At 42.1% G+C, this 63,952-nt stretch overlaps 1 protein-coding gene and 1 long non-coding RNA gene across 2 annotated transcripts; both read right to left on the reverse strand.

The window, feature by feature from the left end:
- Positions 1–21,288: 21,288 nt before the first annotated feature.
- LOC141758437 (protein Tob1-like) lies at positions 21,289–24,732 on the reverse strand. The gene is made up of 2 exons (XM_074619859.1): positions 24,477–24,732; positions 21,289–23,423 (listed from the first exon to the last, which is right to left on the reverse strand). The coding sequence occupies exon 2, from the start codon at positions 23,256–23,258 to the stop codon at positions 22,251–22,253; it is 1,008 nt and encodes a 335-aa protein (XP_074475960.1). The 5' UTR covers positions 23,259–23,423; positions 24,477–24,732; the 3' UTR covers positions 21,289–22,250.
- A 1,509-nt stretch (positions 24,733–26,241) lies between these two features.
- LOC141758446 (uncharacterized) lies at positions 26,242–37,332 on the reverse strand. Its single transcript, XR_012591877.1, has 3 exons — positions 32,202–37,332; positions 31,028–31,073; positions 26,242–29,304 (listed from the first exon to the last, which is right to left on the reverse strand). It is a non-coding gene; the product is annotated as an uncharacterized LOC141758446 (long non-coding RNA).
- Positions 37,333–63,952: the final 26,620 nt, after the last annotated feature.

The raw sequence follows: 63,952 nt of genomic DNA on the forward strand, positions 1-63,952 counted from the left end.
TATATGATAAATATGATAACAGCATTGAACAAGTGGTTATACAGCGATCACAGATGGTTCAAACGAGATATTATATTGCTGACAAAAATAAACCCTTGACTTTATATGGTATTATGTTTACATCTACATCAAAGTGTCTCATAAAGAATTTATTTATATGTTGCTTATAAATGCAGGAGGAGTATTGATATAAGTGTATGGCTCGGAGCGTTATTGTCAGCCAGACGGACAGCAGTCCAGCTTCCCCTCAAGACCGCGGTGTCCTTTTCCTGAGCTCGCTGTATGCTGACCCCTCACAGCCTGTGGCGTCAGTTTAGCATGCAGAGCAGCAGCTCTCCAAACGCCCACCACCAATGAATCATGCACACTCTCACACACACGCACGCAACATTTAATCTCATCCGCATAGCCGACAGCTCGTTAATTTTACACTCCGTAAAGGCGTGAAGAGCATTGCATCAACATCTAACACAATCACTTTGCTGAGACCAGCAGATAAAAAACACGCACACACAGAAGTAAATACAATAGTTAATTATCATAAATGGCGTGTGCTGCGTGTTATAAATGATCATGTTTGTGAGTACGTACAGTATGTACGCCTGCAGTCTGGTTAGACTTGAACCTTAACGACGTAGAGGAGGTAAATGCAGCAACTCTATCCTATTTTGTAAATATGATACCGATGAGGTGATTCCCAGGACAACTAGGACAAACATATTATGATAATCAAACACTAGACACTCAGCAGGTTGATCAGGTCCTGACAGAGAGCACAACCTGTAAAAATAAAGCAATACTCCTGCTATGAGGAAATGAAAAGGCACCTACACCCTGCTCCAGAGCTACCGTGGGAATATTTTTTTGTATGTATTTCCTGCTACTATTAAAAACACAGTAGGGTGTTTGGTGTTTCAAACCAACACATTCTAACTTCCAACTAGTCAAATAAATAAACCGCTGCTTGGTCAGTGACCCTCGGCATCGGAGACCAATGCACGGGGTAACCCTCTTGTGTTACTTTTGGGACGGACTGGGGATGGCGTGTCAATATACGATCCTAACATGCGTAGTGTCCTTTCAAAATAAACTTCACAGGAAGTTAGGTTTAGGCAACACAACAACTTAGTTAGGGTTAGGAAATGGTTGAACATAACGTTAACTTCACTGACTAGCAACTCACGTGACTCACGGAACTGACGATACTAATGACCAACGTGACAAAATAAGTCAACGTTACTTTTAGTTTCACATTGAACATGAACAGCGGTCTCCTGGCTGAAAGTTTTGTGTTTGTTTGACCCATCCACCAACCCTCCCGCCCACCTTGAAGGGACTTTCACGCTAATACTACATCATTTGCTCTGACCGTCAAATAACACCGTGGGTGTGGTAGCCAAATAATCCTAAAAACTAAGTAAACCTACGATGGAAGTTTATTTTGAAAAAACACTGTATGCATTTAACAAGCAGAAATTGTACATTTCCTGTGAACACAGGTTTATTTTGAAAAGACACTATGCAATTAAAACAAGCAGAAACTGTACGTTTGCTTTGAACAATGGGGTTTATTTTGAAAAGACACTCTATGCATGTAACAAGCAGAAACTGTTTCCTGTCAACAATGGGGTTTATTTTGAAAAGACACTGTATGCATGTAACAAGCGAAAACTGTGCGTTTCCTGTGAACAGTGAGGTTTATTTTGAAAAGACACTGTGTGCATGTAACGAGGGGAAACTACATTTCCCATGAACAATGAGTTTTATTTTGAAAAGACACAATGCATGTAACGAGCGGAAACTGTATGTGTCCTTTGAACACGGAAGTTTATTTTGAAAAGACACTATGCCTGTAACGAGCGGAAACTAACACGCCGTCCCTGACATGTCCAACACGGGCCCTAGAGCATCATAATTTGAAGCATAGGGTATTTGACGAGGTTGGGAGAGGTAATGTCTTGGTTTGAGAGCTAGATACAGTAGATGGGCCTTGGGTCTTGATTGAAAACCTACCATTGACAGAATCATGAGAGAATTGACCTTCTCTTGGTGCTCTCTGTACCTCAAAGGCATCTTAGCAGCCGTCACTGCAAATGATTCATTGGCTCACAAAGTGAGAACAATACACACACACAGACACACACACACACACACACACAGACACACACACACAAAATTGTAGGGCCAAGCCGAGCTGAGCGCGTCACCTCAGAAGGTCAGTATATGGAAAGATGGAAGGTGACACCTCGCGACACAGACCCCACCCCCTTCACCGCAGCTCTGTATCCCCTGTTCACAAAGGAGCCGGACAATGATGAGGTACAGACACACACACACACACACACACACACACACACACACACAGAGCCCAGTATGGGACCCAATCAGTAGCCACGTCTCATCTCAACATGCTCTCGCGTCTCAGGTTGACGTCGAGCTGAAACCCCATCCACTCCATTACATCGTCAGGCAGATGTCAGCAGCTGTGCGCGGAGCTTGCTCATTTTCCCGCCGATCGCCACGCCAGCAGAATGTAACTATTGATTTGCTATAGCAGGAACTGTAGGCTATTAAAAAGAGAAAATATATCTATGGCCCTGCGACTTTTCGCAGGGCCATAGATATATTTTCTCAGCACACGCGAGGAGAGGAGAGGAGAGGAAATAACACCAATTTGATGAAAACATTTGATATACAATGTGATCTCACCAAGTTACTGATGAAAAGCCCCGTGGAGAGGGAGAGGGAAGGCTGCCTGAACGCACAAAGCAGGCGCTAACGCTCTTCCACCAAGTGAATAATAGTCATACTGTATTTAACATGCTGGTATGCTAGCTCTGTTCTTCACCGACCAGCAACTTTGCAATTTCCGAGGGAGCATGTGCATTAGGGCTGGGACGATACACCCATCTCCAGATTCAATACTATCACGATACTTGGGTGCCGATTCGATATGTATTGCAATTCAATTCTACGATTTATTGCGTTTTTTTGTTAACTTGTTTTAACACTAGACCATGGGGGAAAGTCTAATCACACACTTCTAGGGATTTTTACTTTGGGTAATATCTAAATTAATAGAGTAAAAATGTTTGATTTTCAGCATGTAGGTAGTCAGAGATGTCCTGAAGTCAAACATATCAGTCTTTGTCAGACATTTTTTATTACATTTTTTTCAGGCAACCCAAAAATCAAAGAATTTCCCTCACAGATTAGTGATATTTTCTTTTTAATTCATAAGGTACATGTAATGTTTTATACTTCTGGTGAATATAATCCAATCAATCTTATTTCCATATATGTATTTTGTAGATACATTTCCCTTTGTTAACACCTTATTTTGAAAAGCGGACGTAGTCACACGTGTCTACTTCCTGTAACTTCTCCAAGGTGGTCTCTAGCTCTCCCGTAGGCTCCGTTCTCTTTATCCATCCATGATCAGCTCCATCGGGGCTGTTTGAATGCAGAGAACAGAAATGTCAGTATATGGGTGCTCTGCAGTCGTTGCATCGGCCCATTTGACCACAGAGATGAGAGCGACGGCCGGCTCGACCGCTGCGTTACCGCGATACGATAAAGTTTCCCGTGTCCATGACAGAGTTAGCATTCAGCTTTAGCCATGATGTCTAGCTCTGCTTTTCCTGTCAATGTGTGAAACCCAAAGTGTTTCCTTCCTTTACTGGATGTGTAGTGTTTACCACGCTGGATTTAACATGTGAGGGTGCAGGTCGTATCCATGTGGACCTTCCGCTGTTTTGTAATTCGTCGTTTCGGCTCGCTGCGGTTTGTTTTGGTTGACGGATACGGAACGGATATGACGTCACGTTACTCAGACTACAACAATAAAAGCGCTAACTTCCTTCTACCTCCACATAGACTCAAATGAAGCAAATATATCGATTCTGGCATTAAAAAAGTCTATTTAAAAGTCATTCAAAAATAAATCGTGAGATAAAGGTGAATTTTTTCCCACCAACACTAATATGCATGAATGCAGACTCGGGCGCTCATCCCTACCACCTTAGGTTACATACTCCAGAAACTAGTCCTCACACAATGTTGAACTTCCTGTCTTTCACCCCCTCTTGTACCCTCCACAGGGTTCCCCTCCTTCTCCTCACCTCATATTCCTCCCTCATCTCTCCTTCCACTCTGCCGTGTCCCTCCATTCCCCTCTGATCTCCTGCTCCCCCCCTCCCTCCATCAAATGGTAGTATGTATCTGCTCGCCCACTGCCGTTGGCTAGGGCGGCGCTTTGAACCCAGGATGAAAGAGCTGATCCTGTAATGAGAATCTTAATGCCGAGAAACTGTTTGGCTCCAACACACATGCACATGCACGCAGACACATAGGCTTTGAAAAAAAGTGAATTTTACAGCGCTGCTCCGCTCGCGGCTCGGCTGCATGTCTAATGCGAGCTATTTTGAAATTCTGCTGCCGCATGAAAGTTGAGTTAAAGTGGTTATGCAATTTCAAAGTATCACTCTCGCTCGCGGATGGATTGCATGCATATGTTCAGAGCACAGAACTGGCCTTTTTACGGGAGTAAACAACCGGCACGGGTGCTAGAGGAAACTAGTAAACACTTGCACCACACTCATTAGGCATGACGAAATCCACTCGTGTCAGGTTCTATGAATTTGGCGTCGAGCAAACATCCATACATGCAGGACAGAAGGTGAGAGATGCACAAGGATTGTGGATTTGGTATCATTTTTCATAAATAATGTTTGTCCAACAAGAAGGACTTGTGTTCTAGGTCATGAAGCCTTAAAGGGGACATATCGTGCTCATTTTCAGGTTCATACTTGTATTTTGGGTTTCTACTAGAACATGTTTACATGCTGTAATATTCAAACAACACATTATTTTTCTCATACTGTCTGTCTGAATATACCTGTATATACCCTCTATCAGAAACGCTCTGTTTTAGCACATTTCAACGAAATGGCAATGGAATTGCGCTGCTAGGAAACAGTTTGGGTCCATGTTAACTTCTGTCAGCTGATGTCATTCACATACACTGCAACAGGAAATAAACTGGGACACATTTAGAATGTTTACATTTAAAACTGTGAAACTGTCTAAATATTGTAGATTTGTGACATCACAAATGTACAGATATCCTAACGGCTTGTTTCAAACGCACAGTTTCTGAATATGGGCTGTGTGTATTTATCTGATGATTGAGCGTTTTGATACTATCAAAGTATTTATACATCACTTAAACCTGCTTTATAATATAAAAGACATGAAAGTCTCACATATATACAATATGGGACCTTTTAAGGGGAACATTACCCAAATTAAGAATTCCAATATATTATTTCTAGGGCTGCACAATTACAGCCAAAATGATAATCATGATTATTTTGATCAATATCGATATCACAATTATTTATCACAATTATTCATAGATTTTAGGGACAAAATATTTGTATTGTAATTTCACATTCAAATAAACAGAGCGCCACTTTCACTTCCATGTTGTGCTACATTCCAACTGTCAGAAATTCTAAATGTTATGTTATTTTACCTTGTTATTGTCATCTATAGTGGTTATTTGCATAAAAACACACAATTGAAATGATTAGGAAATAAATTCTTGTTTTTTATTTAAATATTTGCTTTCATTAAAGAAAATCTTGGCATTAGTAGTTCTTATTATATATTCTAAGCTGCTCATATTTATCTCTCTAATATCTATTTTCTATTGATGTGAAAACATCTCCTTAAAAAAAAACGGATTTATTCAAGTTTCTCACCAAAAACTACATTTTACAAGATTACATTTGAACGCATCATGATAGGGTTATAATTTACCATCGCCCAATACTAATTTCTACTGAGTAGAGCTTGAACGTATCATGATAAGGTTATAATTTACCATCGCCCAATACTAATTTCTACTGAGTAGAGCTTGAACGCACCTTAATGCGCTCCGTGCAGTCGGCAGACGAGCCGGTCACTGTGATTACTCTGAGCACTATCATGGGAATGAATTACAGTATAGTAAGTGTCTGATTAAGGTAGTTGTTCCAAACGTTTTAATGTTGTTTCTCCATGGCTTATTTTGGACTTGCAGTTGTGACAAATTGCAGCTTTATGTCTTCTTCACTCACACTGAAGAACTTCCACACCTTTGAATACGCAAATGAGGCATTATCAAATGCTAACTTTTGGTGAATTTAGGAGAAACCTACAGATTAAAATAAACAAAGCACCTGAATGTGTTTTGGATGTTTTCTTTCCACTAGTCTGAAAGAAGACACGTTTTGGAAGCAAATAGCCCAAAATCTCAACACTGATCAGTGCATGGAAAGCTATGTTTTTGCCTGGGGTGTCTCGCATAAAGCAGCATATTTGTCCACTCCCATGTTGATAAGAGTATTAAATACTTCTTTTAAGGTACATTTTGAACAGATAAAAAATGTGGGATTAATCGCGATTAAATATTTTAATCAACTGACAGCCCGAGTTGCCGGATGTTATCCGAACCGATCATTACAAAAATGAGAATTGGAATTAGCCTTTAAATTAGCACACGGCTTCACTTGTTGCACTTCACATTTCTACACAGCAGCACTTTAGTCATCCTATCTCACTCCTTTAGAAGAATGTCCCTTGTGGTTCCCAGCGGCAGTAAAACATTGCTGAAAGGTTCTAATCCAAACCACGTGGGAGGAGGAGGAGTGAGTGTTGGCCTTGAATGTGTGTCATCCTTTCAGGTATCAGAAGAATGCAGGAGTGCAAAACAGCGTGTCAGCGGCTGTAACCCGTGCACTTAGAGCCAAGGAGTGCACGCCATTGTCAGGCCAACAAAGGATAAAGTGTAGAGGACATTCTTTGGATGGCAGTCTGTTCTATCCTCAGATAAGACTGATACTAAAGTATGATACACTGAAACTTCTTTAAAAGCTTTGGCACAGTCAACTGTCAGCACTACGGACTAACAACATGATGATGTAGGCCTATTGAATGTGACAACAAAGTTAAATATGAGAAATCATATTACAAAGCTAAAAGCTAAATAGCAGGGGGGTTTTTTGTACATCCTCGGGGCCACAAGTCTAAGAAGACATCAGATGGGTCGATATTGCTGAAAGGCTTTGAGTTGGAGTAGTGGAATGAAAGCTGTATCGACCCGCGGAGCAATGATCTGAGGCTGATGTTACTCCAGCCGACAGATTTCCCAGCAGCACTCGCTCTTGAGGAGTCCTAAAAACAGGCACAGATGTGAATCTTTCCATTCCACCTTGACCTTTCCGCTGAATATCGTGTAGCGCATCAGAATGCCATTTACTCTCTCGGCTAGTGAAATATTTAAACCGTGGGAGAGAGGGCTGCTCAAAGTGCAAGCGCCGGCTCCTCGCTCCTCGCTCCTCGCTCCTCGCTCCTCGCTCCTCTCTTTTCTGAGAGAAATATGAGAGAGGCAGGAGCCGCGTGTGTTTCGACGTGAGCCATAAATCAAACATGGCGTTGGGGCGATGGGGCCTCGACGTGGACAAACAAAGAGCATTTTGGTAAAGTCTTTACATTTATGATTTACCGCCTATATGTAATCGAAACACAAACACCTGCTCTATTCCAAACAGCAAACACTGATTATGTTAAGAAGCAGGCAGCTTTCACAACTGTTCTCAGCTCATCTGTCCTCCTAATCACTTCTCATTCCATCAGCTGTTCAAATCATAAGGAGGAACAGGAGACGCGTTGGCAGAGGAATAGTGATGGATGGTTTTCTTAATACTCCTCGGAGCAACTGACTGACCACACTTTAACTGGCCTTTATCTATCGGAGAGAGGAATTCTACAGTGGTGAGTCATCTGGTGGTTTGTTCCCTGTCTGTGCATACTCACGTCACATGACAGAAGCACATGGCAACAAGCAGCACACAATACATCAGACATGTCATCCATAGTAGGCTCTCGTGACCACGCCCCCTTTTGGAGGAAACCAATCCCGTGTCCCTCATAGACGGTAAGAGAGCAAACAGAAGAAGGAAACATGTCTCCAAACTTCTACTTTAAACAAACCGCTAACAGTAATAACACAATGCTGAAGAGTTGCTGTGTAGTTGTTTGCACCGACAATAAATCCAAAAACGCTGATCTCTGATTTATTCCCCTGCCATGTCCTAAAAAAGATCTAATAGAGGAGCTTTATGGCTCCAAGCTATAGACCAGACCAGCATGGCTTTATTGCTCCAAGCTATAGACCAGACCAGTATGGCTTTATGGCTCCAAGCTATAGACCAGACCAGCATAGCTTTATGGCTCCAAGCTATAGACCAGACCAACATGGCTTTATGGCTCCAAGCTATAGACCAGACCAATTCAATCAGATATGAGGAGATGTCTGGATAAGCAATATCCGGCCACTGTGTTGAACAGGGGGAAGACTGAAGGGACATTGCGGCGATCAACCTTCATTTATGAAGGTATCGCGAACGCTTCGGTTCAGGCAAGATCACAAAATAATTAATTAGACGTCTGTATAAAACAAACATTTGTTTATCAAGAGATGAATGCATACAAAGTTTTCAGAATTACAATCCAAAAACACGTCAAATGGCATTGAAGTTTATGGGATCTTCGGTTTTCTATCCCCCAAAAGGGTTCGCGGCCTTGACTTTTTGCGAAAGTAGCATGGGTAGTATGTGCCGGTCTGATGTATACTGAAATTCATCCGCCCCTTTCATTTGACATGTGATCTGAAAGCTTATAAACTGGACGTTCACCAAACCCTGCCCGCTTAGTTGCCTTTGCTATGCCTAAAGCTTCCGTTCTGGTACTGCATTGTACATAGTTTACACTGATAACGTAATAGGGTATGCTTTAGGTCGTGGCTACCTTGTGATTGACAAGTTGGCAGTGCTCAGCGTTCGATCGTGCTAGACACTCTAGACACTCTAAGGAGTCGGCTGTTCATTTTTTTTCCAACAAGTACATTTTGTTTTAAGCTTGTTTTATGTTCACAATCACAGTTAAATTGAATTATGGATGCATCTTGCTAACCAAGCTAGCATGCTAGTGCTACCTTTGCTGCCAGCCCCGTCACTTGTCTCCATAAAACAAGATGGCGACGGCCAAAATGCCAAACTTAAAGGCTTCAAAACAGTAGACCACAAGCCAATAGTGGCTTCGTCCACTTCTATCATATTATTCTATAATATTCTGACCTAACCATGGACAAAGAACGTATATTACCAAGAAGTGAAAGTCAATAGTTCGTTCCGTTGCAACATCAGCGCCCAGCAGCAAAGCTACGCTTCTACCATTGTGGACTGAAAACGACTACAGGACGCCAGTAAAACGTCTGCCTACAAGTGCCGTACAAAAAACAAAAACTAAATTATTTCTATTCTATTGTCTACCAAAATGGCCTGTGTTGAACAACAAAATATTATAAATATAATAAGCGTTTTCAGTCCAAAATGGCGGCAGTGGCTGTTGTAAAAAAACAAAACATCAGAGTTTCGTCTCTTTGCTTCTATACTCTTTGCTGTGGATGCTGTTTATTCATCTGCCGAGATACATCACATTTGATTCTCCCAGTTCCAAGGAAGAAGGAAGGAAACAGCATCTGTGAGGAAACCTCGCTTGGAAGACATATTTAAAATTTTTCCCAAATAGACCACAGCTGAGAGTGGGAAGTAGGCTGCTCCAGACACATATGACAGAGCTTTGAAAGCCAACAGAGCCACTTCTCAACTGTTTAATCAGTTAAATTCCTCTCTCATGTCTTAATGCTGCACTTATGCTACTAATGCTTACACTAACACTGGTACCATGTACTTGTGCCTTATCGGTCTCATGATAGCACACACACACACACACAATAGAAAGTCTGCACGGCAACATTGCTATGGTTTAAGGGTCTGGTATTCCTTATATTGACCACCATCCCTGATTCGGTATCACTATTGCAATTTGTGAGTGGAAGTTAGCCTGGCCAAAACAAATGCAGTCTTATCTCTACGGTGCAGAGGCGAGAGCAGTTCCACACAAACATCCACACACAGGCAGAGATTAGAGAGGAGACTGTGCCTGGGCTTCCTATTATTAGAGCAGAGGTTTATGGTCGGAGAGAGCTGCAGGGAATCACTGAGATTAAATTACACAGACGGGGAACATCAAATACAGGAGAAACTTCCCAGGCTCTGGAGAGAGTGATGGGGTTTGGATGAGTCGGGAATAGAGAGGGGGAGATATCGGAGCAGAGTGAGAGAGAGAGAGATGTATTACACCAAACCCATCTCCATCAACTCCTCTACGCTCGGTCGTCCTCAAACACACCACCAAGCAAGGCCTTACTGGAGTAATGCTGCCATAGAAACCATACGAATGTGCCCTTATCACCTGAGGACCCTCTGTGAATATTTAAAGGCATAGATATCATCCTGTGGCTGGAATGTCATAGAAGCAGTCTCTAAAATGTCTTGGGCTGAAACTATACTTTCATTATCGAGTAACTTGTCAATGATTATATCAGTCAATAAAAGGACAAAAAAATAGGGTTTTTGTCCATTCGATGATATAAATCAGAGAAAAGAAGCAAATCCTCACATTTGAGGAGCGAATGTTTTTGCGTGATTAAAGATGAATCAATGATGAAAAGGAGTTTGTCTTTCATGTTTTGTTGACTAATTAATCAACGGTTCATACGATGTTGTACGAAAAGTTATTTTTCGTACATTTTCTTATGAATGTCAGCAACACGAGCAATCAGTGCACCTGTGCAAGGCCCTGCGGTGTTTAAGCAACGCAATTACTTAGTTAGGTTTAGGAAAAGATCGTGGTCTGGGTTAAAATATCTACAGAAGCGGCGTCGCTTAATTACGGAAGTTAAGTGACAAATAAGTTAACGTTTGGGTTAACATAACAACAGAAGTGGTGTTACTTAAGTACGGAAGTTAAGTGACAAAATAAGTCAACGTTTGGGTTAAAGTAACTAGAAAAGTGGCGTTACTTAATACATACGGAAGTTACGTAATAAATACGTAAACATTTGGGTTAAAATAATTAAAGAAGTGGCGTTACATAAGTACAGAAGTTACGTGACACATAAGTTAACGTTTGGGTTAAAATAACTACAGAAGTGGTGTTACTTAAGTAGAGTATTTACGTAACAAATAAGTCAACGCTGACTCCTGGTTTCCTACGGGACATGAACAGCTGTCTCCTGGGTGAAAGTCTGGTGTTTTTAGACCTACCCATCCAACCCGACCTCCTGCCAACACAGACTTTATCGCTCTTTATACTACGTCACATGTCCTCACGATTAAGTGGATTACATACAAATTGATTACATGGGGTTATATACAAAGTGTCGGGTTAGCATTACTTTTCAAAGTATAGTTACGAACAGCGTATGCAAACAGCCTGCAGTATTTGATATCAGATGATTGTAAAGGTACTGTTAAATAACATCTAACAGTCCTTTTTTTTTTTACCAGATTTATGGAAACAATGGAGATAAAAACAAACTCTGATAGCTCACAGCTCAAACACCTACAGTAGCTGCAGTACAGATATCTGTGGAAACTCCTGACACTGCCATTTCCCACTGATTATCTACACAGAAGCCAATACCTGAGGGACCCTGAAGTGTTTTTCTAAACATCTCCCATCATAATAAACAAGGTTATACCTGCGATGGCAAGACATTTTCAGTGCATTTATTTGCCTTTGGTGAATTGCCCGGGGCCTAATTCAACAGCTAGTGCACTCCTTTCTGCTTCAGCAAGCCATTATCAGCATGAAAAGGTGAAGGAAATGTGTTGTCATGGCTACATGGCTTGCCATCAATGTAGTCGGAAAAAAAAAACATCTGTGTATCTCCCTTCTTTGTCTCTGTCTTTTTTCTTTTTTTTTTACACTTACACTCTTCCTGCAGACCTGCCTGCTTTTCCAGCTTCTCTTCATGCCTCTGACTCGAAAGGGCAGGGTACCCTACATAACTCTAAAGCAGGATCCACCCAGGTTCCTCAAAAGGGCATTCATTCCTCTTCAGGCGTTACGTCAGCGCAGGTTATGATGCAGGTGCGGGAGGAAGGAATTGTTCCATGCCGTATTAGCATACAAGTAGTCCCCGCTGTGAAGTCAGGCATGGTTGGCTGGTGGGAGGAGGAGGGAGGAGGGAGGAGGGAGGAGGGGCAGCGTGAGAGGTGAGGATTCTCCTACGATGACGCAGGAACCCTGCAAGGTCTATTTTTAAACCTATTGAAGTGTGCTAACACCCTTTCGGTACTGTAACCTTCAACTGCACCGTCAAACCAAAACAAACAGAGACAAGAGAGGCAGAGGAGGAGGAGAGAGAAAGTGCCATAGCGAACAATACACCCAGCTCTTTCTTCTCCTCTCAAGCTTATAGAGCCACAATGAAATATGGATTATGACTCCATATTGCTGAGATGGTGGTGCTTTTAGGTTGAATGATTGTCTGGCTTGGAATAAGAATAGGGTCGAATGGATGATCCCCACTAAAATGACTTGGCAGCACTTGAAAGCAGCGACTGACTGAGGTTCTGTCCTGGCCAAACACAGCGCAGCCGGTATTCATTAAAGTCTCAGCTCCAGGGTTTATCAGCGAATAACACAGACTGGATGGGGCTTTTTTTTTATATCCTCTTTATCTTCTCCACTCTCTGGCATTTTTTTTTTTACATTCAATCAAGTGAAATATTGAGCTTCCTTGAATTGCAGATGTGCTTCCCGCTCGCGTGGCGGTACCTCTGAGGCCACGAGCCTCTGAAATGTTACCGCCACACTGTATACAAGCCAAGCTCAATAAGCAGGAACAGGTGCTAACCTCGCTTCCAAAACGTTCAGCTCTGATCACAGGCTTATTATAAAAGTGCCGATCAAGGTCAAAACCTACCAGCACCTATTGACACTCAATGACAGGATGGGGAAATGTGTCATTTTCCTCATGATTTTACACCAGATTACATGATTCAGCTCTGGCCCACTGATCTAAAATCCTCATCTGGTATCAACTACAATCCGAAACATGCTAGATTACCCTCCCAGCTCTTCTCTCTGTTCCCTGGCATTGCGCTGAAATACTTGGACCCCATCTGTCTTCACTGGAAGCCTTGTAATGCACAGCACTGTGTTAAAACACAATTGAAATGTATCATGTGCACTTTAGGATGACTCACTCTGGCTTGCCTTTGCCTTGTAAACACAGTGTTTACAGCCCGTCATCAGCCATTTGGCTCTCCAAATTGAGGCTTAAAATGTGCGCTTGTTTAAACAAGTGAAAAATAAAACGTCTGCCAATGCGGCGACATAATTCTGCTTAATTCTTCCCACTGTAGTTGGCTTCAGTAATCGTAAGCAGCTTCATATTTAGTATACAGACATGAGAGTGATATCAATCTTCTCATCCAACTCTCGGCAAGACAGCAAGTATATTTCCAAAATGTTGAACTATACCTGTAATGTTGAGATTTAAATTCCACTGAATTGACTGCATTAAAATATTCAATTTAGAAAATGAAATTGACCTAATTTTAAGGAAACCTAATTTCCAGTAGGTCATTTCAAGTTATGCTTTTTCAAAACTTAATATATTAAAGGGAGTGTTTGTAAGAATCAGAAATTGCTTGTTAACAGCGACACCTGTGGCCGTTAAGTCAACGAAAGTCAGCGTCCTGTTGCTCGCGCTTGTACTCGCTCTACATAGACATGAACTAGCATCGCTCAAAAGTGAGGCGACACACGTCAGCTAAAAGAACAATATCACTCTATATTTCAGCTGCTTGGCAGTAATGTTAGCTGACCAGACAAAGGTCTCTCCATGAATCAATGCTGATCCTAGTGTTGGCTTTTCGTGCCTTAGCCTCCCGACCGCGTCCGGAGGGAACAGGGGAGACACCGGAGTTTTGGTCGGAGACGATAACGTTTCTCTCTGCAGAGCCCTGTCACTTCACAAGACACGGGAAACCTCTGTTGGTCTGGAGGAGCTGCAGCAGTTATTTCTGCACGAGCTGCAGCAGTTATTTCTGCACAAACGTCCACTCCACTAGATATTCTCAGAGATAAACTAACTCTTCTGCAGTGTGGAGTATGCGTGCATGCACGTGAGGTGGAGCGAGCTGAGTGAAGGCAGGCAGACAGAGGAGCAGAGTAGCAGAGTACAGAAGAGACTCCGGCCCTGGAGACCAAAGCTACGGTCTCCCCCGCGTCCTCCAACCGCGGCCAACACTGTTTAACAGACGGGCTTCACTAAATATAACTTTGCGGTTTCGATGCTTCCGTGTAGTTTGTGTTGGAGTCTGAGGCTGAACAGCGTAGCAACACGCGAGCGCGCACATGCGAGCGAGCATATGCGAGCGCGCATGGGACACCGACCCGGGTGATTTATACGTGTAAGAGGTTACAAACAGTCCCTATAAGTATTATCTTTTAGGTTAAACAGATTCAGAAAGAAATACCAAATACTGCCCAATATTTAAAAAAAAAAACTATATTCAAGCTTGTAATGCTCGGTAATGTGACTACTAAGCCGCAAACAATATCTATGGAAGCGAAGAAAGGCCAAAATAACTTGAATTTTGTAAATATCTAATTGTGTAATTTAATCACAATGTTAAAATTAAAATTAGGAATTTTGGAAAATTTGCTTATTCGCTTTCGTTTCCGAGAGTTGGATGAGCAGATTCATACCACTCTCGTGTTTGTACGCTACCTAGCTACAGCCAGCAGTCCGTTAGCTTAGCTTAGCACAAAGACTGGTAGAAAGCGGTAACAGCTAGCCTGCTCTGTCCAAAGGTAAAAAAAATCCACCTACCAGGACCTCTAAACTTGACTTATTAATACCGTATACCTCATTTGTTTAATTTGTACAAACCCTAAGTGTAAAAACAACACATGGTGAAAACAAAACTCCGGCACATAGACTAACCCCCCATAAAAGCACAACGCTTCACTTTTTGTGCCAATTTAAAAACCAAGATATTAATTAGTAATTAGTATAATTAATTATATTACTTAGTGAGCTTTAGAGTTGCTGTTAGGCAAATTTTCTTATTTTTAGACAGAGCAAGGTTAGCCGTTTCTCCCTGTTTACAGTCTTTACGCTAAGTTAAGCTACGCTAGACTAAGCTAACGGGCTGCTGACTCTAGCTTCATACACTGTACAGACATGAGAGTGGCATCGTTCTTCTCATCCATTTCTCAGCAAGAAAGCGAATAATAATAATAATATTTTACAAAATGTTGAACTATTTCCTTTAAATGGTAACACTGTAGTTAAATTTCACAATGAAATATTCAGTTGCTTATAAAATTCTCCTCATCACTATCTTTCTTTGAGGTGATGCTGGGAGGATTTTGCAACATTTAGACAGAGCCAGGCTAACTGTTTCCCCATTTTTCCAGTCTTTATGCTAAGCTAAGCTAAGCTAAACGGCTGCTATAGCTTCATATTTGTTGTACAGACGTTATAGTGGTATGAACCTTCTCATGCGACTCTCAGAAAGAAAGCGAATAAAAAAAGTCAAATTTTAATTTCAACATTGGGATTAAATTTCACAAGTAGGTATTTACAAAATTCGACTTATTTTGGCCTGTCTTTGCTTCCATAGCTCTTCTTTGCAGCTTAGTGGTCACGTTACCTTTAAACCCAGCGTTCTCCTCGGCTGAGAAACACCCTTCAGAACAAACACGAGTCCTGCATGCTGAGTGCACAACACTGCTGGGCATGTGAGAGATACAGTATGATATGACCTGTGTGTAATATGTGAAGCTCATGTCAGGAATGTGTCTCTCTGAAGCAGGGGGGGAGAGCACTCTCTGGAACAGACAAGATGGAGTCACAGCAAGGCAACACCCTGGGAGTCTCCCAGCTGGTGTGACACAAGGCCATCTGTGGGCCTGTTTATCCCAGAGAGCTGAGGTGGTCATGTGGAACTGTGTGTCTCAGTGTGAATATGTGTGTGTGTGCTTTGAATATAGTTTTCCACTGGGGCTGCAAGGCTTGCAAGACTTCAATACCTATTGAAAAGTGACAATTTGGGATGAGGACCAAAATAGTTTATCTGGTAGAGACCGACCCAGTTAATTACTACGGAGCCCCGGAATGGACATAGAGGGAAAAAATAATCCAAAAAAATGTACTTTGATGTATTATTAATTTAGGGTCCCTATGACAGCTACGGCAGCTTGGAAAATAGCTATTTAATAGAATATAGTAGGGATGCACCGGTACCACTTTTTTCAGACCAAGTACAAGTACTTACATTTGGGTAATCGCCGATACCGAGTACCGATACGAGTACCTCTCTGTGCAAAAAGACCCTCGTTAACAGCCAGCTGGAGGGTGTGAATGACACACGGCAGGCTGGGGAGTCCCGCAGACAAGGCGGTGCGCCGCGACCGGCCCAACCGTGTCGTGCCCCAGGGCAAGGCTCGGCCCACGTATAAGGGGCCAGGGGTCTGTGGTGATGTCAGCAACCCACCCGACCCGTCTTGAAACACGGACCAGGGAGTCTAACGCACGCGCGAGTCAGAGGGTGCAAGCAAAACCCCGTGGCGCAATGAAAGTGAGGGCTGGTGCGCGCCGGCTGAGTTAGGATCCCGGGCGCACCACCGGCCCGTCTCGCCCCCACCGCCGGGAAGGTGGAGCATGAGCGCGTGCGATAGGACCCGAAAGATGAGGTTAACGTCACGCTGCCGTAAAGTGGTATCGGTGCCGTTGTATCGGAGAGGTTTTGAGAGTACGAGTACATGAGCACAGTATCGGACCCTGATATCCGATACTGGTATCGGTATCGGTATCAGGGTCTGGTATCGGTATCAGTGCATCCCTAGAATATAGCACTGAATTTGATGTATTTAACGTTTATCAGACCACAAATGAGACAAGCTAGGTAGCTAGGTGGCTAGGTAGCTAGGTAGCTAGGTAGCTAGGTAGCTAGCTAGGTAGCTAGGTAGCTAGCTAGCGGTCACTCTGCCTCACTCCCCGCCACTAGGAGACTACTTCGCCCGGGAGGAGAGCGGGTGGCAGGTGCGGTGACGGACCTTCAGTTAGTGGCTGTAGCAATTCAAATTCAACCAGCACAACCTCCAGCGCCGGGGGTCACAGCGGACCGGTGGCCAGAGGTAGCTCTTGGTCTAAAGGTCTTTGCACACCAAGTCCGTATTTTTTGTATGCGTGTTTAAACCGTCATCTGATAAAAAAAACATTGAACAAACTGGTCAAACAACCCTCTATGGCCCTTTGACGGATGCGAAAAAACAAGGAAATCAAACCTGTTCCCCAAAACTTTAATAACGGACAAAGGTTTCAGAGCGTGTGTGTAAAAGTGATTGACACAACGTATTTATTTTTAAACGTGTGACAATTTCCTACAAAAAATACGGACTTGGGAGTGCAAAGGCCTTAATCTGTGTAACTGCAGCGACAGAAAGTTTACTGATCCTTCGGGGAGTCGGGACGGTCCGGGAGTTGCTACAGCCGCTAACTGAAGGTCCGTCTCCGCCGGAGGTGCCGCTCGATCTCCTACCGGCAAAGAAGTCTCCTAGCGGCTGGGAGTGAAGTGGAGAGACCTTGGGGTGTGCAAGCTAAGCTAATTCTGGCCTCATTTGTCTTGTCTTTATATCTGAAGCCAATCTCAAAATAAAATTCCATGAATCTCTCCAACAGGTGTGTGTGCTCCATTGTTGTGGTTGTTTCCGTGGTGCCAAACTAACACGGAAAAACATTGACCTAATTTTCTTTTTCTTCACATTCTTCACATTTTTTTTTCACCTTTTATTTTTTTACCCCTCCATGTCCCTTCTGGGGCTCCGTAAATTACAGCAGTGCACACAATGCCAACTGGACTTTGGTTTGAGAAGTTGAGCTCCAAAAATGACTAGATATGCACCTTCTTACCGACATACTACACTGACTTTACACCAACTTTAATACAACCCAAAGACATCTGCCCAGTTCTAGGCTGTAAACTATCAACCACTAAAGGGTGTGTTACACTAAAGACAAGAAACCAGTTATGAAAGCAAAGACTGGTCTCCCTATACACAAAGGCATTAACATTACTCACAACGTCAACTAGGGATGTTTTAAATGTGACTGTGTCTTACAAGGGTGGAATTGCATCTCAAATCGCAAAAAAAATGCTTTTCCATCTAATCCTCCGCAAGCTACTCCCCCGAGCACCAGAAGAATCAATTTACAACATCTGGGATTCTGAGCAATTTATTTGCTTAACATATAAGATTACTGCAAACTGAATTCAGATGTAGACGTGTAGACCTTTTCATTGCCACTTTTGTTGCAAGGACAACAGCTTGGGTCCAAGTTTACTTCCTGTCAACTACTGCATTAACAAAATTGCAACAGGAAATACAGGAGCCCATTTAGAATGTTTATGTTGTCAAGTTTGAAAAGGCCATACTAAGTGCTTTAGCTTTCTACAGACTTAAAGGTCCCATACTGTAAAAAATGAGATTTTCAGATCCTTTATATTATAAGCAGGTTTAAGTGCTTCATAAATACTGTTAAACTATCAAAACGCTCAATATACAGAGAAACACACACAGCCTGTATTCAGAAATTGCGCGTTTGAAACAAGCCAGATTTCTGTCCATTTGTGATGTCACAAATATACAATATTTAGACCATTACACAGTTTTAAACATAAACATTCTAAATGTGTCCCAGTTTATTTCCTGTTGCAGTGTATGTGAATGACATCAGCTGACAGGAAGTAAACATGGACCCAAGCTGTTGCCTAGCAACGCAATTCCATTGCAATTCCTTTGAAATGCAATAAAACGGAGCGTTTCAGACAGAGGGTAAATACAGGTATATTCAGACAGACAGTATGAGGAAAATAAAGTGTTTTTTGAACATTACAGCATGTAAACATGTTCTAGTAGAAACACAAAATACAAGTATGAACCTGAAAGTGAGCGTGATATGGGGCCTTTAATCACTTCTAATCCTATGGGTAGCCATGACTGTCTACACCTACATACATAATGATACAGAAATGCAGTATTGGTAAATGGACATGCATTTATATAGCGCCTTTCTAGTCTTCTGACCACTCAAAGCGCTTTGCACATTCACACACTGATGGTACAGCCTTCAGAGGGAATTATTTTACATTTTACTCCACTACATCTATCTGACAGCTATAGTTACTATTCAGATTAAAAGTTGACATAACAAATATATAATAAGCTTATAAAATACAGTGCATTTTTAACCAGTGGTCCTCAAGCTTTTTTAGCTTTTGAGCCCTTTCAAAACAAGCAGGGTCTAGTTGCAGTTTGGATGCCTAGTTTCACCAAAAAGTGATTTCCCCTCTGAACTTCTCAGACGCTTGAAATAAAGGTGTGAGGCCCAAATATTAGAGAAAAGACCACAAAATAAAAACAAGTTTAAACTAAGTTATTTTACCTTACATCTCATTTGTTTAATTTGTACAAAAACCTAAGTGTAAAAACAACACATTGCCACGGTGAAAATAGCACAAAACCCAGGTAAAAGCACAATGCTAAGCTAGCTGTTTCTCCCTGTTTCAGTCTTTATGCTAAACTAAACTAAGCTAACCGGCTGCTGACTCCAGCTTCATATTTACTATACAGACATAACAGTGGCATCGTTCTCCTCATCCATTTCTCGACCAGAAATTGAATAAGTATATTTTCCAAAATGTTTGAAATAATTCCTTTAAATGGCGACATTGTAATTACATTTCGCAATTGAATATTCTTTTCTCAGATTTAATAATCTCACATTAATAATCTCACAAACCCTCAGATTTATTCCAGCTAGCTAACTGTATTAAATGTTAAAACTAGCTCCATGTCAACCAGCTACAACAGTAAAATGTCTATTACACTTTTAATGTATGCATCAGTATAAACCACTTAATAATAATATAAAATAATATATCAGTTACAAGGGCAGATTCTGTATTTACCAAATATCCACTTGTACCTTTATACATTATAATTCTTAGTCTTTAACGCACATTTTTAGATTATAATTTACAGTCTTCAATGCACATTTTGTAATACCTGTCACTGTGAATATACAGTATATCCTACTCACTGTACATACTGTACATAATCATCCAGTCCATGTATATCCATCCAGTATTTATTTCTTTGCACTATTTGTATTGTTTACAACTTCCAGAACACTTGACTTGTATATAGACATTTTATTTTTATTTGTATTATTGTATTCTTTTATTCTGTGTAAGTACATTGAGAGAGCTGCATAAAACCGGAGTCAAATTCCATGTATGTATATACTTAGCGAAATAAAACCGGATTCTGATTTCTAAGTAAATGTGATGTTGAACGGAGTATTTTTTTACATTATTGTATTAGCACTTTTACTCAAGTACATGATGTGAGTGATTCTTCCACTGCAGAAATGTAACAACATTGTTACTCAATGTATGTTCTCTTTTCATATAAACCAAAAGACACTATTACGGAATGTACAGAATGAAAAGTAATTACATAACAGCGCTATAAAGTGCACTTAAGTGTTCGTCATTAGGTCGGGCATTTAAGAAAATAAACAGTCGTATAATAAAGTCATTTAGGAACATTTATAACAGGCTTTAGGTGTGTTTAGCTGGCTATTTGCTCAGCCATAATGACACTTCTGTGTGCACAACAAGTCTTTGACAAAGACAGGAGGAGGCGTTGTTTGTGCATAAAACCGCACAGGCCGTTTCCTCCTCAGAGGTTTGAGTCACACAGAATTGCAAATGTGATTATGTCTTTAGGTTGGCTTGTTCTTTACTCTGTTCTGCTCTTTCCTTCACATGATGTCCAAGCCCATTATAGCTAACCAGCGTGATTACGACACTCCCATGTTGTCAAGCCCGTAAACATACCACCACATCAACACATATCAACCCTGAAATAAACAAAGACAGGCTAAATGCAAAGTGATGCGTCATACCGCTACAGTGAGTGTGATCATAATTAGCTCTGCACCTGTCTTCACAGCCATGAGTCACGTGAGACACTAACCTTCAACCTTCAACCCTGAACAGATCCAAAGTTTATAGTGCATACACTCCACACTTTATGTTGCCACACACAAGATTCCACAGTCAAGTCGTCATTTTTAACCTCAAGTTGCCCCCATGACACAGAGTGGCAACTCCTAGCATGTGACCAGCAATACTATCTGCTCAGGCAGAAGATTGCCCAACGGCAAAGTCTGCTACTGGTTAAATATTAAAAATAGAAGTCACCGATGTGTTCAAACAAGCAATAAATAAGTCCGCTCTCCACAGATCATGTTCAACTGGAGTTTATTTTATTAAAAAGACCAGGGTGCAAATATGAAATTAAAAAAAATAAAGACAAGCATATAATTTTTAAGCATTTAATACAAACTTAACAATATAAACTATTTCAGTCCCTCTTGACATGTAAGACACTGACTCAAAATACTTTGTTATACCGTATTTTTTATCAAGTATTGCACAATGTAGGTACAAAATTAATATTCATACGATTACATTTTGTCCATTGTATAGCAAAAATCTTTTTAACCTCTTAACAGAAAATACAATTCATCTTTCAGAAAAAAAGCAAATATTCCTACACTTGAATTCCACCACTAAGGAATACTCTGTACACAATCTTTAGAATATTTCATGTACTTTTTTTTTAAAGATGTATTTCTTTAACAATTATCTTTTAAAAAAAGAAAAAATAAGGAAAAGCTGCTGCAGCCATCACAGATCACTGGAGTAGTAAAAAGATATAAATGCAACACCATGTCATAGAAACAATATATACTCTGATATCTTACAAACTCTGTACTAAATTAAATTATACAATTAGAAAAAGACCAAGTAACCCCACTTAGTAGTGCCAATTCATAAAAATCAGCCTCGTCTTACCACCTGTAAAATACTGTAAGAGGCCAAAACTTGAAGCTTATATTTTTTTTTTTAAGGGTTTTTTTTGGAGTATTTTCTCAACATGGTAAAAAATTTTGTGCTTGGTTGGCAAAAAGGAAAAAGAAAAACAATGATGCATGTTGAATTGAAGTAACCAAGCTTGGATGTGTTTGTACAAGCTTTTAGTAGAAACAAACTCAAGGGGGCACAGTAAAAACACCCTTGGGCACATGCGCTTGACTGACTAGAGACTATAATCCTTGAAAGTCCAGTTTTTCTAAGTGTGCGTTTTTGTTTTTCCTTCTCTTTTAGCCACCATCATTCATAAATAACATCTTGGTGATGAGTTTAGTTAGCCATGACTGGCTGGAATTGCTGGTTAGAATACTGCATGTTGCTCAGACTGAAGTTGAGGCCATCCATAAGGGACTTGTCGTTGAGGCTTCCGTAGGCCGCGAACACGTCAAAGGCATTGTTGTACTGCATGGGGCCGAGGCCCAGGGAGCCCTCCCCGGGGAACACGGCTCCAGGGCTGGCCTGGCCCTGGAGGCTGGGGAACACAAACTCCTTGGCGTTAGGGGAGAGAGCAGAGGCCTTCTGCTGCTGCTGCTGCTGCTGACCCAGGCCTAGCCCGTACAGTGAGTGCATGGAGGTGGAGATGGCTTTTTGCTTCAATAGGGTGTTGACATTCAGACCCAAGTTATTGGTAGGGGAGGTGCGGGCCACCTTGCTGCTGCTGCCGCTGTTGGCGTTGTTGCCACGGCCGCTGCTCTTCATTTTAGTGGAGCCAAATTTGGTGGCAGCGAAGGTGGCGGTGGTGAAGGTTAAGGGCTGGGCGGAGCGTGGCATGAAGGAGGGGCTCACGGCAGCGGACTGCCCGAAAGGAGGGGAGGGGGAGCTGGACTCTGAGGAAGCCCCGACGGGGTCGCTGATTGGCATGAAGACCTGGGCCTCAGGATTAAAGCTGTTCTTTATCTCCTTGTCCAGCTCCGACCCGTTCTCATTGTTATCATCCACATATAGCACCTTGACCGGTCCCTTCTCCCCGATCTGGTAGGAAACCTCAAACGGGTCGATCCACACGCTAAGGTCCTGAGGGAGATTATTCCGGACGTCTTCGATGTCCAGCCCGCTCTCTTTGGCTGCCTGCTCCACCACGGGGTCCACCTTCTCCCCTACATGGATGCACCTGAACCCTGATCCTTTGTATGGCTTATCCGGATACCAGTGGCCTTCATATTTCTTTTTCAGCTGCCTCTCGAGCTCCTCGCCGAAGATGTTCACGCGTCGTCGAGGGAGTTTGTTGTATAAATAGGAAATAATAAAGTTGAGTGCTACTTGAATTTCAAGCTGCATAGCTGCTTCGGTGGCGAGGGCGATTCTTTTTCCGTCACAGGGTTGCTTGTTCTGAGCGTTGCAAAAACCTCCACGGCAGCAGGGATCGGTTTGATGAAAAAACTCTGATTGAGTGCTTGTTGCCAAAATGAATATCCTTCCTGCAACTGGGTTAGGTTTAGGATCCTGAAACAGAGCAACAACAACAAAAAGGAATTAAGTATATGAAGCGATTTCTAATACAAGCAGAAAAAGATCAAATTAAACATGATTAATGACATTCCATCTGTATTAGCTAGTAATCTCTATTACACCCCCCCCCCCCTCACACACACACACACACAGCAGTGCTGTATCTCAGCTGTACAATATAAACAGCTATAAATAAACAGAGGCCACTGACTCAGAGACGGTGTCAGCAGTGTGTGTTCCCCAGCGGTCTAGTGGGACACAAATACGCCAGCACGGTTGACCTCTGCGGAGGGCGCTGGATCTGGATCTGATGGCAGGTGTCAAGTCCCAATGATGTTCGATTGCCTCATTTTGGCACTCGGACATGTTCGGGCAAAAAACTCCTTCCTCGTGCGTTGCGAGTGGAATAATCCGTGTTTTTTTTTAACCCAACCAGGCTAATCTAGCACCGACTGGGCTACAGTGGGGAGAGGAGCACGTACGAGCTGGTGACGAAAACTGCTGTTACATAATCATCAACATTCAGAGTCTAACCACGGCTGTAAAGCAGCTTTCTACAGCAGAGCAGACGGCACCATCATGATCACATTAAGACAGTGACGATGAACAGAAAAGAGTCTTTCCTTCTCCTCACGATCATAGCCGAGCAGCTAGCATCAGCTAGCATTAAGCTAGCCAACTGAATGAAGGGTGTGATCAGAGATGTCAGCCAGATACTGTTCATGTTTAGCTCGACCGGATCGTTATCAGTGTTCCCTCACGGTGAGCCAAAGACATACGGGCACGGACAGCACACGGTAACGTCACCGTTAACGGCGAGGAAAGAAGAAGATAGGCTTTAATGTGGACTGTCGACCGTAGAGAGCTATGTAGCATCTGAATGAGCCTCTGTCGGCTCCAGCCTGAATACTAGACTGTAACACCAACGATCAGTAACACCACTGCGTGACAGCTCAACAACCAACAGGATGTCAACACAATAATACACAACCGTCTCAGTTGACGACTAAACAACGTTATGTCGACGTTACATTGATATTTACTTACATGGAAGTTGACAGCAGGTCCTTCTTTAACTAGCCAGAGTCCAGAGTCGCTCCAGCAGTCGTTCAGCTCGTTCAGCCTCTAGTGTTGCTTTCTAAAGGAGGTACAAAATGATGCTGCCGTCGTCGTGTCTTTATAAAGCTCCAGGCGTGTTTTGTTCTTCTGTGGGGTAATAGTTGAATTCCGGTTCGCAGGCTTTGAAAGCTTAACTCCCCACAGCCTGGGAGTTTTTACAACTCTGCCCTTTAAAACTTGAGCTCGTTTGTTTATATAGTAGTCCTCCGCCACGGACATGGAGTGGGTGGTGATGCGGCTCGCAGAGGTCAACACCCAGCAACGCGTTTCTATTGGCCGAGCGCGGCCGCGTCATCAACAGCTACCCCCACCTACCGCTGTGATTGGACGCTTTGGTGCTCAATCAACGGCAGGGTTCTATTTACGGTAGTGGTTTGCCTTTCATGTGCTCTGGACTATTTTATTCGAGCAGGTTTTTACCTAAAATATCTTTTGAAAGCCTAGTTTGGGGGTAAAATACGATTCTTGTAACACCATTGAAAAAATCCTTACATCAACATGGCGGTAGGGTAAAAGACTGATATGTCTCCATGTCTTTTATGTGATGCAAAGCCTTCTTAAAAGGTCCTCTGTGCTCAGAGGTTGTGCTCAGTCATGCATGAAACCTATGGCTGAACAAGGAGTTTATTGTGATGATAATGCTCAATAGTCTGTGTAATACTGCTGCCAGCACAACACTGAAATGAAACCACATTTGACTCTGCTCTTGCCACTACAGGGTTAAACAGAGCTAGATAGTCACTGTGGCGGAGGGACACACCTGTCACTGGTTGTGTTCCTGCTCCAATAACATTCTGATGTTCCTTGAGCCAGCTGTGTATCTAAACCTAAACAGCATCCGCTTACAGAGAGTGGTGTTCTATGATACAGCACAATCGCCACCACTTTTAAACAAAACAGATGGAATCTCATAATTGCCATCTGTGTAAATATTGTCATTCTTGTCCCACTGTGATAAAGTTCTCTCCATTATAAGGTCTGTGGACTGTGAAAATGCATTGTTACACAATGGATCTGGTGTCTGCACGCTGACTCGTTTTCAGCAGCTGTACAATGCAAAGCTCTCCCCTGTCGGGCCTAAGGTGTTTGACGCCACAGACGGTTCTTACCTAACATGGGCTCCTGCACTGTGTGTTTGTACAATAAATACAATGCCACATGAATTGTACAGCCGGTAGGGAAGGAGGAAGGAGGGAGGAAGGGAGGAAGGGAGGTTGGAGGCCTGGGAAGGAGGAGGAGAGAAGAGAGGCTGTTCACAAAGTATTTCCTGACTCAAAAACCCCTATGTCGAATCTGTAAATGTTCCATTTAAGAGCTGATTTAGAGGAGAGCTGCCTGCTACTTACAGACTCTCTAGAGGGAACAGCTGGGGAGTCGATATCATTTCAGAGGCGTATGTGATTGGTCTGAATCAATAATAATTAATTTACACAGTCTGTTGTCCAAGTCATGTTCCTCACTAAATCATGATAGTACAAATGAAAAAAAAACAGACACATTCATCTCCTTTTTTTCTCCGCTGAGCTAAAATGCTTCAAAGTACATTATACATAATGGCAAACATCAGAGTGGCCTTGGACAGCCGGCTATATCCCCGGTGAGAACATTTGCTTTAAGAGGATGTATGGAGTACAAAGAGAAGAGAAGCAGAGACGGAGTGTTTCATCACTATTTCATAGTCGTTCTTGTCTCTTTAAGTGTGTTTTTTGTATTCGTAGCATTACTCCTTTTCTCACTCAAGTCTGCAGATAGTTAAAGGGCAGGTCCATATGCGTTCTTTTCCAATTTCTTTTCAAATGGAAAACTCAGCCGTTAGCAAAAAGCACAGACGCAGGTTACCAAAGTAAGCTAATCAATAAGGTTATGAATAATGTGAACGCTAGCACTAGCTGAGTTAACATTAGATGTGCTAAGTTTGGGAACAACTGAAAGGGTTAGTTATGATTTTTTGAGGTGGGGTTGTATGTGTATTCCTGTGTTCTGAGAGGCAAAATTATTGTTTTTGTGAATGGAGTCTGGTGCCTTTGGAGAGAGCGATATAACGGCTTCAGTTCCCGGGCTGTAAGGGCTGTTTGATGGCGAGGTAAAGCGGCTGTGGACGGGAGCAGCAGAAAAATGTAGTTTAGCCAACTAAAAATATCAATATCAGTTTAAGAGTACGCTATATTCAGAATATTTTCAAAACTTTACCTCACCGTCAGACAGCCCTTTCTGACGGGGAACTGAAGCAGTTACTGTATATCGCTGTCTTCAAAGCCACCAGACTCCTTTCACAAAAACAGTCATTTTACCTCGCAGAACACAGGTGTTGCTGGTCTACCGCTGCATCCATTGGTTTGTTTGTTTGTGTTCTTTCGGATCCGAACTAACGTGGCGTTCACAGCAGTACATCGCTTAGCTTCCGTGCCGGTACTCCTGTCTGCTTCTAAAAACTGGGAGCATGCCGAGTTACTAAGTAACTGTATGTAAAGTTAAAGGGTTTGGCGGCATCTAGTGGTGTGGTTGCCGACTGCAACCAACCGAGTACCCCTCCGCTCACTCCTCCCTTTCCAAGACTGCGGCAATGTGAGCTGCCAAGTGCAAAACCGTGGTAACGCCGTCCGCCTCGCTGCATACCATAATAACACTACTTTAGGAGCAAAGGAAGTCAGACGGCAGCTGGCAGTACTACGGTTACTACGGCTCACGTTCCCGCAGTTTCACAAGCATGTCGGAGACCTACAGTGGCCTTCAGGCAACGCAAAAATGCGAAAGTCTCTCTCTAGGGTCAGTGTTTGGTTTGTCCGTTTTGGCCTACTGTAGAAACGCGGCGAAGCAACATGTCGGACTCCATGAAGAGGACCGGCTCCCTATGTAGATATGAAGGGCTCATTCTAAGCTTAAGAAAACACGACTCTTAGTTTCAGGTGATTATACATCATATTCCATTTCTGCTAATAAATCCCCTGAAAAGTTACACACTGTTCCTTTAATACACATTAAAGATATATACTGTATATACTGTACATGGAGCAGCGTCATCATGGAGAAACCTCCGTCAGGTCACGTGGGGAAAAAAGCTTTTAGAAGGGCTTGGGAAAATAGCATTTTGACTATAAAACATACGTACTTTGACCAAAAATTTCAATGTTCGGATATGAATATATAAGGAACACCACTGGGAAGATACAGAATGATAGAAAAATAAAAAATAAAAATGTTGTGACCCGGCCGCCATGTTGAGATCAGTTGAGGAAATACCAAGCACCGCCCACCATCCAGAGCAAACTTTCTCATTTTACATCTGAACAGTACACTACAAGATGTTTCTGAGAACGTTTTACGCGAGAAATAGGCATTACAGTAACAGAATATTGATTCATATTTGATCAGCGCTGCCTAGTTTCATCAATGCAAGTTTGCGAGTGATTGACAGCTGCCTCCTTTGCATGAACAGCCAATAGGAACGCTCTCTCTCTGAAATGACCTGTGATTGGCCAAAGTCTCCCTTCACGGGCTACATTTTCTTAAGCCTGAAAACAGAGCCATGAGGAGGTGCAGAAGTCTAGTTTTCTCTCAGAACACTTGAATTACAATATGCTGAAAGGTGATTAGGGAATATTTGCTCAATGATGCCAAAAACTATTCTGCCTACTGCCACTTTAATGTATACATGAACCCCATATATGGAGGCCAATCGTGGTTTATCACAATGTTTAGCTCAGTACCACATCCCGGTGCTATAAAACGCAACCGGAGGGCTACAGGACGCTGCAAGGCACAATGGAGAGTCCTTCCAGCCTCCAGATTGAGTCTCAGCAGGTGTGAGAGATGAGTCCCTCCGCCACCGAGGATCTCGTGTGATGGATGACCCGGGCACAAACTTAACACACCGTGGGAGCCCTGGAGACACACCAAGGCCACCAGAGCAGGCTTCTCACAGCACAGGAAATGTGTGACTGTGACCAAATGTTCAAACATGTTTCAATTTGTAGTATAGGCTGCATCACTACTTTTTCCCAGCACTGTAAGAAATACCACGAGCAGGCCCAGAATCCCTCTGCTCCCTTCTCCCACTGTGTCTACTCAGTAAGTAAGTGTTAGTTTTGGCTGTGGGTGTCGGTGGTGCTTTTCAATGACCTATTTGTTATTCCCCACCAGAGTATGGATCTGGTGAGTGGTGAAGGTTTCCTCCTGTTGTTGTGAGTCTGTCTGGCCCGGGAGCTGGAGGTAAACACGGCTAATGAAGTGAGATGTTTTTAGCATGACTCTTGCAAATATTTTAGTGAAGTCCGTTCACATACCCCTTCTCTTCACAAAGCTGTGGAATCCTTTTTCTCTTCACTCTGGCTTTGTAGCCGCACACAAGCTCTGTTGAATTCCCAGATGTGGTCACTGGATATTAATCTGATATGTGTAACATCACATGCTCAGTACTGGGGGAGGATGAAATGTAAGAGTAGATATATTATGAATATGTGCCACTCTTTGTTTGCTTACTACCAAGAAAACAGCCATTTTATATGGAAAGAAATTGCCTACTGAACTGAAACAAGTGGCAAAAAAAAGCATTGCTCGTGTGAGCGTGCTGTATGATGAAAGGTGCCACAGACACAGCATTCATTTCTTTTGGCTATTTGACTAACACTAAGAGAGCTCAGGTAGATTTATTAGATCTTGTTCTATCCAGTGGACTTCAAAGCTCAAAGTGTTCAGAAAGGCGACTTTCACAGTCACCGTGTCGGCTTTCTTCGTATCTCAAGAGCAGAATTTCCACCTGCAGGATAAAGCAGAGACGTCTTTATTACCCTTTTCAATTTATGTTATGCAACTCATGTAGCACTTTGTTTCTTTCCTTAGAAGATGAACAAGTAGAATTCAAAATACGGGGCCAAAATTGCTATAACAAACTACAGGCTCTTAGCTTTCTTCATTAAACCCTGAACTCCTTTGAAGACAGGTTAATTTATCTTCATTTCTTTATATTTCAACATTTTGTGACCTCCAACCAATTACAGCAGCATAAATCTTTATGTACAGTATATTGTAGACAATAACATCTTCACCCAAAAAGACCAAAACATCTTGGATCATTTCTCCTTTTTAAAGCTGCTGTAGTCAATTGTTTTATATGAAAAGGTCCCATATTGTAAAAAGTGAGATTTTCATGTCTTTTACATTATAAAGCAGGCTTAAGTCCTATATAAATACAGCGAAAGTATTGAAACGCTCTATCCACAGGGAAATACACGCAGCCCGTATTCAGAAACTCTGCATTTGAATCAAGCTGTCAGGATTTTAGTCCATTTGTTATGTCACAAATATACAATATTTAGACCATTTCACTGTTTTAAACGTAAACAATCTAAATGTGTCCCAGTTTATTCCTGCTTGCAGTGTATGTGAATAACATCTACTGACAGGAAGTACACATGGACCCAAGCTGTTGCTTAGCAACACTATTCTGTTGCAATTCCATCGCAATTCCGTTGAAATGTGCTAAAACGGAGCGTTTCAGACAGAGGGTGAATACAGGCATATTCATGCAGACAGTATGAGGAAAATAATGTTTTTTTTTAACATTACAGCATGTAAACATATTCTCGTAGAAACACAAAATACAAGTATAAACCTGAAAATGAGCACGATATGGGACCTTTAAGGGTACTGGTATTGGTACTGTTATGGTAAATGACGATTCCCAGCCCTACTGTTTCTTACAATCCTCTCTCAAACTCCAAACGTTGTCTTCAGCAGGTACTTTTTGTTATTGAAGTTCTCTGTGCATACGTATCATTTACCAGCTGAATAAATGTGATCGTGTGTGGAACAGAAGTTTTACTGCTCTGCTATTGGAATACAGTCTTGGTCGTGGAAGAGGAGGAGGTGGTGCTCAATTAGTATTCACGGCGGATCTGTAGTGATAGCAATCTAAGATTACGCTGCTCACTGGAATTTATAGCTTCATGCACACAAGCACCTGCTTTATTCTTCCCCTAAATTCAAACGGAACGATGGTCTTTAAATACTCGACTGTGATGATGAAAGCGGGCAGAAAAGCGGTAAATCTGCAGCGTGTATGAGCTGTTTACACAGGGAAAGAAATCATTTAAAAGTTTAGAAAATGAGTCTTTACTCTGGTACATGACAGTCTACTTGAGTCTGGGGGTCGGGCGCTGCTTCCTCTCGAGTTGTTTACAAATGCTGCGGCAGGCAGAGCGAGGCCAGAGAGCTTTTTTTTCACACACCAGTGCCAGGAATGACATTAATATAAGCAGTGGTAATATTTGCCTCCACAGCCCCCTCCGACACCTCTCATACCGGCATGCATGGACAACACAGACATTTCTGGGTACACTAGGAGAATTTAAAAAGATTTTTAAAAGACTAAAGTCTAACACTCTCTCACATCTGAAGACAATGTTTCTTAAGTCACAGAGTTTTTAGTCAGACTATACTATTTTGCAAAAGACTGGGGATCTTGCAGGGTCACTACTTACAAAATCTACAACTAAATTCCTTTTGAGATGATGTCACATCCTGCTCCTGGTGGAAATTTACAAGAAGGAAAACTGTTGAGAAGGAAGTGGACAGAAAATACTGCAGCCTTTGAAATCCCCGGTGAGTATGCTATAGCTAGCTAGCACCCACTGTCCTGAATGGGGCTACTTACAAGCTAACGTTAGCTACTGGAATGTTTGCTATTAACCTACGAGCTAACTGTATGTTTCAGCTGAAGATTGCTAGCTTCAATCATATAAATCGACACACACAGGTGTATATAGGAGAGAAAGAGAAAGAGAGAGAGAGAGAGAGAGAGAGAGAGAGAGAGAGAGAGAGAACGGCAGCCACATTTATATGATTGAAGCCGCAATCTTCAACTGAAACTAGGGCTGTCAATCCATTCAAATATTTAATCACAATTAATGACACATTTATTATCTGCTCAAAATGTACTTTAAAGGGAGATGTGTCAAGTATTTAATACTCTTATCAACATGGGAGTGGGCAAATATGCTGCTTTATGCAAATGTATGTATATATTTATTATTGTAAATCAATTAACAACACAAAACAATGACAGATATTGTCCAGAAACCCTCACAGGTACTGCATTTAGCATAAAAAATACATGCTCAAATCATAACATGGCAAACTGCAGCCCAACAGGCAACAACAGCTGTCAGTGTGTCAGTGTGCTGACTTGACTATGACTTGCCCCAAACTGCATGTGATTATCCATTATCCATGATTACCCATTTTCATTCACATATCTGGAGGTCAGAGGTCAAGGGACCACTTTGAAAATGGCCATGCCAGTTTTTCCTCGCCAAGATTTGACATAGGTTTGGAGCATTATTTACCCTCCTTCGCGACAAGCTAGTGTGACATGGATTCCTTGTTTTTTTTAGTTTCATATGATGCCAGTGCCTTCACTCTAGCCTTAAAACAGAGCCTGCTACTACCTCAGAAAGATCAATTGCAAATTGACATTGACATTTAAGAAATGACTGAATTTGCGTTATCGTGTTAACTTTGACAGCCCTAGCTGAAACGTACTTTTAGCTCATAGGCTAATAGCAAATATTCCAGTGGCTAAAGTTAGCTTACAAGTAGCCCCGTTTGGGACAGTGGTCAGCTAGCTAGCTATAGCATACCGTATGGCATACTCACCGGGGATTTCGAGAGCTGCAGATTTTTTCCTTCTCCACTCTATCGTGGTACAAATGGGAGGACACGTCAAAAAGGCGCTCTTGTTCACTACACAACTCCACCAGTTTCCCCATGTTTACTTTCCATCCCGTTTGCCGCTTCCTGTTTGGTGCTGCAATAGAGTGCTGCAGGGATGATGTCATTTTGTAGGCCAACTTTAAGTCAGAATCGCCCTGGGTTCCCTTGACAAAAAGCCAATGTAGAATTTGTATTGGGTTTTAGATTATTGCAGAAAATAAGCTCTGTGGCAAACACACGTTTATGATACTTACGCGTTTTTTTCAGCAAGATAATCATCACAAATCAACACTACTGTACTTTTATGATTTTTGAAGTGTGAATGCAATCGCCAGAAGTAAAAAGCTAACGTTAGGCTATAGACGAACTACACCACGGTTGCATGAGCGACACCACAAGGCTGTAAAGGTGGAAGAGTCGGCGTGATGACGTTTAGTAGTCTCATTTAGCCACTTGTTAGCAACCGCCTTTATTAAGACACGTAAAGGCGTCAAAATTCATGAGTGGGATATTTACTGACGTATTTTATGTCGTAGAACAAAACATTGAAATCTCTTCAGCTTGTGTTAACCACAGACCTTATTTCAGGCGTCTAACTAAAAACACATTAAAAAAAACCCATTGACTTCCAGACGAGGGAACCGGAAGTGCTAAAATGCTGACTCATTTCTGGGTTTTAGGACTCATTCCTGTAGCAACCAATAGAGTGGTTGTTAACAATGTTCGTGTCATTAAACTTACGTATTGGAACATCAAGACGAGAAATAGACTGACTTAAGACAGCTCGGACTGACTTTTATGACGACCTCACACTAAACGATCGAGATCACGGGAGCAAGCGCCGCAACTCTAGCAAAACTAGCTCGTGAATTTATTCCGACATTGGAAATGTGTCGCTTGAAAAGTCGTTTGGTGTAAGGTCGGCATTAGTCTGAGCTTACTTGCCATACATCTGCAGAGATGGGGGATGAAGCGGTGTTTATGTGGAATAATGAGCGTGTTCCTGCCATGTAGCGCCCAGTGGTTTCACATTTGAGCCCGGTAACAGTGTTTTTGACCCCTGGACAGATTCATATCAAGCCATCTGGAGGAGAAGGAAGGTTACACAATAAGGGGATCAGCTGCGCTCCTCCTATTTAAATACCATTCTGCTCTGCTATTTGGTTGCATGTCGGGGGATTATGTTTAGCATGCCGGGTGCTGTGTCATGAATCAGCCAACAGAACAGGACAGAACAGAGTAAGCTTAATAACGCAGGCATGGCACGAAGACAAGATCACTCCAGGGTTTTTTTTTCAGCTGCCGTCCTGCCTCAGACGGCACACACTACATGGCAACGCTGTGCCCTTGCGGTGCAGATCGACTTTTTTGAGAAATTCAATTACGCTCTGAAATGAACAGCCAGTGCTTGTGGATAGAATGGCTTTTAGAGTGAGAGCCATCCATTGCAATGGGAATGTGTCACATTTCCATGAATACTGAATGGAGTGTGCTACAGTAGGCAGGCTGTCCCTGTCAATGTGATTTGTATTTTTACCACCCTTTGCTCCTCTTCCATTTGGACTGTAACCTCCTCCACCCCCCGCCCCACGCTCCTTAAAACAGATTTCTCCCCTCGTCTGTGTGGGTGAGATCCATCCCTGGGCGGGCATTGCGACGGATGATGTCAGATTATGTGAACAACATGCATCATCACAAAATATTAACAGAAACATTACAAGCTCAAACACATCCTGAAATATGGCTTTTTTTTCCTCCCCATGAACTCCCATCAAAGTGTATGCACAGCCAGCATTTGCACAGACCCTCTATTGAGAAGCCCTCAATCCTGTTTGCCAGAAATGATGTCAATGTAGTCATGGCAACTATTCTTACACATTACCCTCTTGCTCTTCCAACAGTTAGAGTAGCACTCAAGTGCTATTTTTTCTGACAAATGTCAGATCTCGTCTCGTAAATGGCAACGAGGACATTTTTTTTTTTTTTTACAGTTGGTAGTTGAAAATGCAACGGAAGGAGAGGAGTGGATGGGCTGCAGAGACAAACTTGACGGAGAGGAGGAAGAAGAGATGAAGCAGTATAAGGTTGTTGAGGTTAATCCCACAGAAATAGAAAAAGGAGTAGAACAGACATTGAATGGTCATGGTCATGGTCATTTGACGAGTACAAAAGGAAAATGGCGATTGTTGTTATGGTGACAACACACGTAAGTGGGGCCGTAATGTGTTGCCGCAGCTCACCGGGAAGAGAGCGGACACAGCTCTGGAGATGGATGGCTAGCTAGTTAGCTAGTTAGCTAGCTTGTCCCTCTCCGGAGCGGTGGGGAAGTGAGGCGGAGGGACCGTTAAACCCAGCGCTGTCGCTGGCCACCAGCCCGCTGTTCAGCTCATTTCTTGTGACCAGTGTAGCGATAGAGAACGGGAATCTCGGAGCATTCTGGGGTGCGCTGCCACTTTTGGAGGGTAACGTACCGAGTGAAAATTGAAGTTAGTTTATGATATCGATCCTTACAAATTAGGGAGGACATTGACAGTTTGCCACCCATTACGGTCTGATGTGTTTTGGTGTTAGTGAACACCTGTCAGTAGTTCAAAATATGTAAATCTTTGGAGGCCGATGTCCAATTTATAAAAGGGTAGGTCTATGACATTAAGATCTACAAGCCAGATGCCAACTACACGATCAACCGGCCAAAGATAAGATAGCTAATGTTATACTAACGGAATACTAGCAAAACGTCGGCTAATACTGCATATTTAATCTACCGACATCTTGCAAAATGAAACCCATACCGTTAGCCTACCTTTGTGTCTGACTGTATACTACAGTAAATATGTTACAATTCAGCTTTTGAATCTAATTCACTGCAGTGTTTTGTGTTAGCTTTTGACACTTGCAGTAAACAACCAACAGATGGCAGTCTTAGACTTTATCCTCCAAAAACGGTGGACTTGCTTTTGGTGACATCACATTCCCATTCCCTATAAGGCATGGCGGAATTAGCCAGCTAGCTGTCTGCTAGTTAGCTAGCTAGCTGGCTAATTTAATGCTACACTGGTTACAGAAAATGAACCGAACAAAGTCACTCATCTGGCGGTAGCGATGTGCTTTCCTACGCTGTGACAAGAGTTTGTGGATGAAGCATTAAGTTGTTGACTTTTACTCATTTACTCTGGCTCTCTGTGCTTTGTAACGTATCGTCTTACTTGTTACTGAAAAACCTCACCTCAGTGAGCTTGCCGTAAGTCAGTTTAATTTATAAGGAAGTCAGCCCACTGCAACGGTCGTAATGGCAACAGTACACATAAAAAAAGTAGGGATGCACGACTACCGATTCGGATCAGATATCGGGTCGATACTGACTCAAATAGCTGGATCAGGTATCGTGACAATGGGGCTGATCTGTTCAATTCAATTCTATGTTTATATACTATATATATATATATATATAGTAAATGCTGGAATTTGAATTCCGGTTTAAGTTTGTTGCTGCGTTAAAAAGGTTTACACCTGAATTGTAATTCCTGTTCATTTTGAAGATTTTTTACCAAATTGCTGGTGTACAATTTATTATTTTAATAATAAATAACAATTCAGTAAATTTATGTCTGTGTATTTATTTGTTACATTTTGTTTTACAAAGTTAGGAGAGCAATGTTTAATTCAAGCCTGAAGTTTCCTTTCACATAAAAGAATGATCCCATACATTAAATTCAATATTACACTGGTATCGGATCGGTACTCGGTATCAGCCGATACCCAAAGCCCAGGTATCGCTGTCGGTATCGGGACTGAAAAAGTTCGATCATCCCTATAAAAAAAATGGCCGCTGCTCTGACCATCCTACGTTGATTTGAATGGGAATGTCAGATCTACTCCTGTTCTATTTCTAGGGTTAATCCTTTGCTTCAATCTGCCTTCATAAACAGCTGACCAGGACGGGGAAACAGGATGAGACGGAATAATGAGGTAGAAGTCACGATCAGTCATGTGTGGAGAAGGTAATGGCTCACTAATTCTCTCCGTATATGTATTGTAAACATCCTAATGGGAAGTCACGAGGCACTCGCTTCACATGTTGAATATTGAGTGAATCGCTCAGGAAAAGTGACATATAATTTTGATGGAGACAAATGTGCGTTGTCTGTAACCTCCCCTCCACCACCACCACCACCACCACCACCACCCTCCAGCAGCAGCAGCAGTCTCCATTCGGAGAGCTGACACAGTGCTGCTGGGGTAACAAGAGAAGGTGGAGCCATATTTCGCTGATGGATGTCCTTTGATAGAAACGGAGAAAGGTGATAGGCTGGGCAAAAAAGAGCGTGAGAACACAAAAAAGAGCCGCGGTGCAGAAAAACGAGCGTTTCGGGGGCCGCTGTGCTGCATGCAACTGCATCAGCAGCTCAATGCTGTAGTCTCCGGGGAGGGGAGAAGGAGAGTAATTGTGACATTGCTCTTTGGCTGGGAATTGCTACTCAGTGCAATTCAGCCCAGTAATCAGAAAGCAACGGGGTGAATACTCGACGCGGTCAATTCAGTCAATTCAGTCGGTTCGGATGATAAATGGAAATGGCAACGCCTAACTGAAATACACTTGAATGATAAAGGAAAGGATTTCCTCATAGGCTCCCTCCTGATGTCATCGACAGCAACACCTACTCTTATTGTTTAGCCTGGACTCTCTACCAGGCCTTGTGTTATATAGACTATTCATATATTCTATAAACAGCATTTGGACTAATTCTATGTTCATATTGCAAACACATTGGAGTATGTCTCACTTCATTCTGAGGCTTTGGTTCACATCAGTGCTTGCTTTTCATGATGTTGCTTGTTATTGTTTAAAGGGTCAGTTTTTTCATATTAGACACACACAGGGGGAACTAGTCATGCAGATACAGTAGTTTTGGTTTATTATAATTGGGATTTATTTTGCCCAGGTTTTCATTGGAACTTCTTTCTGAAGAAATAGTCCCTGAATCTGTTGACAGTGTGTGCTGTCATCTGTAAATGTTGTGAGCACTGTGTTCCGTAGTTGTTTCCGTACGTGTTTTACTTTGTTTCCGTACTTATTTTAAGCCCAACCATGACTTATTCCCTTACCCTAACTCAGTGGTTTTCTTGCCTGAACCTAAGTTACTGTTTTTCTTGCCTCATCCTAACTGAGGACATTTGCGTCTCGTACAAATTACATGCAAAAAGCGGCGTACAAATGACATGCCAAAAGGCAAAAATGCGTAATCATGACACGGGGAATGTCCGTGTAATTCCATGGTATTTATACACCTTCCCGTGACACCAGGTTGTTCTAACATTAAATAAAAGAGCTACACCACTTTCATGTCCGTACGTGTAGCATGGAGCTGGAACCAGGAGGCGATTAGCCTAGCTTAGAGTAGACTAAAAACAAGGAGAAAAACTTTCTCTAAAGCTTTCTTTTAAAAAAAAATACACATGCCAACACCCCTAAGCTCACCGATTACCATTTGTTTATTTCATTCTATTCACACTGAGATGAAAAAATTATTAATTTGTGCTTTTATGGGAGTAACGGAATGTATCTATTGCTAGCTGCTCAATGCTATCAGCTTTTATGCTACGCTAGGCTAACCATGTCCCCCTCCAGCTTTGTAGGCCCACTTACATGAGAGTGGTATCAATCTTCTAAGCTAACACTTGGAAAAAAAAACAAATTCTGATAAGTTCCCAAATATAGAACTATTCATTTAATTGAGACCATGCCATATAGGTAAAAAAATATATATTACGGAGCCAGGGACAGTGGTAATATTCTGGAAAAAATTTATAAATTTTCAATATTAAATTTATAAATTTATGAGGAAAAACTCAAATATTCTCTAAGATTATAAAGTCATAAATTTGCAAGAAAGAAACTCAGGTTTTCTCTGACATTAGAATTACGTTGCACCTAAAGTAGTCTTCTTAGGGTAAGGATGGCCTCTGAGTGAGGTGAAGGTCCTGAAAGATACATATTCACGTTTTATTTTATGTTCTTTCTATGTTACTAATACTAATATAATTATTATATTTTGCACTCTGTGGCTTGCGTTACCACAGTGTTTTGGAGTTTTTTCCTCGCAAATGTATGACTTTATAATCTCAGAGAATACTTAGTACAGAATATTTTTTCTTGTAATATTACACCCTTCCCCGGCTCCGTATTTTTATTTTTATTTTATTTTTTTACAATGGCCCTAATAGTCCGTCGTAAGCCTACTAGTCTTAAATAAACGTTAATGCTAATCATCAACCTGAACCGCAGATGCAGCTATCAGCATTTCTGTAAGTGTTATTGATTTAAAAAAAGGAAAAGTTAGTCTTTGGTCAACTGTTCTCAAGTGCTAACAAAGAACGTATATTGCTAAGAAGTGAAAGTCAATAGTTCGTTCCATTGCAACATCGGCGCCCAGCCGCAAAGCTACGCTTCCGCCATTTTGGACTGAAAGAGACTTCCGGACGCCAGTAAAACGTCCGCCTACAAAGTGCCGTACAAAAGTCAAACAAAATGATTTCTATTCTATTGTCATTGTCATGTTCTACTGAAATGACCTGTGTTGAACAATAAAATATTCTACATATAATAATTGTTTTCAGTCCAAAATGGCTGCAGCGGCTGTTGTCAGAAAAAATCACAGGAGTTTCGTCTCTTTGCTTCTATACTCTTTTGCACTAAGCTTCTCTTTTTTTTTTACATATTCACCATCATAGGAGTAAAACCACAGAGGAACCCATGCGTTATTATACTCCACTTCTCTTTTCATTACAGTTTTTCAGTTTTACAGCTAAAAACAGCTTCTACCGATGTGTGGATTCTACCTCTGTTACAGCTACAGCATAGTAAAGTAAGGACTCTGGGTCGCTGACTTGTTCACCACGTTGCTTGCAGTTTGTCAGTAGATAAGCCTCTACATAATCTGAAGTTTGACCTTAATGGGTCAGCTCCCCTCCTCCTATCTCTCACCATCCAAAACCAACGTCATGTGTCCCTTTGTTACGCCACCTCCTATAAGTACAATACAAAAGGCCACACAAGGCCTCTCCAGTGCTCGCCACAATAAAGCTGAGCTGTGTCAATCCCACAAAGCTGCTGGTGTTGGGAAATATCCACTGCCTAGTGGGACACAGAGACTCAGTCTCCACACCAGCAGCTTAGCTTGTACAATGTGAGATGGGAAAATTCCTACATCCTGGTTATTGATGTAATACGATTTGTAGTAAATACTACTGTAGACACACCACAGAGTTGAACTCCTTTTATTCACAGTTGTTATTCACATAGAAATTGTGACATAGCTGAATATTTGATTTCATTCCTTGTAAAATCATCTAAATGTAGTTTTCAGCCATGCTGGCAGCACAGCTCTAAACTTTCATGGTGCCCAGAGTATGAATCCTACCGACTTTGCTGATCTGACTTTGCTGATCCCTGAATTTTCGCCACCGGCAGCTCTCTCACTTATCCTCTCAAATATCTCAACATCTATCAGACGGATTGGCACAAACATTTGTACCCATGGTCCCCAGAGGATGAATCCTACTGACCCTGTGATGATCCCCTGGCCTTTCCTCTATTGACACCAACCGGTTAAAATTTTTGTTTATGTGGAAAACAAGACCAAGTATGTGGCTGGACCATGTAAGGTCAGTCTGTGAATTTGTGGCTGTTATACAAATATTCAGAGGTCATGTCTATAATGTTAAATCCAGTGGTACATGTCCACCAGGACACTATGGGGCATGTGATGCTCCATTCAACTGTCCGTTCAAGCGGCGACATACCCTATCGTGGAATGCATCTGATTGGTCCCTGGTTTTCTGCTTGCCGTTTCAAACAGGAAACAACATGGCGGCCTGCTCGTAAACATTCTGAGTATAAAACCGGTCGGTATCAAACTTGGTTAGGTTTAGGCAACAAAACTCCTTATATTGGTTTAGGAAAAGATGGACTTGGTTAGGTTTAGGCAACAAAACTACTTATATTGATTTAGGAAAAGATGGACTTGGTTAGGTTTAGGCAACAAAACTACGGAGTCAGGTTTAAGAAAAAAGATCAACTTGATAAGGTTTAGGCAACAAAACTACTTAGGTTTAAGAAAAGATCAACTTGGTTAAGTTTAGGCAATAAAACTATTTAGGTTTAGGAAAAGATGGACTTGGTTAGGTTTAGGCAACAAAACTACGGAGTCAGGTTTAGGAAAAGATCAACTTGATAAGGTTTAGGCAACAAAACTACTTAGGTTTAAGAAAAGATCAACTTGGTTAAGTTTAGGCAATAAAACTATTTAGGTTTAGGAAAAGATTGTTGTTTGCATAAAAATAACCCCTGGAAGTGGTGTAAATTAAGTACGAAACTTGACTTGACAAAAACTACTTAGTTAGGTTTAGGAAAAGATCATGGTTTGGGTTAAAATCACGGCAAAAGTGGCGTAACTAAAGTACAGAAGTTACGTGACAAAAAACAATTGTATTCTGGTGAAAATCTGGTGGTTTTTTTTCACCCACCCGTCCACCCCGACCTCCTCCCTACGTGACGTTTGTCGCTCTTTACACATCCTGGTTCACATTTAACGTGGATTACATACAGTACAAATTGATTTTGTGGGATATAAACTGGGGAAAAAAGTTCGGAAACTTTTGTTTCCAAACACAAGTTTCCGAACTTTTTTTCCCCAGTTTATATACGAATTACAGTGCATTACTTTTCGTAGGTATAGCTACGAACAGTGTACAAGAACAGCCTGCCTGAGGATACAAGAGAACGGGAGAGTTCATTTACAAATTAATCAATTGATGTATAGAGAGACTCAGCTCACATAGGTGATGACAGGACATAGGTGTATCATGTGTAGTTCTTTAGTGTGCTTGCGTAATTGCAACGTGGGACCAAAACATACTGGATCAAATGTATACAATGTGACAGAAACGCAAGTCTTGTTTCGGACTCAGGTGTAAAAAAAAAAAAAAAAGGCCCTTAGTCTTGTTTGTGTATAGTCACCAAAAACTGGCTTGATTTGTCCATAGTCCAACGCAAGTGTTAACTATATGTGTGTAATAAGCGTTTGGTGTGTGCCTCGGCTTACAGAGGTGCAAATAAAAAGGCTTCTGTATGTACAGCCCAGTGTAGCTAACCTTCTCCCTCTGAGCTGAGTCCTGTCAGGCATTTACTTAGCGCAGTGTTTACTGTCTGCCGTGACCTGCAGTGTGGGCAGAGAGACACCCACAGCCCTGACCTGGGATCAGGCCTGGTAAGAGCTGACAGATTGGGAAGAATGTCACAGGGAAGTGGTGAGTGATTCCATGTCCGTGTGAAAATCCATTAATCACAAATTTGCCCTGATTGAAATGAGAGGTCAAAGAATAAACCCAAACATGCCTCTCTACTGTATGCTTCCTCCCCCACCTCCGACCATTTCTTCCTCTGTTCTTTCCTATTTCTTCACTCGTTGTGTAAGCGTCTTCTTCTTTGCACTCAGCTCTGTAATATTTGCCCTTTTTCCCTGAGACAGTTTGTTCTTCTTATCTGTACTTCTTTCCATAAAATGTTCTATATTTTCCCCCTCTCTCTCTGCACTCCACAGTGTGAGTGGCTGAAGTCTGGAGCGATGCCAGTACAAACAGCTTGGGCAAACCTGCTTTCAGAACAGGGTCCATAAGAGCACATGAGTGTGTGTTTGTGTGTGTGGGTGAGGCAGTGACATGACCAGTCCAGGACACGGTGCCATGTGGGTGTCTACGAGGTCGACGTGTACGTCCTCAATTTGATTTGAATATGGCAGGATCAACTAACCACACGCACACAAATATGTATGTTTTCCTCTTTCACTGGGTCGGTATAATGTCTAATTATTCTAACATCAGGACACATTGTACACACATGCAGCATTAATCAGCTGTGTTATTGATAATTGCTCTGAGGCATGCTCATTAACGACCAATATAGCAGTGTGGTGATAAGACAGCAGTGCCAGCAGCACACAATAACAAATTCATCTATAGGAAGAACATTTCCAGAGATAGGTTTATATGCTTAATCACTAGGATAAACAATGAGGGCAATCATCTTATATTTAAGATGATTGCCCTCATTGCTAGTTTTTTTAAAAGGTCCCCTATTATAAGAGAGTGAGATTTTCATGTTTTTTTATTATAAAGCAGGCTTAAGTCCTATATAAATACTGTAAAAATATCAAAACGCTCAATCCACAGGGAAATACGCACAGCCCGTATTCAGAAACTCTGTATTTCAAACAAGCCATCAGGATTTCTGTCCATTTGTGATGTCACAAATATACAATATTTAGACCCTTACACAGATTTAAAAGTAAACATTCTAAGTGTGTCCCAGTTTATTCCTGGTTGCAGTGTATGTGAATGTCATCAGCTGACAGGAACATGGACCCAAGCTGTTGCCTAGCAACAAAATTCTGTTGCAATTTTGTCGCAATTCCGTTGAAATGCGCTAAAAAGGAGCGTTTCAGACAGAGGATAAATACAGGCATATTCAGGCCGACAGTATGAGGAAAATAACGTTTTTTTTAACATTACAGTATGTAAACATGTTCTTTTAGGAACACAAAATACAAGTATGAACCTGAAAATGAGCATAATATGGGACCTTAAAGAAGACCTATTATGCTTTTGGGCTTTTCCCCTTTCCTTTAGTGTGTTATATAGTTTTTTTAGTGCATGTAAAAGGTCTGTGAAGTTACAAAGCCCAAAGTCCACTCCAAAGGGAGTTCCTCTGCCCTACAGAAACACTGCTCCTGAACTGCCTGAAAGGCCTCGCTTGAAGTCCCGCCTTTTCTTTTGTGATGTGGTGATGTCACCAAGTAACACATTTGTATAATACCTGCCTAGCATTTAGTTTGGCACGCCCTCAAACAAAGCAAGTTAGAGCGGAGTCCAAAGAGTTTGGATGGTTGACAAATGACAACAGTGGGCCGGCTGACCAATCAGAGCAGACAGGAGGGGGGGGGCTCAAACAGAGGGTGAAAAGAGGTGCTGCTGCACAACTGGCATGAGAAAAGTAAAGCGTTTTTTGAACAGCATGTAAACATATTCTAATATAAACCCAATATACAAACTATGCACCTGAAAATGAGCATAATACAGTAGGTCCTCTTTAAAGGTTCCATATTTTCAGGTTCATACTTGTATTTTGTGTTTCTACTAGAACATGTTTACATGCTGTAATGTTCAAAAAACACATTATTTTCCTCGTACTGTCTGCCTGAATATACCTGTATTCACCCTCTGTCTGAAACACTCTGTTTTAGTGAATCGCAACGGAATCGCATTGCTAGGCAACAGTTTGGGTCCATGTTTACTTCCTGTCAGCTGATGTTATTTACATACACTGCAACAGGAAATAAACTGGGACACATTTAGAATGTTTACGTTTAAAACGGTGTAATGGTCTAAATATTGTATATTTGTGGCATCACAAATGGACAGAAATCCTAACGGCTTGTTTCAAACGCACAATTTCTGTATACGGGCTGAGTGTATTTCTCCGTATATTGAGCGTTTTGATAGTTTAATAGTATTTATATAGCACTTAAACCTGCTTTATAATGTAAAAGACACGAAAATCACTTTTTACAATATGGGACCTTTAAGAATAGTGCTGACCAAGCAGGATTATTTGACTCAATTCATCTAAATGTCACATGCTTTAAAGGGCCAGTGTTTAGTATTTTAGGGGATCTATTGGCAGAAATTGAATATAATATTCATAACTGTGTTTTCATTAGTGTATAATCACCTGAAACTATGAACCGTTGCGTTTTTTACGCTAGCTTACATGAGCCCTTCATATCTACAAAGGAACTGCGGGTCCTCTTCAAGGAGTCCGCCATGTTTCTACTAGGCCTACACCAGGGGTGCCCAATACGTCGATCGTGATCTACCGGTCGATCGCGAAGGTAGTGTGGGTAGATCGCATGGCATTAAAAAAAAAAAAATTAAAAAATAAATAGACGTCAGCCTATCATCCATCCTCACTATGAAATGTGGCACTTGATTGACATACAGGGCAGCCAGTCTGACATCTGATCTTTTCTGACACATGGGTCACCACGCATGCGCAAACAAGCGCGCCAAGTGCGGCAAAACTCTAGCAAGCTACCGAGTTGCCTAGTTAGCCTCCAATTTATTTCTTCTAAACTTAAGAAAGGGTATAAAAATGAGTGGGGGAGCTGGACCAAGTAAGAAGCCAAAAACCTACCACTTCCATACGGACTGGGAGGAGGACTTTTTTTTCACAATGTCATATTCGAAGTGCGTTTGCCTCATCTGCCAGTCTACCATTGCTATTCCGAAGAAGGGAAATGTGGAGCGGCATTTTCGGACTGTTCACAAAAACTACAACACTGACTTCCCTCCGAAAAGCGAGCTGAGAAAGAGAAAGGTGAAGGAACTAAAATCCCAGTTGTCCGGACAGCAGTCATTTTTCTCACAACTGACCACAAAAGCGAAGGCTGCCACCGAAGCATCATTCCGGGTGAGTCACTTCATCATTAAGAACAAGAAGTCCTTCCAAGACGGAGAGATGGTAAAAGAGGCATTCGTTGCAGCAGCTGACTCGTTGTTCCGAGATTTTAAAAACAAACCAGAAATATTATCTTCAATCAAAGCTCTCCAGCTATCAAGAAGTACAGTTACACGGCGCAGTGAAGCCATGGCCGAGGATTTGACCCAGCAACTTTGGAAGGATATCGCGGACTGCGAGTGTTTCTCACTGCAATTGGACGAGTCTACAGACGTGAGTGACACAGCCCAGTTGTGCATTTTTATTCGGATGGTGTTTCCCGATATGACTGCAAAAGAGGAGCTGTTAACAGTACTGCCCATGAAAGAACACACGCGAGGAGAGGACATTTTTCAGTCTTTCAAAAACTTTATCGAGAAAACCCAGCTCCCAGTGTGGAAATTGGTGTCCATCACCACGGACGGAGCGCCCGCGATGGTTGGCCGCTCAAATGGATTTATTGCCAAGTGCAGGGAGGACTATGCTTTCCCAGACTTCCTCAATTACCACTGCATAATACACCAACAAGCGTTATGCGCAAAAATGCTCAACATGAAAGAGATAATGGATGTGGCAATGAAGATCGCCTGTTCTATTCGTGCCAGATCTCTTCAAAGACGGCTATTCCGTGCGCATCTGGAGAAGGCTGACTGCGACCACTCTGAGTTGTTGCTATACACTGACGTGAGATGGCTTAGTAGAGGGAAATTCCTGCAAAGATTTCGAGAGCTCTGTCCGGAGATTAAGGAGTTTTTCCGTGTAGCTAAACATGCAGAATACAACCAACTAAATGACGATCAGTGGCTGCTAGACTTAGCATTTTTAACCGATCTGACCAACATGTTAAATGACCTGAATGTAGAGCTGCAAGGAAAAGACAAAATCGTAATCAATATGATCAGCTCAGTTAATGCTTTCAAACGGAAAATGCAACATCTGTCCTCAAAGATGCAGCGCCATGATTTGGCAAACTTCCAGAACCTCGCGTCAGAGCTGGAGACGCAAGGCAAGGCGTGTGTGCAACTTGACAGTGCACGCTACACAGAGCAGATTGAGAACTGTCTGTCAGAGTTTGACAGACGCTTTCAAGACTTTGTTTTACTGGAGCCAGTCGCTACATTCATGTGCTACCCTTTTCGGGAAGATGCTGAGGTTGATTCACTCGCATCAAAAATTGCAACACTGTTTCACCTGAACTCATCTGGAGTAGAGGATGAGATTTTGACACTACAAGCTGACATTCAGCTTAAGTCCAGGGCTCATGGACAGTTCTGGAACTTACTCACAGAGGAAAAGTACCCCAACATGAGGAAATGTGCTACCTCCATGACTGCATTATTCGGCTCCACTTATTTATGCGAGTCAGCCTTTTCCCACATGAAGATTATTAAGTCCAAATACCGTTCCACCTTGACTGATGATCATTTGGAAGTGTGCTTGAGGCTGGCTATCAGCAGCTACTGTCCGGACTATGCATCCCTAGCTGATTCCATTCAGTGCAAGTCATCAGAGTAAGGTAATGACAAAAAATTTACAGAGTTATATTGTACAATATGGGTTCATGCAGTTATGCAAGGTACACCAACATATATTGTACATATAAAGAATACTCAATATATTTATAAATAAATATATGGTTTGCATTTTTATAGTAGGTAGATCATTTTGACTTGGTCATTTTATAAGTAGCTCGCATGCTGAAAAAGTGTGGGCACCCCTGGCCTACACAATATGAGGAAAATCTGCGATGTGCGATAACCCTGTTCAATATCGCAATGACGATATGACTTGCGATAAATAAACAAATATTGAAGTGTGCATATTAGCTATACATATGGATATATTTTATATATAACTTGGCTAAATGTTGTCTAGAGCAGCAACAGTAATGTTTACAACAGCAAAGTCACCATATAAACTTCTCAATATCTCACTGGAAACAATCTCAAATGTTAATAAAATAAATCATATTCCTGAGTGTAGTTTATAAAGACTGAAGAAGACAGACATCAGTCAGTATCAGTCATTCTTCCTGTCCTCTGTCCTCCTCCCTCTGCTGATGTGATTTCAATTCAATTCAATTTATCTTTATATAGCATAAAATCATAACAGAAGTTATCTCAAGACGCGTTTTATATAGAGCAGGTCTAGACCGTACTCTATATGATGATGATTTAAAAATCATATCTTAGATACCAAAAACATTTCTGCGAATGATCAACCTCAAGCCCATGCTGCAATGAAGCTTTACAAGCCACGTTGAGTCTCACAAATCTTTTGGTTTAGTCTGCCATTGCAGTAAGATTATCTCAGTCTGTTTCCAAAAGCAAATCAACTTATTTCAAGAATTGTCCATAAATTACTTAAACGGAAGATTGCTTCTGAAAATCTTAAAAGCAGTGGACTGTGGCTTATTTTAAAGTTGCATTCATTGATTTTTTTGGCCTCTTGGGGGCAGCACATCAAGTTGTAAACACAACATTGACATATAGTACCATATAAGCATCCGTGTGGACTCATCCTTCCTACTCTGTATTGGTCTCCACCAACTCCTGAAGGAAATGGCTAAATATTCCCCTATGTTCCCCAGCTAGTTGCTAACTTTAGGGCTAAAACAGTTACCTGCTGCAGCTAATGAAAGAGGTTGATGACAGAGGTGAGACCGAACCAAAACAGTAAAGTTATAGGCTGAGCAACAACTTTCTCATTAGCCATTTTTTCTATTGTTAAAGGTGGTATTGATAACATTGATACCATTTAGCCACTAGATGTCGCATTCTCCCTTTCCCGTTCCATTGCATTTACTTCACAACAAGTCGTTGCCAGACTCTTACCGTCAATCTCAGCCATTTATCCTGTTTTTTCCACACTAACTGACAACCCAGAGGTACCACGTTATACCAACGTTGTTTTACTATTGGCTCACAACCCTTGTTAGAAGTGGGAACCAAACATCTAATACCTTTCACAGAGATAAACAAAACATTCATTTTGGACCCGCTAATTTTTTAAAGTGATAAATCATAATCATAATTTTTTCAGGTAAGGACAATTTCATTCTACACCTTTCTAAAAGCTCTGTGTCTGTCTTATTTAAAGATAAATATTCATCTACATAAAAATGTCCTCCTTTTTAACATAAAAAAAGTTCTACTTACCACAGCAAGCTGTGTCTGTTGGTGGGAAGCTGGTGAGGGTGCATGCTCTTGTTACACTAGAGTGACTCGAACTGGTTGGGTCAGCATGGAGCCTAGTGGCATCTAGAGGAGACAACATGAAAATCTCTGTACATTAGCACTCCTAAACTGAGCTGAGTTAAAAGACAATGTCATTTCAAGCACCTTTAACTTGAATTTTCATTGCTCACATCAAGCTAAAAAGGCGCAAATGTAAGTTGTTTTTGCTAGTTTTAGGGTCAGATAGTGGCTTGATATTACTGAAAGCTTCAATACGTATTTTTTAGTTTATGCTTGCTCATGTCACTTGCCGATTTCGTACTGTATACTAGCAAATTTGGCTAGACCAGAAAATATTTTGATTGTGTCTACAAGTGGAGTTTTGCAGGATAGTTGTAGAAGCTTAAACGTTGGCACTCTCATCTTTCTCCGGAGATAATTCTGCCTCTCGATCAACGCGGTCTCTCTGTTGTAGAAATAATGATAGAAATACATGAATGTGGCTCCGGAGAGCACTAATCACACTGAGCAATCTGCAGCGTGCCTCCAAATCCAAACCTGCATCTGTGCTCCTGAACGAGACAGATTGCCGTTGTTAATGCAAAGCGCAAAAAAATAAATAAAATTAATGCACGAATGTCACTCAAGCTGCTTAAAAAAACAACAACGGTGAGTCATCGCGTCAAACTCTGGAGGAAGGGCGTGAGAGATGAGGGGAGAGAGAATGAGGAAGCGAGACGGATTGTCACATCATCATCCACACCCTTAACTCCAACACAAGAGTTTTTTGATTATTATTTGTAATAATAAACCCAAAGCTACTTTCCCCCTGCTTTGAATTCAGAGCTTGAGTTGTGAATTCTGGAGCTGCATCTGACTGTAAGTTTTCCTGACATGCCAACCCAGAGGCAAATGCTGAGAGACGAAGCTTTGGTCCACAGGAAAACCGAAACAGTAGAGACGTTTGCATCTTGTTTCATGCCGCTAGAGCCGACGATTGCCATACTTTCAACATTCATTTAGGGGAAACTAGCCTGACGAACACAACAGCCGCTGCCTAACAGCGAGGCCGCACACTTTCTCAGCAGGACAGTGGGCAGCTTATGCAAGCAGAGCTCCACTTTCAACAGCAGCTGTTATCGAATGCTAATTCACAATCCCATCTTGTGTTTGTGAATCCATGTATTCATTATTGGCACAGGGCACACACCGAGCACAGGATCATAATTGTGTGCAGCCACTGGTGCTGGGAGTGATTTCAGGAGGAGTTGTCCTCTTCAGCGGAGTGGAGCCCAGTTGCCACAATGCAGCATTGTTCAGCGACGTGGTGATATGAGCTTTCCTGTTATCCATTTTCACCTTAGCAATAATAAAATAAAGAGGGGTCGCAGAGAGGAATCAATAATGTGTTTCTAGTGGGAATCAGAGTCTGTGATGAGAGAGGTTTGTATTTCACCGGGCCAGACCGGGGTGAAACTCCAGCCCAGGCCTAGTCTCTGTGGGGAATGAGGCAGAGGCAGGGCTGAATGCTCTCTATTCATGGATGATGCCCTCTCTCTCTCTCTGTCTTTCTTTATCCGACTCCCTGTAACATGTTAACTGTCTGTTGCCTGGGGCAGACCTGATGAAGTTGTTTTCTCTGCTGGAAGTTGGGGGTAAAGTTCAGAGCATGGAAATAGTTGTCATTTGTTGACCAAACTTGGACATTTTTGGACCGACACACAAGGAAGTGAGGTCTGAGGGCTTTGATTAAGATTTGGGAGGGACACGAGAGCAGGAACAGAGGAAGAGATGGATGAAATACATGAGACAGAGGAGACTGCAAACCTCATGTCAACTGTCTTATTCAAACTTAAACGTGCCGAAGTTTGCCAATGTAATGAGATCATTTCTCATTTCCAACCAGTGGGCAACGTCTGGGTCTGAAAAGTGAAGCCAATGCGGAAGTGCCTTAAACCTGCGCTCTTTCTAACAGCCAGCAGGGGGCGACTCCTCTGGTTGCAATAAGAAGTCTGATTGTATGAAAGTCTATGAGAAAATGAGCCTACTTCTCTCTTGATTTATTACCTCAGTAAACATTGTAAACATGAGTTTATGGCCTCAATCACTAGTTTCAAGTCTTCTTCAATACAGCATGATGTTCATTTAGTAAATTATGGTCCCATTTAGAATCAAACAGACCATAAAGCAGGGGATGCTTTATGGCGTGGCTACCTTGTGATTGACAAGTCGGCGTCACTAGCACAGCGGCGTAGCACGGCGGCGTAGCGGGGCGTAGCACGGTGGCGTAGCGGGGCGTAGCACGGCGGCGTAGCGGGCATAGCACGGTGGCGTAGCGGGGCGTAGCACGGCGAACTACAGACGCACCTTGCTAACTAAGCTAACTTGCTAGTGTTAGCTGCTAACGGTACTTGGCCCTGTCGAGCCTTGCTCTTCCCCAGCTCCACCCTCTCATCCAAGGCAGAATTCATTCTTACTTGCTTTAAAGTAAGACTATAAAATGTTTGAAAGAAGAAACAACAGCATTTCTGATTACATATAAAAACTCCATTTCATAAGCAACGAGCGAGCTCCCCCTCCCCAGTGCATTACACTCAGAGGTTTTGCTTCTACAGCCAGTCGCTTATGGTGGCTAATGTTAGCTGATAAAATGGGATGTAAAATGGGATTTATTTGGAAGACTAACTTCCCTTATTGATGTTATTAGTATTATAAAATACACATTTTAGAGTTTAAATGTCCCGATTTTTGTTTTTTGATGAGAACTACATACCGTTTCACTCAGTGCTGTTAGTAATAGTTTAGGCGGAGTGATACTACGTGGAGGACAAGTGAGTGAAGGTGATTTATGAATTATTTTGTAGTATAATATGAATTATGGCTGCTGTCAGAGTTCTGTTGTCCTACTTTTGTGGGCTGTCCCCATGCATTTGTGTTTACCCACAACCCCAAAAATAGTTTTAATGCGCTATCTAGCTAACTTTTAAACATGAAATACTGTACCTCACCAGGAGACATGTTTGTTGTTTCCTACTTGTGGATTAAGAATGTATCATGAGAACTGGAACCAGACTTTAAGATTAAACTCACCCAGTGCATATATGGCCAAAATGGTTTCTCATTTTCTGGTTTGCATTTTTGTGTTTCTGGACACCTGATGTAGCTCTGTTTTGGTCTCCACCAACTCCTGAGGGAAATATCTGGCTCTTTAGCAACTAAAGGCTCCGCTACATTCACCAGCTAGTCGCTAACTGTGTCTGTTTTGCAGTTTGGAGCTGAGTAGGTAGCGTACAGGGGGATTATCAAAGTTAGCAAAGTCACGGAAAACAGCTGCGGCTATAAATTGCAGTAGGGTTGATGAGAGCAGTTAGTGTGCACAAAAAGAGGAAAGTTGTGGGCCATAAAAACAAAACAATGAGCTGAAAGTTACAACGCTCTGTAGAGCTGAGGGGAAGTGCAGAGTCTATGAATGAACTCCATCATAGTAATTTTTTTTCATTGTCAATATAAAGTAATTTTAGGGAATGGGAATGTGAAGTCGCCAACAGCAAGTCCACCATTTTTGGAGGATAAAGGGTAAGAATGCCATCCGCTGGCTGTTTACTGCAAGTCTCAAAAGCTAACACAAAACACTGCACAGTGAGTTATATTCAAAAGCTGAATTTTAGTATATTTACTGTAGTATACAGTCAGACACAAAGGTAGGCTAACGTTATGGGTTTCACTTTGCAAGATGTCGGTAGATTAAATATGCGGTATTAGCCAACGTTTTGTTAGTATTCTGTTAGCATAACATTAGCTAGCTTATCTTTGTTCGGATGATTGTGTAGTTGGCATTTGGCTTGTAGATCTTAATGTCATAGACCTACCCTTTTGTAAATTGGACATCGTCCTCCAAATATTTACATTACCAGTACCGGGTCCAATACTGTGCTCATGTGTTCGTACTCGCAAAACGGCTGCGATGCAACGACACCGATACCACTTTAAAGCAGCGCGACGTCAACCTCTCGTCACCAATTTTCGGATCCTCACGCTCCACCTCCCCGATGGTGCAGGCGGGACGACCGGAGGTGCGCCCGACCCCGCTGGGCTGGGATCCCACCTCAGACGGCGCGCGCCAGCCCTCACTTTTATTGCGCCACGGGGTTTTGCTTGCACCCTCTGACTCACGTGCGCGTTAGACTTCTTGGTCCATGTTTCAAGACGGGTCAGGTGGGTTGCCGACATCGCCACAGACCCTTGGCGCGGTTGGGGCACACTGACGACAGTCCGCCCTGGTTGACAGTCACACCGGGAGCAGGGAGCCCCGTCACGGTGCGGCGACGTCCGGGTGGGGAGCGCTGTAAAGCTGCGGCCGCGAGCCACCTTCGACCCGTAATGGGTGGCAAGCTGTCAAGGTCCTCCTAATTCGTAATGATCGATAACTAACTTAAATTTTGGAATATACAGCCCATTTGCCTCTGTCAGCTTCTCTTTATATGGGTATTTGTCTTTTGCACGTACTTTATACATTTCTGATGATTGACAGATGAGAGATGAACAGACACGGTGACAGATAATGACAGTCTACAGTCGCGCCGTACGCTACCCTCCAAAAATGGCGGCGCGCCCCAGATTGCTCCACGATTCCCGTTCCCTATTGGGGCGGCTTGTGCAGAATGCACTAAGTGCTGCACTAAGGTTTATTTTAGCTCTCAAGTCCTCACTCAGAGTTTCACTAAGGGCATATGACAACAACTCAAGGATCTAGAAAATAAGACACAGTTTCCTCAGTCTGAGCATACGCCGCACTATTGTGTATGTGAGAGCATGCTGTGTGTGTGTGTGTGTGTGTGTGTGTGTGTGTGTGTGTGTGTGTGTGTGTATGCAGGTCTCTATATAAGGCTGTGGCTACCTACTGAGTCCCTCTTTAGTTTCCACCCTGTGCTCAGTTTCACTCTATTTCAGAGTTGGCTAATTAATCATGCATTATTGAGAGACAGAACCAGGGAGTGTAATAGCCTTCACTGCAGTCCCAGCACAATATAGAACCAGGTCTTAACGACTGGTGTGTGTGTGTGTGTGTGTGTGTGTGTGTGTGTGTGTGTGTGTGTGTGTGTGTGAGAGAGAGAGAGAGAGGGGCGCTCAAGGTCAGACAGACAGTAACTTTGAGTGCCTTTGTTTTTCCTGGCTGTGTTTAAAGACAAGTTTTTCCAAAACTCCATTTAGATTTGGCAAATGCCATATTTATTTCATTCTATTGTGATGCTGCTCTGCATTTCATATATATATGTATTTATATATATATACGTAGATGCCGCATTGGCCTTTGGATCGTACGTCAGCGTTGACCCCATATTGGGGAAAGCAGGATTGGCCTCTAAACACATGCAAGTGAACGGGGGAGCTGCCGTTTGTTTTCTAGATAAAAGCACAATACCGTCTACATTTCTCAACCTATTTCAAAGAGTCGTTTTTATATTCAAGCGTTTATAACCTACGCGGAGTACTTTAGGTTAGATTACCCCCACAAAAACAACTTTTTGGTAAAAAATGGTTCAGTAACGTTACTGCTGGGCAATATGGCCTAAAAATTATTTTGCAATATTTTTAGGCCATATCGCGATTCACGATATATATCGCGATATTTTCAAATATCCTCTAAGCACTTACGCATATGATGATTCTAGTAGTCCCTGCAGCATATGTCTGCATTTAAACATTCTCAAGTGTAAAGTAATTTATTGTTATGTTTACCAGTAAGCTGTTATAACATTGCTGATAATAAAATAATATTATTTTCCCAGCAGTGTAGAAAATCTCACCAATCGCGAGGTGCAGCCTGTGGCCAAAGCACTGCAGTCCTGTCAACCTATTCAGGCTCACAGCTTTGGCGAGCACTTGACGAGCTTCTTTTAAATTCCATGACATGAGAGCATCCTTTAAACCTTGTGCGATTATCTCGCCCGTGTGATCAAACGGGAAGAAGCTCGTTTGAAAGCAATTACTCTTCAACTCCCAGTTGTCGATGTAATGTACAGCGATGCTCAGGTATGGCTCACACGTTCTGCTGGACCACAGATCGGTAGATGTGGAGAAGTGGGTCCCCTTTGTTAGCTGGTTGGCCAACATTTCTCTCCCTGAAATGTATAACTAACTAATATATGACTAAAGTTACAATATATTAACTTTTTTTTTCATATATTATTTTTTAAAAATTCCCAAAAGATTTGCAAATATATTTTACAGTATAAAAATAATATAAATTATACAACAAATAACATGTAAAGAAAGGAAAAGATGAATAAAAACAAACAAAAAGTACAAGAAAAACCCCAAACATTCGGGGTCTGAATTGGTTTACATTTGAAATGTCTAAATAATCTAATAGTTTTTGCCAATTTAGAATTTTCGAGTTTTAAGTTTTCAATCATAGTCAAAATATGTTTTAAAATCAGTATCTTTAAAAGTATAAAAGAGAGATTTTCTTTTAAGCCATATCATTTTAAGTATATAATATTTTGCTAAAATATTAATCAAATGAATTATGTAAATTTCATCTGACGAGTTCTTCTATAAATCAAACCAAAAAGAAGTATTATGAAAACAATCTACAAACACAATAGTTTCCCATTCACAATATATTAACTTATTATGCACCGAAAAATGAACTTCCAAGGCCTCCGCCATTTCTGACAACGTCAACAAACACGTCACAAGTCATGAACTCTGAGCTTTCAGAAACTTTCCTCATAGGTCATGAATACCAAAAGGGGGAGGAGGTAAAGGGAGCGTGAACACGGTAAACACCACCCCATTTGCTAGGGGCCCTGTGATGCGTTCACAGTCGGGGTGTGATGATTCACTCAGCCTATGAAAGGAGGCTGGGTCACGGGTGGACATGGCTCTCGGGGTATGACACATGTGCAGTGTAACTGAAGCTGCGGCCGTGTTTTGGTTCAATTTCGGCGAGTGCAGACCAGATTTTACTGCGCATGTGTTGTACCCCGAAGATATGACGCGTACTCAGCCTCCTTCCGTAGGCTTTGAACAGCAGCAGGAAGAGGCTGCAGCTTTGCTTTAGCTCCGGAGCCCGTATGTACGTAGTACCTATTATGCCTTGATATCGCGATTCAGTTTTTTGTCTCGACGATGCATATCGTCCCGTTTTTATATTGCGATATTTCGTGGCACGATATTTCATCACACCCCTAGTTCACAGTCTTCTGCTCACATACGTTTCTTTGGGATTGGTTGTCCGAGGTGAACAAACCATGCGACTGTGGTGACGCTGGACAGCCGCGGTTATCTAGTTAGTTAGCTGTCTGGCGGCGCCACAGGTCACCTGCACTTTCCGTTTCAAACGTCTCCTTCATCTTCTCTCGTTCTCTCATCAGACAGCAGGACAGACTGACAGTGGCCTATTGTGCGCGCCCCCCCCCCAGTAGATAACGTGGGGCGGGGTTCACGTGCTGACAGAGCTACGCCACTGCCTCCTCCACCCCTTCCTCTCCCCTGCTTCACATACAGACTACATGCTTTTTCTCTCTCTCTCTCTCACACACACACACACACACACACACACACACACACAGAAGCACACATGGGTTCCTGCCAGGATGAAGCCCTTGCTTCAAGGGTTTAATCAGAGGCAAGGGGACTCTCGTCTGCAGGCAGCCGCTCTGAGAAATAACACATAAACCAAGCAGCGGCGAGGTGACGCAGCCCACTTTGCAATCAGACAACATTTCGAATACTAATCAAACATGAGGCAGAAAATTTGGAGGAGCCATCTGCCCATTGATTAGCAGGACACCACAGAGATCACCCACCTCTCGGGTGGTGCACAACACATGACATGCATATTAGAAACAATATTGATTCCACTGTAGTCTTAAGAAGAGGGGCGGGGGGGGGGGCTTCCTATTTTTATGGCAAATTAGTATGAATTCTGTATGAAGCATAGCCAGCAGCCCCGCACGGCCTCCACGTTTCTGCTTCCTCTCTCTACGCCGCCTACGTCGCTTCTCGGAGCCGATAACAATCCACGTATCTCACAATCCACAATCCCCGTTGATCTGGAGATCCCGTTATGTTGCGCGTCCTTTGAAAGTCGAACAGCGGTACTGTGCTGTAATCCGACGTTGATTAAGTCTTGACGATTATACACATACTTTGCCTGACAAAACTCGACAAGCAAATCCAGCATTCACACAAATAAAGCACCAAACTAGGAAGCGAAGAGCCGCTGCACTGACGCGCGCCGCCATCTTGAAACTACCAGCTACAGCAACCGGTAGAATGTACACTGTAGCACGGTTCTACGATCTCGCTGTGAAGGCAGATCGTAGAGACATTTTAATCATTCACGATTGAATATCGTCGTATCCCACACCCCTACATTAAGTTGTTGATTTTACTCATATAGCGGCTGACTAGCTAGCTAGCTCTCTATCTTGCTAATTCCACCATGCTTTCTACACCGTTTACAGAAAATTAGCTGAACAGCAGACGGCTGGATCTAAACGGTCCGCTTATCACTCCCCGCCACTAGGAGGCGCTGTCGACCGCTCTCCTACTGGCGACCTAGTCTCCTAGCAACGGGTTGCGAGGCGGAGGGACCTCGGGGTGCACTAGCTAGCTAATTATTGTCTCATTTGTGGTCTGATAAACCATAAATTCATCAAATTCAGTGGTAGCAAACGTGCAAATAGGCTACTAGTTCACCAGTCACCAAAACTTTTTTTTAACCAATGAAATGAAACATAAATGGTACACTTCCCGTGATTGGTTTGAATGGTGTTCACACCAGAAATGAACCACTCCAGAGTCTTGAAAACGGTCCGAGACCACCTCTTCGAGACGGACCAGAGAGCCGTTTGGTTCCGCACCAGAGTTGAAGTCCGGCGTTCACACCAACCCAAACGAACCGCACCGAGGCGGTAAACCCTCCAGGGTTCGGTTCAACCGGACTAAAAGATATTTTTACAAGGACTTGAGCAATAAAGCTGTTCAAGTTGGAAGCCTGAGTGGTAATCGGCCCCCGTACAGCTGTGGGCAACGCTTCAGACATTAATGAGAATATGATTGATCACATGGGGGGTAATTGAAATTGATTAATCATTTGAGAGTTGGAACTTAATCTCTCCCGGTCTCCAGGAGTTATGGAGGTTATGAGGCGGACGGCGGTGAGATTCTGCATTATCATGTGTGCCGTAGGCAGCCCAGCAGGCCAACAGAGCAGACCCTGATCAATACTAGCAGAGACAGACCTGAGAGGCCTGGGCCCTTACAGCTGATTTCCATTCCCCAGAGGATACAAAAGTAGCGAGAGCTGAGGTATTTGTTGACATTGTTGAATTGTACCCACAAGGAACGCTTGATTTGATGGATAACATGCTTGGAATGGACAACGCCATGGCTGTTTTCAAAAGTTCAAAGTTTGACGTTGCATGCCAAAACTTGAAGATTTGAGTGATAAACACTTGGATATGTACGCACACCCACCACATCTGGCTCAGCTGGCTCAGGCTACACACTCTGACAGGAAGTGGATTAGAACGCCGGTTGGCCCGATGAGGACGAGCCCGCTGAGAATATCTATAATCTGCACATTCCACCAGATCTAATGGAGATCGTGGCAGCGGCCTCCAGTCGCACTAAGAGATCTGAATGAGGCAGCCAGCTGTTGTGGAGACACAAGCCAGATAGCAGAGCCCTGCTAAAGACCTCAGTTTATTTGGCACGTTGACTCTGTCAGAAGGACAGGACTCAAAAAAATGCAGCGGATATCTCTTCATAGCAATTAGCTGTGGCTTCACGAGGGTTATATCATAGCACACTATGACCATATGTTACCTGTGTGCAAACTGTAATAGCAGGCGGCAATGTTCAGTGGATTGTTTGATCATCCATTTGCGTTTTAGAGTTGCTATGTTTTCTCGGTCCCAGTCTCCTGGCACACGATTGCACCATGGCTAAAATAAACCATGTGAAAGCTCTGAGGCTTATACCCCTTCTGTCGCTCGCATATTAGGTGGGCAGAGGAAGCTTGACTTATAAAGATAATTCCTTTCCAATTTGACTGCAGCAGAACCTCGAACCTAAATGAAAAATATTTTGAGGGAGAGTGAGATAGCGAGTGAAAGTATAAAGTCGAGACAGGGAGGTTATGTAGTCTTGTACTGTGATTAGTTAGAGTTCATGCTCAGCATGTTTTATTGGCATTGTCACTTTTATAGTGACAGTGGAATTGACTGAAGTACTGCCCCGCTTAGTTACTGTTGCTCGGTCGGCCAAGATGACAAAAAGAAACACCAGTTCCGTTTAGCCGGATGCCGCGGTGTGTATTGTAGAGAGGCAAAGACCCGTCCCTTCCAGTGGACCACCGTGGCACCTTATTTAGAAAAAATAAATGAATGGTAGTCAATGGCGAGAGACAAATATTTTTTTGATCCTGTTTGAATTGCGCCATGAATCACACATATGATGTTTGTCAATTTAAAACATAATTTTGCAAATCAAGAAAGTCAAAGTTTGTTGTAAAACTGCTGAAGTATCAGACTGTGAAAATACGTCATTAGAAAGACGACACACCCAAAAGTCTCTCTCTCAAGCTACGATGTCTGTGTGTTTCATACTGGGATGTACTCACTCCAGCAACGGGTCTCGCTCGTCTCATTCTCTTCCCGGCTGATAAAAAGACGGGGAGTCGCTGGATAAAACACATCAGGTAAGATAACGTTACATTTGTGCGTGGAACATAGCTAAGTTATCTAGCTAGCTAGTGTTGGTGACGTACTGTATATTGTGCAAGACGAGAGATGTAGTTCCCTGAGCAGTTTCACACTAAACTAAATTATACTACGACAAAATGAGACTTTCTTGATTTGCAAAATTATATTTTGAATTGACAAACATTATCTGTGTGATTCATGGCGCAATTGATACTGGATCAAAACCGTACATATTTTTTCCGAAATAAGGTCCCATGGCGTCCACCGGAAGGGGAGGCACTTCGCCTCTCTGTAGTTTCTGGCCGCCAAGCAATATATAGTGGCTTCCAGAAGCCAACAGCAAAGACTACATGCAATGGAAGGATATATTCACGATGATAAACTTTACTCAGGTAACTTTTCCCATTGGGATGCCAGACGTCGTGTATATCAAAATAAATAACACCAAAAGTTACTTAGGGATAATATAATAATATAAAGAAAGGAACAAAATCATGGAGGTTCACCAGAAACTCCTTCAACTTAGACTCCAACGGGACCTCTGGCAGCGACCAGCCCGTTGTGGACAGACCCAGATCTGGAGCTCCGGCGGGAGGTGGTAAGCTCCACCGCCTGGCAGCTGGGAACCAACATCATGCTGCTGGAAGTCCAGGCCGTATTGCTGGTCATGGGAGGTAAGGGGGGCATGGGAGAACCAGAACCAGGACAAAGCAGAGCAGTGTTTCGGACCCTGCTGCATTAAAATTAAAGACTAATAAGAGACTCTGGTACTCGGAAACACTACAGGTTTCTCAGGTTTTGGAAAACATGGTGGTTTGGGTTAAAATAACAACGGAGGTGGCTTAACTTAAGAATGGAAGTTATGTGACAAAAACTACCTGTTTAGGTTTAGGCCACAAAACTACTTAGTTAGGTTTAGGAAAAGATCGACTTGGTTAGGTTTATGTAACAAAACTACTTGGTTAGGGTTAAAATAACACCGGAAGTGGCATAACTTAAGAACGGAAGTTATGTGATAAAAACTACCTACTTAGGCAACATAACTACTTGGTTAGGTTTAGGAAAAGATTGTGCTTTGGGTTAAAATAACATCAGAATTGGCATAACTTAAGTACAGAAGTTACGTGACAAAAACTACCTAGTTAGGTTTAGGCCACAAAACTACTTAGTTAGGTTTAGGAAAAGATTGACTTGGTTAGGTTTAGGCAACGAAACTACTTGGTTAGGTTTAGGAAAAGATTGTGGTTTGGGTTAAAATAACATTGCTATCACAGTTACGTGACAAATAAATCAAGGTTTACTTCTGGTTTCACATTGGGTACGAACACTGGTCTCCTGGCGAAAGTCCGGTGTTTTTTGACCCACCCATCCACCCCAACTTCCTCCCTACGCAGCGTTTGTCACTATTTATACTTCCTGGTTCACCTTTACCTGAATTACAAAATTATTTTGCATTATTACACAAATTACAGTGCATTAACTTTTTGTAGGTATAGCTATGAACAGTGTATGAGAACAGCCTGTGAAGTTCCAGCCAGGCCTGGGGGCAATCTTCATGGTCAAGCACAGAATCAGATCACAAAACACAAAGCTGTGTTCTTGTTTTTCTTCCACTCAAATATTTTTTTTGCATAGCTGCAATGGTGCCCAAATCTCTGAAATCATCTCCTGCCTCTGTCACTTCCTCTAAGTAAGTCACGGTGACACTTCTTTGTCATTTCCCTACAGCATGTTCCTCAAAAAAGGATTCCTTCCCCACAACGCACTCATGTCCCAGTTTTAATGTTGCCTCTTCTGCTGTGTTTTAGCCCCAAACCTCAGCTGCACAGTCTACTCAAAATGCAAAATTCACTAGATGTGTAAATAACCCACAAAATGCTGCAACTAAAAATGTTATCAAATACAGGTCTTGTTTTTTATTTGATAAATACAGTAAAATAGATGTCCAAGGGACCATATGCTAAGTGATTTTCAAACTCCTGCTCCATATACTTGATCTATTCACAAGAATATAAAGCTTTTCTCAGCTGAATAAGTTAATAAGATCACATATGTAGCAGGGGAAAGGAAATTACTTTGAAAACACACATTTTCAAATAATAATGTGCCCAGTCATGCTCCTTTCAACAAGTTTCATTTTAATGCAATATACCGCTGTCCCTATTAAAAAGCTCCTGCAATCAAACAGCATGAGCAGCCAGGCATGTGGCTCATTAGCCCTTCAGCTTATGCAATTAGCTGGTATGATTGTTGTTTCCAGCTATTTCAAGTTGAAAGTCTCTTAGAAACAAGCTGCAGTTGGTAACTTTAATAAAAATAACTTTTTCATATTTGCTCAAACTGTCACAGATCCTGATAGTGATGCATGAGACAGATGATCTGTGAACAAATCAGGTTCCTCTGCCTCCTCCTAGTGCTCCTAATGGCATTTGCAAGATTCCACCATGTCCAAAGGAAAACAACCAATAAGAGCCGAGGAGTCTCTAACACAGCTGTCAATCACTGTTCATGAATTCCGATCAAATGGTCAAACTAGGCAGCGCTGACCAAGTTACTGTAATGCCTATTGAATACAGCATAATGTTCATTTAGTAAATTATGGTCCCATTTAAATTCAGATAAACCATAAAGCAGGGGATGCTTTAGGGTGTGGCTACCTTGTAATTGACAGGTCGCTACCACGGCGTTGTCCGGTCTGGGAGTTGTCTGTGTTTTCATCTTGGAATTTTAACCCTTTCACTGTGTTTTCAGATCATTGAGGTTAACTGTAACATTTTGGTCGCCTAAAAATGCCTTGTTCAGCGTTCGGTTGTATTTACCTCCACCCTCCTGTGTCACTTTTGGTTGCAAAAAAACAAGATGGCGACGGCCATAAACCAAGATGGCGACGGCCATAAACCAAGATGGCGACGGTCATAAACCAAGATGGCGACGGCCAAAATACGGAACTCAAGGCTTCAAAACTGTAGTCCACAAACTAATGGGTGACATCACGGTGACTACTTCCACTTGTTATATACAGTCTATGGGTGCGACCAATGAAAATATATAGTCTCACTTGACATATTTTTGGGGTTGCAATGGTTGTTGAGAAATTGCAGTCTGGACCAACCATCCGACCAACCAACCAACTATGCTATTTCTAGAGCCACACTGCTAGCATTCGTTTGCTTGCATGAAAATGCAGCTCATTAGCGCACAGTGTACAGCTAATAGCAATGAGGAACATTACTCATCATGTCAAATTCTCTTAAATCTTCACAGTTAACAACTTCTGCAGTTAATACTTTAGTTTTAGTAGGAATATTCTCTGAAGTTTTGGGCTGTGGGCAGAGAAGTTTGGACTGACTGTTGGGTGTATGCCTGAATACATCAGACATGTTGAAGGTAGCCTCTGGTGACTTGGTTTCCATCAATAATTTTCAAGTTTTCAAGTTCAAGTTTCATCCATCACTACAGAAAATGTAGACAGGGTGAGGCAGGCAGAGGGGAGGATGAGAGAGAAGAAGCAGGAATCCAACTGTAAAAACACAAGTTGAGGTGAGTTTCATATTCTGACCTTTAAGCTTACATCACGCTTTCCATAATGCAAAACTACTTTGCGATCACATAATTTATCAATTCACCAAGCAGTCCAGCCAAAGATGTCGGAGGTTTGTTGTTGGATGTTGGAGGAATATTAAGAGGTAGCATGCAGCAGACGTATTTCAAGCACAGCTATCAGAAGTACTTTCCAACCCTCTGTGGTTTTTACCTACAGTGTCACTAATTAAATGAGGTCAGTCTCCCAGTGCCACCTCCAAATACCAGAAATAAATATCTACTGGCTCATGGTTTGATAAGCAACACCGGGCTCCCTGGAGGCAGTCAGTGTAGCTCTGTCTCGTCCCAGAGGCTCAAAAAACATTGTGATTCAGGCTGACAGCCCTCTGTGGAAGTGGTCTAAGGAAAAAAGAGTGCAGCAACAAGGTGAATCGCAAATGTGACAAGTGCCTGTAAGGATGAGTAAATAATGAAATGGCAATATTCCCTTTTTCCCAGACTGTCTGTGAAGGCCACGCCGTAATTGGATGAGCAGAACGCATTTGAAGAATTCTCCCTCCTGACGGAAATGTGGAGGGTGACTTCAAAGATTTAAACTGCATGTCAGCAACAGACAGCAAACAACGGCTGCTTATTCTATGCCTTATGCCTAATTTTTGTGACAGTTGTCTTTCCACCTGTCAAAAGTAATGAAGCCAGCTTCTCTAAGATTTATTTTTCCTGCTATATATGTAAATAGTTTTGATCTGCAAAGAGCATATTGACCCATGATAAATACTTAATGAGGTTTTGTTGTATGTTTTCAATATCATTACTGCTTTTCACATTACTGGTTAGTTTAAAAGGTCCCATATTATAAAAAAAGTGAGATTTTCATGTTTTTTATTATAAAGTAGGCTTAAGTCCTATATAAATACTGTGAAAGTATCGAAACGCTCAATCCACAGGGAAATACACACAGCCCGTTTTCAGAAACTCTGCATTTGAAACAAGCCGTCAGGATTTCTGTCCATTTGTGATGTCACAAATATACAATATTTACACCCTTTACACAATTTTAAATGTAAATATTCTAAATGTGTCCCAGTTAATTCGTGGTTGCAGTGTATGTGAATGTCATCAGCGTACAGGAAGTAAACATGGACCCAAGCTGTTGCCTAGCAACGCAATTCTGTTGCAGTGCGCTAAAATGGAGCGTTTAAGACAGAGGATAAATACAGGCATATTCAGGCCGACAGTATGAGGAAAATAAGGTTTTTTGAACATTGCAGTATGTAAACATGTTCTAGTAGAAACACAAAAATACAAGTATGAACCTGAAAATGAGCATAATATGGGACCTTTAACACATTAATATTTTCTACTTTAGTAACTACTAGGGCTGTCAATCGATTGAAATATTGAATAGCGATTAATCGCATAAATGTCTATAGTTAGTCACGATTAATCGCAAATTAATCTCACATTTTTTATCTGTTCAAAATGTACCTTAAAGGGAGATTTGTCAAGTATCTACTACTCTCAGGTACTGCATTTAGCTTAAAAAAATATGCTCAAATCTTAACATGGCAATCTGCAGCCCAACAGGCAACAACAGCTGTCAGTGTCAGTGTGTCAGTGTGCTGACTTGACTATGACATGCCCCAAACTGCATGTGATTATCATAAAGTGGGCACGTCTGTAAAGGGGAGACTCGTGGGTACC

This window comes from Sebastes fasciatus, chromosome 20, assembly GCF_043250625.1.
Source record: "Sebastes fasciatus isolate fSebFas1 chromosome 20, fSebFas1.pri, whole genome shotgun sequence".
Taxonomy (NCBI): domain Eukaryota; kingdom Metazoa; phylum Chordata; class Actinopteri; order Perciformes; family Sebastidae; genus Sebastes; species Sebastes fasciatus.

Bases quoted from the DNA above. Each gene is read 5' to 3' on its own strand.
- LOC141758437 (XM_074619859.1), bottom strand. From the start codon at position 23,258: ATGCAGCTTGAAATTCAAGTAGCACTCAACTTTATTATTTCCTATTTA.